Source organism: Lepus europaeus, chromosome X (assembly GCF_033115175.1).
Source record: "Lepus europaeus isolate LE1 chromosome X, mLepTim1.pri, whole genome shotgun sequence".
NCBI classification, from domain to species: domain Eukaryota; kingdom Metazoa; phylum Chordata; class Mammalia; order Lagomorpha; family Leporidae; genus Lepus; species Lepus europaeus.
The window spans coordinates 2,790,480-2,862,568 of NC_084850.1; the positions used below are offsets into that span (position 1 = coordinate 2,790,480).

The following is a 72,089-nucleotide window of genomic DNA, read 5'->3' on the forward strand; positions in this document are numbered from 1 at the left end:
GCAGTCCCGCACGTGTGCTCATGCAGGCACGCAGCTTGCTGGAAATCCCAGCAGTCCTGGAACAGTGGCATGCCTTGAATGTGGGATCCGCCCACCCCGCGCATGTTGTGGTCAAACCCATGGGCCGCTTTCCTGGCTGCTCTGCCAGACATAGTGTTCATACCTTGCGGCTCCTGGCCTTTCCTCAGCAGCTCATGGAATGCCCGTGCAGAAAGTAAAATGATGGGGCCCGCACTGTGATGTAGCGATAAAGCCACCGCTTGCGGTGTCGGCATGCCATATGCATACCAGTTCCAGTCCTGGCTGCTCCTCTTCCAGTCTAGCTCTCTGCTATGGTTTGGGAAAGCAGTGGAGGATGGCCCAAGTGCTTGGGCCCCTGCACCTGCATGGGAGACCTGGAGGAAGCTCTTGGCTCCTGGCTTCAGATCGGCCCAGCTCCGGCCATTGTGGCCATCTGGGGAGTGAACCGGCCTCTGCCTCTCTTTAATTCTGCCTTTCAAATAAAATAAATAAATATTTTTAAAATAAGAGTGGCACGTGCTCAAACAGAGCTTTTCCTGGTACTCCTTTTTCTGATACTCTAGAAAGCCATCAGTATGTCAACATTCGGGATTTTAATTTAGGGAGATTATGATTTTGGGGACTTGATCCCTGGAAATTTTAGAATTGAAAGGTTGTGATTTGGGGGGGATTGTGGCTTCCAGGTTTGTGTCTTTGCAGACGATAGTTTTGGAGCGCCACCATTTCTCCACTGTTATTGAACAGAGACAGTTTAGGATCAAATTTAGTCTAAAGAAATTCAAGGGCCACAACTCTTCCACACCAACTGAACCAGTTCCTGGGCTATGTGGTGGGGCATGCCATGAGAAAGGCAGGAAGGAGCTGAGGCTCCAGCACAGGTGAGCCCGCCCTCGGGGAGCTGACCATCTGGTAGGGGAGGTAGGCAGAGCACAGGAACAATGGACGAAGTCCCATCCCCCAGTAGAACCAGGGCAGTGCGTTGTGGTACTTATGGTATACTAACAGTGACGAGAATAATGCACGCTTTCCTTCGGAGCACTCACCAGCCTTTGACAAGTTCTCTCCTGGAAGGGGAATGTACAAGGGTCTTTGTCTTTTTGGCTATGCCAACAACACACCGTTGACACCAATGTAGCTCTAACTGAACTATTGGTATCAAATATCCTCTTAGCCCTTGCCCCCAATCATTTCTATTTCTTTTCCCCAAAATTTTCTTATTTGTTATTGCTTATTTATTCTCCCATCTAACCTCCACAATAGCTTCATAAAATTACAAAGGAAAAAAAATACAGTTTATTAATTAAATTTCAAGAAAACTACTACCTTTACAATGTAAATTTCTTCAACTAACCTCTTCTTTTATATTTTCCTAAATTTTGTTTCATAATCTTCAGCACACATTTCTACTTTTCTTCTTATAGGTCGCATACATTTTAAAATATTGTATGTGTTTTATAGACACTCACGTAAATTGTGATGGGTATTTTTCCTGTTGTAGTTCCTAACTAGTTGTTGCTGATTTGTGGCATAGATGTTCATTTTGGTAAAATGAACTATATCCATCTGCCTAACTAAGATATTTCTTAATCATCTTTAGTTTGCTAAATGGTGATTACAGAATTTACAAATCATGACAAATGCATCTCCTAGCAGTCCGTATGTGATTTACATGATGTACTGGAGTTACTACCATGTCCTGACAATGTCTCCAGTGGGTCACAGTTTACAGCAATGTTGACCTTTGGTTCACATAAACTCATTGCACCATGTTGACGAAGAATCCTTTTATTCCTGGTTCACTGCTACTTGTAATTTTGATGAGCAATGGAAGATGAATTTTATTAAATCACTTTACTTTGCCATATTTTCTAATGGTTTCAAATAATTCCATTGTTTGCAGGTTTCAAAATGTACCTAACAATTACTCAGATAATTGGAGGCTTGGATCATTTCTATTTCTCATTATTTATTTATTTATTTTTGGACAGGCAGAGTGGATAGTGAGAGAGAGAGAGAGACAGAGAGAAAGGTCTTCCTTTTTGCCATTGGTTCGCCCTCCAATGGCCGCTGCGGAAGGCGCATCTCGCTGATCAGAAGCCAGGAGCCAGGTGCTTCTCCTGGTCTCCCATGCGGGTGCAGGGCCCAAGGACTTAGGCCATCCTCCACTGCACTCCCGGGCCATAGCAGAGAGCTGGCCTGGAAGAGGGGCAACCGGGACAGAATCCAGCACCCCAACCGGGACTAGAACCCTACTTTTCTTCTTATAGGTCGCATACATTTCTCCTTTTAGCTAGAAATGATCTTCCCATCATTTCACCGTCTCTCCACAAGCTGCTGTGTGCTTCCATTGGGTATCTCCGTGGCTTTTATTCTCTTTTTCAATAAACATCTAATGATTGCCCACCCTGTTATCTGGACTGGAAAATCAGTAGAGGATCAGTCACTGCGCTCACTTTATGATGCTTCTAGTTTACAGGTGAGGGAAGAAGCTAAAAAGTTACTTATTCAGTCTAAGTGCATTTATTCACTTATTTTATTCAGCAAGACAATATATAAGCAAATTGTGATCCATTCTGTTATTAGGAGAGCTGATGACAAGGGGAGAAGTATTACTTTAAATAATGTAGTAAAATTTGAAGAATAAGAGGCACACATATGGGAAATGATACATGATTGCCTGCTTAGAAACTAAAGATGATTTAGTATGAAATTTTTTTAGCAAGGCAAATGGATTCAAGGCAACTTTACAAAAATCATCACCTTCATTATAAATGAACAATCACCAATGACCACAATGCAATGCAGAAGAAAGGACAGGGAAATGGATAGTGGATTTTACAAGCCTGAGATCATCAGCCACCTTGCGAAGAGATCTTTCAGTGGAATGCTGGGAGCTAAGGTCAGACTCAAGCACGCTGCTGAGTACACCGGGAAGATAAGAAGTGGAGACAGTACATACAGACAAGTGTCTTGGAAGATAGGTGACACTTCCTGGAGAAGGATGTGGAAGTCAAGGGATGATGCTTCTTCAAGACAAGAAATAGTGCTTACATAGCAATGGGACTGGTCAACTAGAAAGAAGCAATTCGAATATGGTAGAGAGGGGACGGGATGGGCTGCAGAGCACAGATGTAGACATTAGGATTAGAAGGAAGGGATCTTTCCACCACTTCAGCTGTGCAAAGGAGGAAAATGATGAAATGAGGAGGAAATGTTCCTTCCACATCTTCCAGTTTGTAAGTGCAGACTGACCAAAGCAAGCAGAAGACAAATGGGAAGACATGGGGGGGTTGAAGAGAGAGCAAGTCACTATACTGAGAATGGTTCTGGAAAGACCCCAAAACTCAGAAGTCCTTCTGAGAAGGGAGTTGTGCCCTGATAAGCCTATGGGAGGCAAACATCTGCCAGGTTATGAGACAGCAGCTTAAGTGCAGACACACAGAGCACAGATGAGTGGATTCAGCCAAGATGGGGGATCTGCCAAGCAACTGTGCAGAGGCAAAGAGGAGAAAAGGGGTGACTCTATGATGGCTCATGGATCCGAGTGCACTTGAGAAGAGGAGAGAGTGCAAATTCAACTAGGAGTTGACCAAGATCAAGGGCTGGATAGAAATCTTGAGAATAGAATTCTGTCTGGCCTGGGTCTTGGCGCAGAATAGGTAGTCTGAGGGGTTAGCTGAATTGGTCACAAGGGAGGCCACTAGAAAAGTGCAATACTGCAATCATACACCAGGGGGCAAGAGACAACAAGAAATAAGCCCAACCCTGCCCCACCTAAAGTTTTGGGGGCTGTATCCAGTGCTTCATTGGCCCTTCTACCTGCTCTGAGCTTTCCTAGGGCATCCAGGTATAAGATGCTGCCTACCCGAACTGGAGCCACTCTAAGTCCCTCCACATGTGGGATGATATGGTGTGGGGGACAAGGACAGAAGAAACCTTCAGCCCTAAGATCATAGAACCTCTTTTTAGTGCATCCATCCTGTGTTCTTGGTCCATGTCTGCACTCTGAGAAATGCTCCAGCCTTGAGCAACCATGGGAAATAGATTCTGAATGTCTTGGGCACCAGAAAGTATGGGAATCTGGTACCACGAAAGCCAGTTTATGTGCTGACCCCAAGGCATCATCAAACCTCTTTCCCAAGGCTAGTGCCATAGTATGTAATCTCACAGGTCGACTCTAACCTAGAGGGCTCCTACAGCTAACAGCCCAGAGCCCAAAAACAAGGTGCCTGTGCCTAAGGAAGGGAGGACTGTGACGGAGAAAGCCCATGGATCAACAGCTCTTTCCTGACGCCTCCTGTATTTCCAGCCCATGCTGAGCTTGGGTACACAAGACAGGCCCCCTTTCATGTGTTATTGGAGGAGACAGACAGCTATGTCCTAGGTGATAGTCTGGGTGGAGGATTGGGGGATATCTGCAAATATTGCCTTGGGCGACTGAGAGGATGGAGGTGTCTGTCCCTGCAAGGGCAATTGTGGCAGTTAAAGGAGGAGACCCTTGTCCTGAGAAAGCACCAGAGGAAGGGCCCAAACAGATGGATATGAGAGATGGGAGAGCGCACACAGCGAAGAGGTGCTCTCTGCAATACGTCCATCCTCTCAAGCACCAGGCACCTCCTCTGTGTCTCTAGGACTCAGGAGTTACACAGAGCTCAGACTCGCAAGGAGAGAGACTACCGTTCATTCTCTTTTTGATCCAGGATGGTTCTGGTTGCAGTTGCCGCTCTCTAGTGAGCACCTTGTCTTCGCCTATGTGTTCCAGGAGTTGGCAGAGACACTGACAGGTTAAGGATATGGCCTGGGTTTCACAGCAGGTAGTTGTAGGTAGAAGCCTAAAAGCCATTGCCTTGCCTGCCTCAGCACCACATCCTTGTTGACAACTGGGCAGGGGGCACCAGCTGCTAGTAGGTGAGATCAGAAATTAAAAAAAAAAAAAAACCACCAGCCCTCAACTGAGCGGCCTCATCCTCCTGTCTCAGGTTTTCTGCTGTCCACAGACATTTTGGCCAGGCAGCCTCAGGCTGGTGTTCCTGGCTTGAGCACACACTCCGAGGTTCCTGTGTAAATCACCATGTGAGCCTGAGCCTGGCTCTTGCCCAGAGACAGGATCTGGTCCCTGCTGCGCTTATGGCCCACCCCAGCCCCTCTCCCATGTACATTCCCCATAGGCTAGAACTTCCATTACACAAACACTTGACTGCGCTCTTCTAAATACTGCAATTTGTCTGTCCTGTCGGCTTGACCTTTGCCTCTCCGCGTTTGACATGTTTTCATTCTGCAGGGTTGTGGGTTTTGTTTCATCAACAAGGTGACCATGTGGTTAATTACCCTCTGACCTGTGGGGTCAGGGCTTCCATCTGGGCAGGAAACATCCATGGCTCCAGGACTTTCAGCCTCCTTGGCATTTAATTGTTACTGTCAATTCCCTCTCCTCTTGCCCCACCCCCACCTCAGCTCCCTGGAGTGTTCCACCTTGGGTATGCCACAAAGGCTAATCAGGGCTCTATCAGAGCCACCATCAGGGACATGCGCCAATTCAAGCACTGTCTCACCCACGGAGTCCCTTCATCCTCTAAGGTCCATAGGAAAGTGGCAATTTGCATTGCATACCAATCCAGTGGCTCCTACAGCCCCTTGTGGAAGAGGGCTGCAAGGTGACTAGCTTATGCGCACAAGCTTAAGAATGGTTCTGCCTGCACTAAGGGAAGGTGAGTGCAAGAGGGAGGCTGTCCTGGGCACTGTGAGTGGCACTGACCACTGGACGGTTGTCTGAGTCCGGTTTGAATTCCCACTTGCTGATCCTGCCTCAGGAAGCTACTTGTGTTTGTGAAAGTTTCAATGTGACTGCTAAGTGTGTAGGTTTCAAGGACGTGCTTTGGGACATTTGTAAAGAGAAGGCTCACTCTGCAAGATCTGCTGTGCTGTATGCTGTGAATGGAGTGGCAGAAGAACACGGGCCCGGGCTGGTAGCTGTAATAACACTCATCCTTCTTTATTATAAAATGCATTTGGAGGGGCTGGCACTGTGGCATAGCAGGTAAAGCCACCGTCTGCAGTGCCAGCATGCCATATGGGCGCGGTTTGAGGCCCAGCTGCTCCACTTCCGATTCAGCTCTCTGCTGTGGCCTAGGAAAGCAGTAGAAGACGGACCAAGTCTTTGGGCCTCTGTACCCATATGGGAGACCCAGAAGAAGCACCTGGCTCCTGGGTTCGGATCCGCTCAGCTCTGGCAGTTGTGGCCATCTGGGGAGTGAACTAGCGGATGAAGACCTCTCTCTCTCTCTCTCTCTCTCTCTCTCTCTCTCTTTCTCTGCCTCTCCTTCTCTCTGTGTGTAAATATGACTTACAAATAAATAATAAATAAATCTTTTAAAAATGCACTTGGGAATAGGAACACTTATGAATTTTTGATGCCACTGAGACCACATGAATATTCACCTCTAAGTCTGTGTGTAGACTCTTCCGTTATTTGAAGACTGCTTCTAGCTCAATAAAGAGTGCTGCACTGTCCACCGGGGAGTGAGCCCCTGTGCAGGGTGGCACTGTGCCTGTGCCTGGAAGCTCTGCCATGTGTGGCAGCTGAGGCACCCCTGCTGCGTTCTTCCAACACACCCCTCCTCCGCACCCAGCCCCCAGCCACCATGGAAATGCAACCTTTGCACTCTGCCACACAGGTGAAAGGAATCGGACTTCATGCCGAAGGGGTAAACCAACTACACCAAACCACTATCGAGTCTTGCAAGGAAGTGGCAAGGAGGGTGATTTTCAGCTGGAAGACACCTTGCGGCCATCAGTGCTGGGGACCGAAAAGTGCAAGACAGAGGTACAGCACTACCTGAGGCTTCTGGTGGCTATGCTGAGGGTGGGGGACAGCCGGCGCCTGGGGCTCCCTTCCTGGAACCCACCTGTAGGCTTCTGCAGCTCAGTAGAGAGAGGGATCCACCCCTACTGCAGGAACCTCTGCCAACTAGACTGCAATGCTCGGACCCCTGTTTCTGTGCTTCCCCTCAAAGGGAAAACTGGCGTGGTTTGGGCAGATGGAGTGAGGGCACCTGGCTTGGGACATAAAGGCTGCCTGTTCCCATGTGCTAGTGTGAAGGCCGCTGTGCTCAGGCCATGAGGCAGAGTACTGCAGCCACTCTGGAGCCACCCAGATGGCTAAGTGGCTAAGAATGGGCACACTGGGAGTGGGAGTCCAGGGAGCGAAGCCGTCTTCACTTTTGGCTTCTCCCTCCCCACATCTGTTTCCTTGGGCGTACCCAGCCTTGGGCTGCTGAAAGAACCACTGATCGACCTCTGCTCCCTCTGATACACCTCACAGAGCCTGAGAGTAAATATGGAGTAGTCTTGTTCTACCCAGTTGTGCCCTGTGCACGTGCAGCATGCGAGGTGGAAGAGAGGCTGAGAAAAAAAATCTGTCCTGAGTAGCTCCAGGTGCAGCATCCATCTGCAGACTTCCTGCTGAAACGTTGTAGTATGTAGTGCCCAGAGGCTTCTGGAGTAGTTCAACACAGAGCACAGCCACACTCATCACTCCTGCCAGTTTAAGCAATGGCTCCACAAGCTTCAGGTGGGTCTTCTCAATCCACCTGGTGCCCAGACCTCTCTCCTGCCCCAAGCAAGGCTGATACAGGCCCTTACTGATCAGTTCCGATGCAGAAATCCTTTGGCCTGGTCAGTGCCTCCCAAAGCCCTGAGAGCTGACAGCTTTCTCCCCAGCCCTCTGGAGCTGGCAGGCATTAGGCTTCATGCCTGGGACAATGAGCAATAAAGATTCACCAACAGCAGACTCCAGGTAGAACCACTGATCTGCTAAGTTACGGTCTAGGCCGTGGTGCTGCTGGATAGCTCAAAGCAGAGACTCTGCGCTGGAACTGCTGAAGAGACCGTAGAGAATGCCTGTCTCTCCAAGTCTGACCTTAGTAATTCACAAAACAACTATACTAGCTCACACAGGAGCACTGGTTATGGCCTTTGACCCTGAAGCCACTCTTGCTTCCTTCTCGTGCTAAGATGGGTCATCCTTAGAACCACTCCCGGAGGAATCCCCAGAAAAATAAATAAATAAATAAAAAAGCAGATCTGGGCAGCCCACCCCTCTCCCCTTGGCAACTTTGCTCTGGACTGAGCTAGGAGCTAAGCAGGAGACTAGAGGGTGAATGAACACTGTCCCAGCTTGGGATCCCTGTCTAAACTGCAGTTGGTGGTGGACTGCACATCAATGGACTGAATCGGACAAACCATGAATTCAAACAGTAACCCCAACCAAATGCTTCCCAACTTCATCAGCTTTCAATGTCGTTCCCTGATGTCTTCAGCACTACCATTCCACGAATGTATCCTTAGAGTGGCTCTAAGAGCTTTTTTTTCTCCACATGAAAAAGCTGCGGCCCAGAGACTTCGAGTGCTTTTCCAAGGCCTCTGGCTGTGGGAACTACCAATGGGGCGTCTCTTGTGCTCAGAACGCTCCTAGGTTGGCTGAGTAGGCAGAAGGATCCTGCAGCTCTCCTGGTAGCTCTTGAACCCTGAGCCTGTGTCATTCCACCTGCTGGCAAATAGTGCCCCTCACACTGCCTTCTCTTTACTTTCATAGGTATGGCTTGGTTTTGCACACACTTTACCCTCTGTCATGAGGATGTACATGGCCCCTGGGAAGTCCTGTAGGAAGGAGATAGAAAATGCTACAGCGACGGAGTGGCCAACGGCCTGCGGAGCAACATGCCCAAGTTTTACTGTGACCACTGCGATACGTACCTCAGCCATGACTCCCCATCTGTGAGAAAAACGCAGTGCAGTGGTAGGAAACACAAAGAGAATGTGAAAGACTACCATCAGAAATGGATGGCAGAGCAGGCTCAGAGCCTGATCGACAAAACAACGGCTGCATTTCAACAAGGAAAGATACCGCCTACTCCATTCTCTGCTCCTCCTCCTGCAGGAACGATGATCCCACCTCCCCCCCAGTCTCCCAGGTCCTCCTCGCCCTGGTATGATGCCTGCACCTCATATGGGAGGCCCTCCCATGATGCCAATGATGGGCCCTCCTCCTCCTGGGATGATGCCAGGGGGACCTGCTCCTGGAATGAGGCCATCCACGGGAGGCCATATGCCAATGATGCTGGGACCCCAATGATGAGACCTCCTGCCTGTCCCATGATGGTGCCCACTCGTCCAGGAATGACTCGGCCGGACAGGTAAGGAGAGAGGGGAGGCCTCTTCCTAGCAGCTCTGTATCGCTTGTTGTGCTTCACCAGGAGATCATGGTGCTGTGACTCTGGGTGTTTTCTAACAGCATGACAAAGAAGACTTGCTCCCCCTTCTTATCAAAGAAAGAATAGTTTTGGGGGGAAGTGGGATTTCAAAAAGTGCAGTTTTCATTTGTATTGTGAAATGTGAGAATAAAATTGTCAACTCTTTTAGTTAAAAAAAAAAAGAAAATGCTACAGCTTCTGACTCTGAGCTGGAGTTTGGACTCTTGAAAGAGGCAGCTGCCAAGACAGGAAGCGAGGGGGTCCCTGCCCACACCCAAGAATGACAACCACCTCCAACTCTGTGAATCTAACGTCAAGGAAGGAATCGGGAATCCTGACATGGCTTCCCTCTCTGCTAGGTGACCCCACGCTAACAGATTCTTGGGAATGCTCTGCATCTGCTGAACACAATGGGAGATGCACCTGAGCTGGTGAGTGACTCCAATGACTGACTGCCATGTCAGATGCCCCTTCCCAGAGGCTGCGAATGTATACACCTGAAGATGGTCCCACATTTTAAATAGTTTTTTTATTTTTTAAAAAAGGATATCCTGACATAGAAAACCTAAACAGACCCATAACAGAGACAGAAATTGAAACAGTAATAAAGGCCCTCCCAACAAAGAAAAGCCCAGGACCAGATGGATTCATGGCTGAATTCTACCAGACATTTAAAGAAGAACTAACTCCAATTCTTCTCAAACTATTCAGAACAATTGAAAAAGAGGGAATCCTCCCAAATTATTTCTATGAAGCCAGCATCACCTTAATTCCTAAGCCAGAAAAAGATGCAGCATTGAAAGAGAATTACAGACCAACATCCCTGATGAACACAGATGCAAAAATCCTCAATAAAATTCTGGCCAATAGAATGCAACAACACATCAGAAATATCAGCCACCCAGACCAAGTGGGATTTATCCTTTGTATGCAGGGATGGTTCAATGTTCGAAAACAATCAATGTGATACACCACATTAACAGACTACAGAAGAAAACCCATATGATTTTCTCAATAGACGCAGAGAAAGCATTTGATAAAATACAACACCCTTTCATGATGAAAACTCTAAGCAAACTGGGTATGGAAAGAACATTCCTCAATATAATCAAAGCAATTTATGAAAAACCCATGGCCAGCATCCTATTGAATGGGAAAAGTTGGAAGCATTTCCGCTGAGATCTGGTACCAGACAGGGATGCCCACTCTCACCACTGCTATTCAATATAGCTCTGGAAGTTTTAGCCAGAGCTATTAGGCAAGAAAAAGAAATTAAAGGGATACAAATTGGGAAGGAAGAACTCAAACTATCCCTCTTTGCAGACGATATGATTCTTTATTTAGGGGATCCAAAGAACTCTACTAAGAGACTACTGGAACTCATAGAAGAGTTTGGCAAAGTAGCAGGATATAAAATCAATGCACAAAAATCAACAGCCTTTGCATACACAGGCAATGCCACGGCTAAGAAAGAACTTCTAAGATCAATCCCATTCACAATAGCTACAAAAACAAATACCTTGGAATAAACTTAACTAAGGCCGTTAAATATCTCTACGATGAAAATTACAAAACCTTAAAGAAAGAAATAGAAGAGGATACCAAAAAAATGGAAAAATCTTCCATGATCATGGATTGGAAGAATCAATATCATCAAAATGTCCATTCTCCCAAAAGCAATTTATACATTCAATGTAATACCAATCAAAATACCAAAGACATTCTTCTCAGATCTGAAAAATATGATGCTGAAATTCATATGGAGACACAGGAGACCTCGAATAGTTAAAGCAATCGTGTATAACAAAAACAAAGCCAGAGGCATCACAATACCAAATTTCAGGACATACTACAGGGCAGTTATAATCAAAACAGCATGGTACTGGTACAGAAACAGATGGATAGACCAGTGGAACAGACTAGAAACACCAGAAATCAATCCAAACATCGACAGCCAACTTATATTTGATCAAGGATCCAAAACCAATCCCTGGAGTAAGGACAGTCTATTCAATAAATGGTGCTGATGGCAAGCGCCACGGCTCACTAGGATAATCCTCCGCCTGCAGTGCCGGCACACCAGGTTCTAGTCCCGGTCGGGGCACCAGATTCTGTCCCGGTTGCCCCTCTTCCAGGCCAGCTCTCTGCTGTGGCCAGGGAATACAGTGGAGGATGGCCCAAGTGCTTGGGCCCTGCACCCCATGGGAGACCAGGATAAAGCACCTGGCTCCTGCCATCGGATCAGCGCGGTGCACCGGCCGCAGCGCACCAGCCGCAGCGGCCATTGGAGGGTGAACCAACGGCAAAAAGGAAGACCTTTCTCTCTGTCTCTCTCTCTCACTGTCCACTCTGCCTGTCAAAAAAATAAAAAATAAATAAATAAAAATAAATGGTGCTGGGAAAATTGGATTTCCACATGCAGAATCATGAAGCAAGACCCCTACCTTTCAGCTTACACAAAAATTCACTCAACATGGATTAAAGACTTAAACCTATGACCCAGCGCCATCAAATTATTAGAGAGCATTGGAGAAACCCTGCAAGATATAGGTACTGGCAAAGGCTTCTTGGAAAAGACCCCAGAAGCACAGGCAGTCAAAGCCAAAATTAACATTTGGGATTGCATCAAATTGAGAAGTTTCTGTACTTCAAAAGAAACAGTCAGGAAAGTGAAGAGGCAACCAGCAGAATGGGAAAAATAATATTTGCAAACTATGCAACAGATAAACAGTTGATAACCAGAATCTACAAAGAAATCAAGAAACTGCACAACATCAAAACAAACAACCCACTTAAGAGATGGGCCAAGGACCTCAATAGACATTTTTCAAAAGAGGAAATCCAAATGGCCAACAGACACATGAAAAAAATGTTCAAGATCACTAGCAATCAGGGAAATGCAAATCAAAACCACAATGAGGTTTCACCTCACCCCAGTGAGAATGTCTCACATTCAGAAATCTACCAACAACAGATGCTGGCGAGGATGTGGGGTAAAAGGGACACTAACCCACTGTTGGTGGGAATGCAAACTGGTTAAGCCACTATGGAAGTCAGTCTGGAGATTCCTCAGAAACCTGAATATAACCCTACCATACATACAACCCAGCCATCCCACTCCTTGGAATTTACCCTAAGGAAAATAAATTGGCAGACAAAAAAGCGGTCTGCACCTTAATGTTTATTGCAGCTCAATTCACAAGAGCTAAGACCTGGAACCAACCCAAATGCCCATCAACAGTAGACTGGATAAAGAAATTAGGGGACATGTACTCCATAGAATACTATACAGCAGTCAAAAACAATGAAATCTGGTCATTTGCAACAAGATGGAGGAATCTGGAAAACATCATGCTGAGTGAATTAAGCCAGTCCCAAAGGGACAAATATCATATGTTTTCCCTGATCAGTGACAACTAACAGAGCACCAAAGGGGAAACCTGTTGAAGTGAAATGGACACTATGAGAGAGACTTGATCAGCCCTTGTCCTGACTGTTGATGTACAATGTAATACTTTATCCCTTTTAGTATTTTTTTGTCCTACTTAATACTATTGGTTGAACTCTGTAATTAACACACAATTATTCTTAGGTGTTTAAATTTTAACTGAAAAGTGATCCCTGTTAAATATAAGAGTGGGAATAAGAGAGGGAGGAGATGTACAATTTGGGACATGCTCAATCGGACTTGCCCCAAATGGTGGAGTTAGAAATGTGCCTGGGGATTCCAATACAATCCCATCAAGTGGCATGTACCAGTGCCATCTCACTAGTCCAAGTGATCAATTTCAGTTCACAATTGATCACACTGATAGGTCTAAGAGTCAAAGGGATCACACAAACAAGACTAGTGTCTGCGAATACTAACTGATAGAATAAAAAAGGGAGAGAACGATTCAACATGGGAAGTGGGATACATGCAGACTCACAGAATGACAGATGTCCCAAACAGCACTCTGGCCTCAGAATCAGCCCTTAAGGCACTTGGATCTGGCTGAAGAGCCCATGAGAGTATTTTAGGCATGGAAAGCCAAGACACTCTGGCAAAAAAAAAAAAAAAAAAAAAACACACCTTAAATGAAAGATCTCTGGGAGTGAGATCCCGGTGGAAAGAATGGGGCCGTCAAAGAAGGAGGTACCTTTCTCTGAGGGAGGAGAGAACTTTCACTTTGACTATGACCCTGTCGGAATAAGATTGAAGTCGGCGAACTCAAAAGGCTTCCATAGCCTTGGCAATTCATGACTAGAGCCTAGGGAGATTACTGACGCCATAAACAAGAGTGTCAAATTGTTAAGTCAACAACAGGAGTCACTGTATACTTACTTCTCATGTGGGATCTGTCCTTAATGTGTTGTCCAATGTGAAGTGATGCTGTAACTAGTACTGAAACAGTATTTTACACTTTGTGATTCTGTGTGAGTGCATACTGATGAAATCTTTACTTAATATATACTAAATCAATCTTCTGTATATAAAGATAATTGAAAATGAATCTTGATATAAATGGAATGGGAGAGGGAGCAGGAGATGGGAGGGGTGCTTGTGGGAGGGAAGTTATGTGGGGGGAAGGCATTGTAATCCATAAACTGTACTTTGGAAATTTATATTTACTGAAGAAAAGTTTAAAAAAAAGTAAAAAAAAAAAAAAAAGGATTCCCTTTGTTTATTTGAAAGACAGAGTTAGAGACAGAGAGAGAGAAACAGATCTTCCATATACTTGTTCACTTCTAAAAAGGCCACAATGGCAGTAGCTGGGACAATCCAAAACCAGGAACCAGGAACTTCCTCCAGGTCTCACACATGGGTGCACGGGCCCAAGGACTTGAGCCATCTTCTACTGCTTTCCCAGGCCATAGCAGAGAGCTGGATTGGAAGTGGAGCAGCTGGGACTCGAACTGGCACCCATATGGGATTCTGGCACTGCAGGCTGGGGCTTTAACCCGCTGTTCCACAGTACTGGCCCCAGCACCATATTTTAAACAGCTTGAGCTGTCACAGACTAGATGGCTTCAACAACAGACATTTATTTTCCACACTTCTGGGGGCTGGGAAGTCTGAGACCCAGCTGCCAGCAAGGTACTAGGTTTTATTCTGAGGTCCCTGTCTTGATTGTGTGTGTGTGTGTGAGCACACACGTATGCACATATGTACACAGAAGGGTGAGTGGTGCAGAACAATCTGTCTTCATTTCTTCTTGTAAGAGCACTAATACCATCATTAGAGTCTCACTCTCATGGCCCCATCTAAACCTAAGTATCTACCGTAAATGTCATTTCTATATCCATGGGTTCTGTATCCATAGACTCCACAAACAGCAGTTATAAAAGTTTGGGAAAATATTTCATCCGTACTAAACATGTACAGATTTTTTTCTTTATCATTATTCCCTACAGAACACAGTGTAACAGCTATTGGCATGGTGTTAACCTTGTGTTAGGTGTTACAAGTAATCTAGAAACAATTTTAAAGTCTATGGGAGGGGGCAGGCACTGTGGCACATTGGGTAAAGCTGTCGCCTGTGACACCAACATCCCATATGGGCACTGCTTCGAGTCCCAGCTGCTCCATTTCTGATCCAGCTTCCTGCTAATGTACCTGAAAATACAGCGGAAGATGGCCCAAGTGCTTGGACCCCTGCACCCATGTGAGAGACCCAAAAGAACCTCCTGGCTTTGGGTCAGCTCAGCTCTGGCCATTGCAGTCTTTTGGGGAGTGAACCAGTAGATGGAAGATCGATCTCTCTCTCTCTCTCTCTGTCTCTCTCTCTCTGTCTCTCTCTCTCTAACTCTGCCCTTCAGATGAATAAATCTTTTTTTTTAAAAAAAAGCCTATGGGAGGGGGTTTGTAGTTCTATTTCATATGTGGATTTTGGTATCCTTGAGGGAAGGGTTCTGGAACCAACCCTCTGCAGATCCCAAGGGTTGTCTACACCATCACACTGAGGGTTAGAGCTTCCACAGAGGAATTTTGGGGACACAAACCTCTTGTGTGAGGCCTAGTTTCTCCCCTTCATTTCTTCCAGTGATTGTTCACTGCCTTAAGAAAGGACACAATGACTCTTGGCAGGGCTTTCCAAGCACCTCCCTGCACACATCAGGCAGACAGATGAGAAGATGTTCTCCTTGGTGTTTGACCAGTGAGCACAATCCCTTTCCCTTTAGAGAATATAATACAGCTATAGATGGAAGAGAAGGCATCTGTTTGCAAAGGGAATGGGACATAGCCCTTTAGTATATAGGCTCATGTCTGAGGAAATATATGATACACAGGCATGGGGACAGCCAACACCATCGACCCAGAGTGGGTACTCATAGGCCAACTGTTGCAGGGCCTGCTGGGCCTGTGACTGCCTTCAGTATCAATGAAGGAGTAGCAGAACTGAGCTACACACAGGGCCTGAGCACACAGCCAGGCCATAAGGCAGCAGTCACTGGCCTTTGCAAGTGTGGCATGGAGGGAGCACGTCCTACACAAGAGGCCCAACTTCCCTTCCCTCTGGCTCTTGGCACCAGTTAGCCAACTCAGTACCATTTCTTGGTTCTGAGAGTAAATCACAAATTCGTGGCGCATTGTATTGCAAGAAAATGTTTATTAAGCAATAAGGCTGTGATCACTTTAGTGCCTTTATGAGTGCCTGTGTTGCAGATTTCACGTACCCACAGTCGGAATTCCATTCCCTGAGAGTTTCTCCCTGGTCCCTGGGAGAGACCAGACTTGATCAAAAGGCCAAAGCCTCAGAATCTCAGAATTGTTGCAGCTAAAACAACTTCTTAGTAGATTGCAATCCACTCTGGTGGTTTTTTTGGGGGGGCAGGGGAAAAAAGCATTCTAATTTGAACAGACTTGCTGTATCCTATCTGCCCACGGTGGTGCGTGTATATGCACAGCTGGAATGTGCAGCCAGAGGGATTATAGGCTATTTCTGCATCATGATTTTAAAAAGAAACAGGCTATGCTTAACAAACAAAGTATGTCAGAAAAGAAAAGTAAGTGCCCACCCCGCCCAAAACCCAATCCAGGGGACTCTGTGCACCCTGTAGGTCCCCTGGACATGCAGACCTCATTGGTCTGTCCCCACCTCCGTCTTCTGCTCATGGCTTGGGACGGAAGTACTGCTTCTGCTGATACATAGCAGGGGGGGACCTTGGGTCTGCGGCAGGTGCCTGGAAAGCCTCTGCAGTAGGAGGCTGCTGGGTTCTTGGATCAGCAACTTGCACCTGCTGGGAGAAGAAGAGACAAGGTGGAATCCTTTGCTAGAGTTCCCGGACAGTCAGCAAGCTGCCAAGAAGTGCCTATTTGCAACATGAGCCTACAAAGTGCTGACAGCAATGGGGAGCTGGGAAAGCTGAGATTCCTCCTCTTTTCTCTCTCAGTGCCATCTTGGCTTAGCTCAGCAGAAGCAGACCTGGACCCTGGCAAAGTTGCCTGAAAGCTCCTGGATCTGCATCTGGGCTTCCCTGCCCAGCTTCTCTGCAGCCCACTGTGGGGCCTCAGTCAGGCATTTCCATGCTGCTCTTGATCTGCAGCTACGTAGGCCTTAGGCCCTTTGACAAACTTCCCAGAGAGGTGCCCACTCACCCTGGAGTGTGCAGGTGGGAGGAAAGATGGACACAAAAATGCTTTTACAAGGAGTAGGCTGCTGAGGTCTTTTCTGTGTAACAAGGAGGGATTCCTTTGGGCTTTGTTTTGAGGTGATATAAGAGTTCAGCCAGTGAAACAAAAAGGGTTGGAAGAGAGGACAGAAGGGAGGAGGAGGTGGCAAGCTTGGATCTGGGCAGAAAACTGGAGGTGTCTGCATACCTTCAGGGCAGTAGGGCCCTGAAGTTTTGCGGCCAGTGAAGCGCCCACATAGCCCTACCTTGGGTTGCTCCTCTGCTTTCTCTCAACTGAGCAACTTCCAGAATCCTCCCTTCTCTACTTCCCTGGGCTACCTACTCAGCTTTGTGTTGGCTCTGCCTCTCAGCATCCCATCCAGGAGAATAAGTATGTCAAAATCAGACACAAGGGGCTGGCTTGGTGGTGCAGCAGATTAAGCCACCACCTGAGATGATGGTATCCCACACTGAAGCTACGGTTCAAGTCCTGGATGCTCTGCTTCCAATCTAATTCCATGCTAATGTGCCTTGGAAGGCAGTGAAAGATGCTCCAAGTGCTTGTGGCCCTGCCACCCACATGGGAGACCCACATGGAGTTCTAGACTCCTGGTTCAGAACTTGGCTCAGCTGTGGCTATTAGCATTTGGGGAGTGAACCAATGGTTGGAAGACCTCATTTCTTCTCTCCTCTTCTCCCTCTCCTCTCCTCTCCTCTCCTCTCCTCTCCTCTCCTCTCCTCTCGCTCTCTCTCCCCCCTTACCCCCCATCACTCTGCCTTTCAAATAAATAAAAACACATCTTTAAAAAAATAGCCATGAAGGCTCCCACCAGAGTCTGACATATGTAGTGGAACCATTAGACCCACTGAACAGCTGATTTCTTCATATGGGACCAATTTTCTGGCAGCACTGGTAGAGCCAGTTGGTCAAAGTGTGTTTGTGGACAAAAACTCACATCTTTAGCCATTTAAGGTAGTTAAACTCTTTCATTCCACATTAACATACTGGGTTTTTTTTTGTTGTCATTTATAGAAAAAAATGTTATATTACAATTTCTAAAATCAGCACTTTGCTAAGTGCTGTCCCTCAAATTGTGTTTGTAGTCCCTGCAGAGCACACTAGAAGCTTACTTGGGAGCAAAGCATTATCACTACCACCTGTCCAGCTTCTATCCTGGAAACATGGCTTTTGCAGATGGTTCCCAAGGTAGGTTGGCTCTCAACAAAGACACCTTTGGTTTGTTTTCAGCACAAGGAAACATATCCCCACTAAACCCTAGATTTAGAAGCAGGACCAAAGACTCAAGTCCAGAAAGGGCCCTTGGGCCCAGGCAATGCACTCAGCATTAAAAATATGGCATGGATCACTTAGACCAGCTAACGTATTTTTGAGAGGTTTCAAAGTCAGATTGCACTTAAGATCCTCTAGGAAAGCTCACTTTTTCCAAGAAACCTTGCAGAGAATAGTCTTACTCAGCGGAGTCCAACCATCATGTGAATAATTGCTCTCTAATGTATTTAGCTTTGGAGTCGGTGCTGTGGTGCACTAGGTTAAGCCGCTGCTTGTGTCACTGGCATCCTATATAGGAGTGCCAGTTCAAGTCCCAGCTGCTCCACTTCTGATCTAGCTCCCTGCTAATTTGCCTGGGAAAGTAGCAGAAGTTGGCCCAAGCACTTGGGCCCCTACCACCCACATGGAAGACCGGGGTGGAGTTTCTGACTCTTCACTTTGGCCTGGCTCAGCTCTGGCTGTTTTGCCCATTTGAGCAGTGAACCAGCAGATGAAAGATCTCTCTCTTCGCTATATCCCTCACTGCATTTCAAATAAATAAATCTTTAAAAAAATGTATTCAGCTTTGAAATCTAAATTTCCCACACAGTCTGATACTGTGGTGTGGACCTCGTGAGGGAGGGCCCTGAGTTTCTCTTGATGCGTGCTGCAGGATAAAGGAGAAGGCTTTAGCATACCTCGTGCCACATGGGTTGGCCTTGGATGCTAGACTGCTCACTGGAGGTCCAAGGATTCATGTCAAAGAAAACATGATGCTGTGGCTCAGCTGGCTGTGGCCAGAGTTTGATGTAATCTTGTGGGGTTTCCAGAACTTCCATATTTGATTCAGAACTGATGGGAGACAAAGAAATTGTTCCAGAATTTAGGCTATGCACCAATAGTGGCTGAGCCACAGAGGTCAACTATTGCTCCTTAGGAGCAAAACTGGAAGAGAATAAACCTGTCACAGTGACCAGATCTAGAAATTATGACCCTGAGACACTCTCCTGCTCATTAGCAGGTACTTCAGACACATTTGGTGCAAGACCCAACTTGCCCAAGTAAAGTGAATGTAAATGCAGTAAGAAATTATAGTCATTTGTTTCATTTACATTTTCTTATTTATATTACTTGGACAGTCTTGGTGCTGCCAAAGTGGGTTAGGCATTTCACTTACCCTTAAAATCACTAAAGAAGCTGGCAGCTGAGTAAGGACTGTAACAAAGATTTTGTGATGTCAAACCCAGTGTTGGAGATCAAACCCAAAGCCAGGAGAACTTGCGATTAATCTATGAACCCCATTCCAGACTCTTAATCTACACTTTTAACACCCTCTTCAGGTGCATTCTGATGATCAGGTCAGTTGGAAAACATGACACTAACTTACCCCACATGCCTGGGTCACTGATTCTAAAACAAGGCCCGGGGGAAAACTCACAGAGCTTGGGGGCAGCCATTTTAGAAAGCTAGCGTTCACAGAACTGTTTATTGATCCCAAACTGTTTGCTAAGCAATCCCTTAACTGCTGAGCAGAACCTTCTCCTTCTGACACGTGGAAACAGACCATTATTGAGCAGAAATGTTTTGTGCCTTCAGGACTTGGCTCTTACGTGTTCTTGGCAATGCAACTGTTTCACACAGTTACCTTGCATTGATTGTCAATGCATGGAAACCCTTTCACCTGCTCTACTGTAAGACCCATATTGCAGGGATGTTTGGGCATGAACCTGGAAGCCCAGGAATTACTCAGTTGTGGTCACTAAAGACTTCTTACAGATACCCTGTGCTTAGAAACTAGGGTTGAAGAATCAAGCCAAGTGATTTCACGGTTTGCCACCTACTTCCCTAGTTGTGAGGCTTCCTAATCCAGTCCTTTTTGTCACGAGGACTCCTCAGTTTCATCAAGGGATGCTTAGCCATTCATCATTTGTTCAGAGATAGTGTGGGCAGAGGCCACAGAGGGAGATGAGAGCAGGTTTCTGCTGCTTAGAGCAGGGGTAAGGAATTTCTGGCCCGTGGGCTGTATGAGGTCCATGAAATCATTTGGTCTGGCCCTACCAAGGCAACCACAAGTGGAACTCAAAATTCAACAAATCTATATAGCACACTAATCTTTAAGTTAATAATTTTGTGTAGCCCACAGATGATGTTATAAATCTCCAAATGTCCCTTGGCACATAAAAATGTTCCTTATCCCAGCTTACAGAGAGAGCTGCTGGTGTCCCATGGCCATGACGGGAAGGCAGTGATCTCAGCCCTTATTACCATTATATGCACTCCTTACCTTTCATTTTGCTGTGGCTTCGAGTCCCCATCTTGATAATAGTCAGGGGACTTCTGCTCACTTACTATCTGCAAAGGAACCACGAAGGGCCGGGTCTGCACATAGGTAACCTGCTTACTGTAGAAGGGCACGGTTTGGCTTGGCAGGCAGAGCTGCATCATCTGATTCCCTACAGCGTTACTATGATGCTGTGACTGCTCCGGTAGCAGCTGTTTCTGCAACATTTGTTGTTGCTTCTGCTCCTGCAGCTGTTGCATCTGCTGCTGCAGCAGCAGCTGCTGCCCCTGCAGGTATTGTTCCTGCTCCTGCAAGTACCGCTGCATCAAGACAAGAGAAGAAGTAGCTCAGTGTCTGTCTTAAGCTCCCAGAAATGTCATAACTACTCCCACTCCGTTCTCCCAAAACCGAAGACCACAGTGGTCTGCCTCTGCACATAGTGGTCTGTGTGACTGTCTACTTGTTTGACAGGGCACCAATTGGAATCATGCTCCCGATGGTGAGAATGTAATAAGCCAGCACAAATGCACATGTATGTGGGCATAGTCTAGTGTGTGCTTGGCTATACCTGGCCCAGGACTTTTTACTATCTTGTGCAAATGAATTTCAGTCAACAAGGCAGCCACTATGCCGTTGGGAGAACCAAGTGAGTCCAAATCCTCATGAAAATAAAATCCCCTCTCAGTTACACACTTAAGACAGGCTTTCTATACCTGATTGGAAGTAATGGTACGGTCGTCAAACATATTAGTGAATGTCAAAGAGCGAGATAGGCCACAGAAACGTTTGGCCTCCTGGACATCTGAGAAGGACCTCTTCATCAGGGCAGTACATTGGATTTTGGATTCAGGACTGACAACAAAGTGTGAGGTAGTTGGTTGCATCTGAAAAGACACAGTATCACAAACTTCTCATTCAGGTTTTATGCCTGTCTTTAGGGCACAAGACTTGCTAAGCATGCAGCTCGATTGCCCACAGAGAACTCCAAAGGAAGCCTTGGCTGTATGCTAGCCATATCTTTCACAGTCCAGGACTGTCTGGTCCCCATCTCACCTCTTGCAACCAAGAGCAGAAGGGGAAATCCTTAAAAAACTGCTGATAACTCCCATGGCTACTGTGGACAGGATTTGTTTCTCCTGGCAGGCCCTACTGGCTAACTCCTTGAAAGGTACCACAGTCCTCCTCTCTTCTTCCTCCTGCCACTTAAGGGGAACCAGTCTCTGACCTGATACTTAGAATCCTGCAATGTCTGAAGCTGTTCCTTCATCATGTCCAGAGCATCCTGTTTGCTTGTAATGTCAGCTTGCAGCACTCGAGTTCTGTCTTCTAGCTGCTCCTTAAACGTCTTCATCAGGTGAAGTTCACGGCCATCAGTATAGGACACCATTGGGAATGACACTGGCTGTGGAAAGGAAGCCCTTGTGATTCACACACAGGAGCATTGGGTTCTCCAAATCCCACCATACTGTTCTATTTCAAAATTTTCAGGCTGAGAATGTAAACAGTGGTGCTCCAATCCATATTGAACTCATTTACAGAAAATCTGAAGAAAAGGCTAGAGAATCCAAGATTTCTACATCAGAAATGGACCATGCAGATTATTTAGTCTGATATTATTTCTCCTAAAAGCGAAAATATGGAATTGGGCCAGAGACAGGAAGCAACATGCCCAAAGTTGTCAGTGGAAGAATGAGAAGGTAGAGCCAAAGTGTTCTACTCCTCAGTCAGATCATTATCACAATCTGCCAACAGGACCCTGGTTAGCAACTGGAGATTCAGCTTAGAGTCAGGGAGCAGCCAGCTAGAAGGCTGTGGGGATAGCTCAAGCTAAAGAGAACAGGGATCCAAAACAGACCAGAGCTGGAAGACACACAAAGAAAAGCACACAATTGAGAAATTTAAGAGAATGGACACACAGAGAGCTAAGTGACAGCCTGCAGCACCGGCTAGCATCCCATATGGGTGCTGGTTCCAGACCCAGCTACTTCACTTCTTATCCAGCACCCTGCTAATGGCCTGGGAGGCAGATTTAGACATAGGGAGAAGGAGAGACAGAGAGAGAGAGAGATCTTTGGTCTCCTGGTTCGCCTCCCAAATGGCTGAAATAGCCAAGGCTGAGCCAGGTTGAAGCCAGGAGCCAGGAGCTTTCTTTGGGTCTTCCATGTGGGTGCAGGGGCCCAAGCACTTGGGCCATCATCCACTGCTTTCCCAGGCCATTTGTAGGGAGCTGGGAGCTCTTCAGCCATTTGGATAAAGCATCCCTGTATGCCCCAATCTTCCCTTATCAGTGTCTTGAATTCCTGACTCTTAGCTCCTTCCCCAACCTGGCCTCCACCTTCTGTATACATTGCTGGTTGTCACTACATGGCACTCAGAAATAAGCTTAGTATGCTATGACCTATAGAGCCTGGCTCTACACATCATTGTTGTCATTCTGATGACTTTAAGCAAAAGCTATACTTAAGTTTTAACTAGAAATTCATTCAAAAGAGAAAATAAATCTATCAACAGTGAAAAGGACAACATATTTTCTCATAATAAGGACATAAGAAAGAATAAAATGGGTTCCCATGGAAATTTCTTCTTAAATAATTCAAATAATGTTCATAGCAGTCCACAAAGCTATGGAAAAGTAAGAAGACCATTTCAAGATGTCTCAAGAAACAAGAGGCTCAAGGGCTTGCCAACGTTACACTGCTGGAGCCCAACTCAAACAACTGTCTTCTGGACCGCAGTTCCTTTCACTAGATGAGGATGCTTTGGGAATTAGGACTGCAATGACTCAAACTCAGTGATTAATTCACACAATTCAACATAACTGACCATAAACTCCTTCTCTTGGCTGCCAACTCAGATTTGAATAATTATGTCTAATATACAAGATGATCATCCAAATCTGTGTTTATGTACACACATTTGCTAATAGATGAGGTACAGAATAGTTAATCCAAATGTTTTGATATTTGAAGGCCAGATAGATGTAACACAGTGTAATGCATGATCTAACCTAACCAAAATCGCACAGGAAAAAGCCTAGCCTGTGGTGTGAGGGACAAGTTGGTACAGGTGGGCAGGCAAAGTGTCCTTCCTCGGGATGACTATCATGCCCTCACTGCTAAGGAAAAGCAAGGTTTTTAAAGATACTGGCTTTTCCTAGTACTTAGCTTCCAATTTGACTCAAACTACCTCTTAAGCACAAAGTGTCCTTGGGCATTCCACATGAATAGAACGTCCAGCCTCCCTGTTTACAAGGGAGTTCTTGGCTGCATCTGAAAACCCAGTACAACAGAGACAGGGATCGTTTCTTATTTGGTTGTAAAAAGTGTGCTTTCTACAAAGTGCCACTGAGCACGAGAGTGGAAATTCAGTGCTCAGCAGAGTTAGAGGTGAGTGCACATTGTGGAGCAGGCCTCGCAGACTACCTGAGCACTGCTGCCAGCGAATACAGTGGCGGCGGAGAGCACCTCCTGCACCACTGGGATCTCGGAATCTGCTGAGTCATTGATGTATTCTGGTCCACTCTGGCCTGCTGAGTTCTCCTTCACTTCCGGTGCCACTGTTTCCACTGTGTCGTTCAGGTTCTCGGTATTCACTGAATTATCCAAGTCTCCTGCCTCTTCCAGGCTCACATGATATTCCAGGTCCACTGGATCCTTGAGCTTCTCCTGATCCACTTCAGGTTCATATCCAAAACTCTGCCAGGATTGGGCTAAAGAAGACAATAGAATGGAGTTCAGACAAAACACAAACAAACAAAAAAACCTCTGAGTTATCAAAGAAATTAGACAACCGTGAAATCCAGTTCAATTCTACAATAAGAATGAGATGTGTCAGGAATCACTAACAACACTATTTAAAAATTTTTTTTTCGTGTTTAAAAATTAAGAAAAAGGAGGGAGAGTCTGAATTTACACCTGCCCACTCCTCCAGCACTGGTGCCTAAGCTCATTTCAGTTGTTAGTGCTATTTCATTATCAATTCTTTCATCTCTGCTCCAGGAAATTGGGTACCAATCAACTGAGTTGGATGAAAATGAACTGAGAACAATTAGTCATAAATCACTTCTGAACAACTGAATTCTCTAGAAAGCAGGAATTGCGACCAGGGGGCTTTGAAGGGCCCTGGGAGATGTGAAAACATGACTTTTCTTCAATAGCAAAGAATATCGAGTAATGTGAAATGGCACAGCCATTTTGGAAAAACAGTTTGACAGTTTGTACAACGGTTGAACACACACTTCCCTTACAACCCAGCAGTACCATGCCAAGGAATTTGCTCAAGTGAATTAAAAATGTACATCCAAGGCCAGCGCCGTGGCTCATTTGGTTAATCTTCCACCTGCAGCGCCCACACCCCAAGGTTCTAGTCCCGGTTGGGGCGCCGGATTCTGTCCCAGTGGCTCCTCTTCTAGTCCAGCTCTCTGCTGTGGCTCGGGAAGGCAGTGGAGGATGGCCCAGGTGCTTGGGCCCTGCACCCGCATGGGAGACCGGAAGGAAGTACCCGGCTCTTGGCTTCAGATCAGCGTAGCACTGGCCCTAGTGGCCATTAGGGGAGTGAACCAATGGAAGAAAGACCTTTCTCTCTGTCTCTCTCTCACTGTCTGTAACTCTCTCTCTCACTGTCTAACTCTGCCTGGCCCCCAAAAAAATATACATCCAACAAAACCTCCATGTAAATATTTACTCATAAACACCAAAAACATGGAAACAATCAGACATCCTACTACAGGTGACTGGATTTAAAAATGTGATATATGCAAAAGATATGGTACTACTCAGCAGCAAAAAGGAACGAACTGATGCTTGAGGCAACATGCATGAATCTTTTTTTTTTTGTGGCTGGGGGAACTCACTGTAATGGGGGGGCTTGGGAGGCACTGGGATATGGCAGTACTGTGCTACAGAGGGCGGGGGGCACTGTGATGGGAGGGAGAGTATAACACAGAGGACAGGGATTGGGCAGACCCCTCTGCTCAGTCAAGGAGGCAGCAACAGTGCAGCTGTCCACACAGGCACACGGGAGTCCCAGCTCTTCTCAGACTGTGTCTATGACATGCATGAATCTTAATTGCATTTTGGAAAGTAAAAGAAACAAGACCAAAAGAGCTAGACATTATATGTTTCAATTTACATTATATTCTGGAAGAGGGAAGCCTACAAAGATGGAATTGTAGATCCATAGTTGTCAGGGTTTGGGAGACAAAAGCTTAGTATAAAGAGTTTGCCCAAAGGAATTTTGGGGATGATTGGACTATTCTGTTTGGTACTGTGGTGATGGACACATAACTCTTAGCCTTTCTCAAAACCCATAGAACTGTACACCCCAAATGGTGAATTTTGATGTATATAATTTTTTTTGACAGGCAGAGTGGATAGTGAGAGAGAGAGACAGAGAGAAAGGTCTTCCTTTTTGCCGTTGGTTCACCCTCCAATGGCCGCCGCGGCCGGCGCATCTCGCCGATCCGAAGCCAGGAGCCAAGTGCTTCTCCTGGTCTCCCATGCGGGTGCAGGGCCCAAGGACTTGGGCCATCCTCCACTGCCTTCCCGGGCCATAGCAGAGAGTTGGCCTGGAAGAGGGGCAACCGGGATAGAATCCGGCACCCCAACCGGGACTAGAACCCGGTGTGCCGGCGCCGCAAGGCGGAGGAGATGTATATAAATTTAAAAATGAATTGATCATGATATGAGGAAGCCCAGTTTTGAATGCAGACTGTGGCAAATGAATCTAACAGCATTAAAAATAAATGATGTATCCACAGCGAATAAAACCTAAGTCACTTCAGAAAACAGTGGTTATGGTGTCGGTGCTGTGATATAACAAATAAACCAAGCAGCTGCTTGCAGCACCAGCATCCATATGGGCACCAGTTCAAGTTCGTGCTGCTCCACTTCTGATCCAGCTCCTTGTTAATATGCCTGGGAAAGCAGTGGAAGATGGCCCAAGTACTTAGGCACTGGCATCCACATAGGAGACCCGGAAGAAGTCCCTGGCTCCTGGCTCCTAATTGACGCAGCTCTGGCCACTGTGGCCATTTGGGAAGTGAACTAGCGGGTGGAAGATTTCTCTCTCTCTCTCTCTCTCTCTCTCTCTCTCTCTCTCTCCACCCCCATAACTCTGCCTTTCAAATAAATAAACCTTAAAAAAACAGTGTTTTGCTCATATATTGTAAACCTAAAGACAAAAACAAGTACACACACAAATTAACTCTACATGGTGAATTTGTTTCTTACAAAAGTGTAGGTTGGCAATTTCAAGACTACTTTGTATATATTTAGATGTAATGAACAAATCAATAACTATACTATAGGTGATGACAGCCAGGTTTCTCCCAGTCAAGAGACAGAAATTGCAAGTAAGTAGAAACAAAACACTAAAATGAAATCTGTTGAAAATTGCACTGTGGTTGTATAAGATGTTTTATTAGGGGAAACTGAGTACAGTGTGTCCTGAATTGAAACTTTCTCTTTTTTTCTATTATTCTCTTTGTACCACTTTTGAAACTTTTAGGTAAGTCCAATATTATTTCAAAATGGACTATTCAGAAAATATAACACATGGATTAGGCCTAGTGAACCACCAGAATACTTCTCAACTTATTCTTTGCAGCCTAGGATTGCACATCTTACCATTATGCTAAAGTTATGAATAAATTGTCCTACACTCCAGGACATGAGTTTTGGATTACCATTTTAAATGTTTCAGAAAATTCTGCCTTCTGAATATATCCACTGTTTGTTTACTAGGACCTTGGCCAAACTCTTCTACTTGATTCCTTTTTCCACTTTCCAACTTAGTTTAGTATCTTAATAGTACATTTATAATTTTCTGATTCCAAATTAAAAATACAATAAACTTTCAATAAATGATAGTGAGAGGAGTCGGCGCCATGGCATAGTGGATAAAGCCACTGCCTGTAGTGCTGGCATCACATATGGGCGCTGGTTGAAGTTCTGACTGCTCCTCTTCCAATCCAGCTCTCTACTATGGCCTGGAAAAGCAGTAGAAGATGGCCCAAGTCCTTGGGCACCTGCACCTGCACCTGTGTGGGAAGCCTGGAAGAAGCTCCTGGCTCCTGGCTTCAGAGCAGCACAGCTCCGGCCATTGCAGCCAACTGGGGAGTGAACCAGCAGGTGGAAGACCTCTCTCTCTCTCTCTCTCTCTCTCTCCTACCCCCCCCCCCGTAACTCTGACTTTCAAATAAATAAATAAATCTTTAAAATAAAATAAAATAAAATAAAAGATAGTGAGGAATCTATGAGCTACTTAATTTGTGCAATAGGGCAATATGTTGTTGCTAGTCATGGCAATATGGCCATTTTAGTGGAAATTTTGCTTTGAGGGAGTTGAAGGATTTATTCACTGCTGGCTTAATAGTAATTTTATAGCAAAGCTACAAGGTAAGTGCAGATATATATGTTTAGAGCAATTACCAATGTTATAAATTTTATAAATCATAATTATGAATCTATGGGTTTTGTCCCTCTAATCAACAGTCTACCATTGTGAAAGTGCTTGTTTTTGGAACAAAGCTTTGAGATTAACAGCAATAATGAAAAGGCTGCTAAGTAAGAGCATGAGAGTACTTCAGAAAGTTCATGGAAAATGATATTACGATAGGTTAATTTTGATGCAAGCATTTTTAAAGCCATGCATAGATTTTTTATAATCCACATTTTCATGAGTTTTTAGAAGACCCCTTCATATGCATGGGTCTCAAAATTTTATTGCACCAAAATAAACTTTTATCTTTTAATCCATTTTTTCATAAATTTTTTGAAATACCCTCATATCTTAAAAACAAAAGTGTAGAAACTGTAAGAGTAAAATTTACTAATTAAAAATAGAAGTATGACTTCTATATATGGAGATTCCACAGTAAAAATTTATCTATGATAAAATTCCACTAATTAGAGGACATGATCTATATTAGCAGATCTTTAAGCTTTGTGCTTTTTATACAAGCACAGTTGTGAAATGTATTTAATGCAGAAACTCATGTAATAACTTTTTAGAGACTATCTTTTCCCATTTTATTCTCATTAAAACTGAGTAATGCAAAGTTTCTTTGGACTACAACTACTGTGCCATAGCAGAATAGACTGCATGAATATGAAAAGATAAAGTGCTATTCCTCCCAGGACTGATATCTAGCACTTTAGAAGAGTAAAATTAAATGAGAGAAAATGATACTATTCCCAAGCACTTGAACTTGTGATGAGATGTTCATTTTTCATTGCTCTCAAATTATCCTCTCAATAAATTCACAGAAGGTGAAGAAAGCTGGAATTCACTTCTGTGATCTTATACCATTGCAAATATAACATTATCTTCATCTGAAAAGCTGTAACCACTTTGTAGGTTCACTGTTTTTCTTCTGTTTATCTCTATCCAAAAACCCAAATTTACCTACCAGCAGAATCAGATATAGTTTGCACTGAAGATGTTTTGGAGTTATAAGAAGAGTCAGACTCTATCTTGATCACTTCAACATCTTCTTGTGATCCATACTGCTGGACCGCTACCATACCAGTTTCATCCTATGAATTTCCAAAAGATAAAGGAGATGATATTTCATTTTGGAGGTAGAGAGATAAATGACAGAAACAGAGGCAGAACACAATGTATCACATTTCACATCCACATTTCTAACATTGCTTCAATCATCTGAAAATTTAACACAAAATCACCCCATATGTCCTTGAAAAATGTTGCTGGAAGAAAACAGCAAGCAGAGATTATGGGCATCACAAGGTAAACATTGCCAAACCAAAGGAGAGAGACACCATATGTATGTATGCTAAAAGCAGAAAAATTTTAAAATGTCCCTATCAAAGTCCTGACAAACACATTATGCCTTTCAATGGAGTTAGTAGGAGTAGTAGCCAAGGATGGCCAGTCACCTCACCTTCCATCCCTCATTACTAGCCTCAAATCACTGGTTCAAAGAAAAGCAGGACAGCAGTGGGAGAACTGCACCACTGCACACTGATGGGGCCATCTTCTCAGAATACCTACACATGCAGCTTAGGCTAGATCAAGAAAAGGTCAACTGGATGTTGTTTAAGTACTACTTCATATTTTTTAAATTTTGTATTAATGTGTCACAGCACGATAATTTGGTACATGTATTCAGTGATCATCAGGTTAGTCAGCATTTCCATCTCAAACATGTTTTTAATGAATAACACAAATTGTACATATTTATGAAGTACAGGTTGATACTTCAATATGTGTATTCAATGTGTACTGATCAAACCAGAGCAATTAACATTTCCCTCTACTTGTCTTAGTTTATGTTTGGAGTCTTCAAACTCCTCTCTAGAGGGAGGTAGGATAACAGGTACCAAAACATAATGAGATGAGATGGAAGGAGTACATTCTAAGGTTCTACAGCACAGGTGAGTAACTACAGCTCACAATAACCTGTTAAATATATTTACTCTGTATTTTAGATGAATTGACATTGAAAATAATATTAGAAAAATCACTAGTAGTTGAGAGATAAAATGTTCTTGAGAAATCCAAGTGCAACAGTCTCATTTGCTAGTGTCAGACAAGACAAGGTCATACAGCATGTTAGGGGCATGGCAAGAGAGACTCCATTTTTGTCAAACCTAGTGCTCTTATTCCTAAGCCTGGTTACTTCTTTTTAAGCCATGTGCTACTTTAAACTGTATGCAGATGCTCCTTCACTTATAATGGCATAACCTCTTGATAAATTCATCACAAGTTGAAAATAGCATATGTGGAAATTGCACTGAATCCACCTAGCCTATCAAACATCCCAGCATAGGGTGTGGGTTGTTCCACTTGATTGGGAGATGCAGTTCACTGTCACTGGCCAAACACTACAAGAGAATATTAGAGTGTTAGCTGGGAAAAGATCAAAGTTCAAAAAATCACAATACCAATTCTATCAAATGTGTACTGCTTTTACAGTATCATGTGTGAGAAAATCATAATCTAAGCCATTGTATATCAGGGCAATTTGTATATTATATGCCTGTTGGGTTATCTAGTTCCATTCCTTAACAACTGGATCCCTTTTTAATGGTCTGTGGATCACTGCTCATATGACATTTAAGCACATGGTTAAGCAGTGAAATATTTCACACATCTGTCAAAATACTTTGGGTTTTTTTTTTTATTGGTTTGTTTGTACTAGCTAAAGCACAGACATCTATGTTGATTTTTCTACAAGGAATCTGTGTCTTGGATTACATCCTAGCATTTCAACTTCTTGAAACTCTGTAGCCTTGAAACAACTGCTTTGTTTTGTACTCCTTTAAAAAAGTGATATGTTGCTAGAGATGTGACAATATTTTTTATATTTAGAATAAAATTATGACAGGGTGGTATTCACTGAGATAGGATATGGTCTCTCTTTTCTTTCTTTTGTTATTTTTTTAAAAAAGATATTTATTTGAAAGACAGAGTTACATAGAGAGATAGAGCTTGAGAGAGAGAGAGAGAGAGAGGTCTTCCATCTGCTGGTTCACTCTCCAAATGGCCTCAACAACCAGAGCTGAGCTGATCCGAAGCCAGGAGCCAGAAACTTCTTCTGGGTCTCCCACATGGGCCATAGCAGAGAGCTGGAACAGAAGTGGAGCAGCCAAGACTTGAATTGGCACCCATATGGGATGCTGGTGCTGCAGGCTGGGGCTTTAACCCATTGCACCACAGTGCCAGCCCCTTTTTTGTTCTTTATCATAATAATCTATTGATTTAATGCATAACTCCTTGCTTCCTGAACAATATTCAATAATAATGTGTATGCCAGGATGTTTATTAAGATGGTTATTGTGCACTCATGTTTTAGTCTATGAATACAAATACAATGATTTTAAATTAACTTAAACTATATTATCATATACAGTAATGGTAATTTGCTGGAGAAAACAAAGTCAAAAAACAATTTTGCATACCTGTTTAAAATGCAATTAATACTAAGGCCTGGGGACCAGCGCTCTGACAAGCAGGTTAAGCCGTTGCCTGCAGCGCCAGCATCCCATATGGGTGCCAGTTTGAGTCCCTGCTGCTCCACTTCGGATCCAGCTCCCAACTAGTGCTTCTGGAAAAGTAGTGGAAGATGGCCCCAAGTCCTTGGACCCTTGCACCCATGTGGGAGACCTTGAAGAAGCTCCTGGCTCCTGGCTTTGGCCTGGCCCAGTTCCAGCCGTTGTGGCCATTTAGGGAGTGAACCAGCAGATGGAAGATTTCTCTCTCTCTCTCTCTCTCTCTCTCTCTCTCTCTCTCTCTCTCTCCTCTCTGTATCTCTGTCTTTCAAATAAATAAATATTTTTTTAAAAAAGAAAAATGCTAAGGCATGGGTCAAGGGAGGTACGGCTTTTGAGGCTGGACACTGAATGGGCTTCAAATGTAGACTCAAGTAACTAGAAATGAATAAGTGAGGGTAGAGAGGGCATTCAAGAATTATGTACCCAAATCTTTGCATTTCCCATGTGTTAGCTTAATATCATGAGTGCTCACAACCTATTTTTAAGAGATCCTTCAATTTTATATTTTAGGAGGGAAAAGAGCCATACGGCTTCCAGTCAGGCCAGCACATTGAATAGACATAGGGAAATGAGAGATAAACTAGAGTATAATTCTTAAAATACAATGTTGATCACTACCTCCTGCTGGAAATAGTTTCTTTCCTTTGCTTAACTCCTACCTCACAGTCATTGCTGCTCAGTCTCCCTTGCTGGGTCCTCCTCTTCTATCTCTTTATCTTTGGGTGTACTCCCAGTTTCAGTCTCTGGCCCTTGTTGCTATCTACCTAGGTGATCTCATCTAGACTCAACAGCTTTAAGAGCATCCAAGTTAGGGCTGGCATTGTGGTGCAGCAAGTTAAGTCTCCACCTACAGTGCTGACATCCCATATTAGTGCCAGCTGGAGTCCTGGCTGCTCCACTTCCCACTCAGCTCCCTGCTAATGTGCCTGAGAGTGCAGTGGAGGACAACCCAAGTGTTTGAGCCCCTGCACCCACAAGGGAGATCTGGAAGAGTCTCCTGGCTCTTGACTTTGGCCAGCCTGGCCCCAGCTGTTGCAGCCATTTGGGAAGCAAACCAGCAGATAGATCTCTATCTCTCTCCCTCTCCCTCTCCCTCTCCCTCTCCCTTTCCCACTCCCACTCCCTTTCTCCCCCCTCCCCCCGTAACTCTGCCTTTCAAATAAATAAAACATTTTTAACAGTTACAAGAAGAGGTCACTAGGTCCATTGAGACCTCAGCTGATGCCAGTTGAGGTCTCCAAAGCCTCATCACCTCACTAACAGGCATGGTACTATGGAACAGATGTTATGGAACACAAAGTGTTGTTATTATGTTAACCAATCAATCAGGTCAGGCAAAACCACACCCATCAAACAGTTTTCTCTAGGGTTCAGAGACACCCCCCCCCCATCATTTCCTCTCCCCTATGAAATCCTCTCGTTGCTTGGTTAATTCCACTCCTGTGAACACTGGCTGCTATTCTCACTCTGTCTCTTCTACTACTGTGTCTGTTTAAGTGTTTACAAGAGGTGATAATGGAATGAACCAAAGACTTCATCAACCAGGCAGTCAACCAAATGCTACTACAGGGATATACTTGGCTCCCCACCCAGGAAATCACAGTTTGAGACATCACACCATGCCAGTGAAGAGTAACTCATCACCCCATATCAGCAGGAAGTAGCTCTAAAAGGCAGATCAGCGTCCCTCTACCTCTCTTGGACTTTTGGGGCCAATGCAATCCCATACAACACCTGCTTTATAAAAAACATATGGCAGGGGCCCATCGGGGTCTCCCGCATTGGTGCAGGGTCCCAAGTACTTGGGTCATCTTCCACTTCCTTCCCAGGCACATTAGCAGGGAGCTGGGGAACCACAGCAGCCAAAACCGCTCTCCCAGACTGAATCAGGGTTTACCTTCTTTGACCACTTACTTTAGACACTTATACACATACTTGTTGAATAAATAAACAATTAAGTGCCCATCACATGTTTAATATAATTGAGGCACATGGATTTGGATGGGAAAGAAATCTGAAAAACATGTAAGCTCCAAATCTGCCAAACATGCCTGTTTAGTGCACAGTTGAGAAGTCAGCAATTTCTAGGGATGGATGGCAGAACAGCAAGTAGCTGATAACATAAGTTACCTAAACTCATCATTAAGAGCAAGTACTTGGACAGCCAATAGGAAGGATTTGGTTTAGATTGGTTATCAACACTACTACATTAGCCATTGCTGCCCATATAGTGATGTGGTGGTTTTGTGGAAGGAACTTCAGTGAAGTTATTGTGCGACTGAGCTGGAGAACCTCTGTTTAGCCTTGGTGAGTTACTTGCTGTTGCCGAGCTCACGTGATCTCTTATCTCTTGGTCTTAGCACAGGCTGCTCCCTCAGCCTGGATGTCCTTCTCCACCTACTTTTCTTGGCCACCTGTGCACTTCCTCATCAGAGGCTGTCATAGAGTTCTGATATTCTTTTCTTTTTGTCCTTGCCATTTTAATTTCTTCTCCATGTGTTTAATTTTGGAGAGTTTCTATTTCTTTGTCTTTAAATCTATCAACTTACTAAACGTAAGATGTTTTATCTGCCATTAGTTGCACCCAATGTAGTTTTCACGAAAATTTTTACTTAAGAATCTGTTCCGGCTGGCACTGTGGCTCAACAGGCTAATCCTCCGCCTTGCGGCGCTGGCACACCGGGTTCTAGTCCCGGTTGGGGCGCCGGATTCTGTCCCGGTTGCCCATCTTCCAGGCCAGCTCTCTGCTGTGGCCCGGGAGTGCAGTGGAGGATGGCCCAAGTGCTTGGGCCCTGCACCCTCATGGGAGACCAGAAGAAGCACCTGGCTCCTGGCTTCGGATCAGTGCAATGCGCCGGCCGCAGCGGCCATTGGAGGGTGAACCAGTGGCAAAAAGGAAGACCTTTCTCTCTGTCTCTCTCTCTCTCTCTCACTATCCACTCTGCCTGTCAAAAAAAAAAAAAAAAATCTGTTCCTATCTTGATATCTTAACTTAGAATTTTGAACATATGTAACACAATTACAATGATTTCAGTAACTTTGTTCACTAATTCTAAATCTGTTTGTTCTGGAAGAGTTTCTATTTACTGATTTTGCTCTTCAGTAAGGGTCATGCATTATAGCTTCTTTGCATGTCTGGTAATCTCTGACTGAGTGCCACAATATTGTTAATTTTACTTTGGAAACTACTTCATATTTTGTACTCCTACAAATATCATTCCTCTATTTTCAAGGAAACAGGATAGTGAGAACCAGGGGCTGGCATTGTGACATAGCAGGTTAAGCCACCACCTGAGATGCCGGCATCCCATATGAGCTATGGTATATGTCCCAGCTGCTCCACTTCCAATCCAGCTTCCTACTAATGGCCTGGAAAAAGTAGTGAAAGATGGAAAAAGTGCTTGGGACCGTGTCACCCACGTGGGAGGCTTGGAAAAAGCTCCTGGTCCTGGTTTTGGCCTGACCGAGCCCGAGCCACTGCAGTCATTTAGGAAGTGCACCAGAGGATGGAAGCTCTCTCTCTGTCTCTTCCTCTCTGTTTAACTCTACCTTTCAAATAAATAAATAAATAAATTGTTTTTAAAAAAGAATAATTGGAAACAGTTTGATCTCTTTGTTTTTGCCTTTATGAACTGTTAGGAAGAACCAGGGCAATGCATATAGCCTAGAGCTAATTTTTCCCCTTAGCAGAGGCAGTATCTTTTCTTACCTAATTTCCAGTGAATGATGAGGATTTGCAGTGTGGCTGGTACAAACAGGAACTATGACCAGCCCTTTATGAGTGCTGGAACTATTCCCTGTAATTCTCTTGAATGGTTCTTTACCCTGCTTTAAGCAGTTTCCCCAAATACATGTGCTCATCAGGACTCTGCTGAATTGCAGAGGGCACCATCACAGAACTCAGACATTTCCCTCCAGCATCACCTCTCTCCTCTTGGGACTTTGTTAACCAGCTAATGGCTGCCTATATCATCACCTCAGTCTCCTCAACTCAGGCAGTCCACCGAACTGCATCTGTGTTCTCCTTCTTGGCCACATAGCCTAGACACTTGCTGTGTAGTTGGCTGTGTTGACTATGAGACTCAGGTGATCTCCCATCACTCAAGGATCCCTGGCTTCTCTGTTTAATGTCCCTTATCTTGAAAACTCTTAATTCAGATCTTTTAATGGATTTATTTTTGCCTGTTTTGAGCAGCAAAGTTAATCTAGTCCCTGCTGCTCCTTATTGGTTGGAAGCAGAAGTCTCCTAACTCCATGGAATATTTTTTTTTTGACAGGCAGAGTGGACAGTGAGAGAGAGAGAGACAGAGAGAAAGGTCTTCCTTTTGCCGTTGGTTCTCACTCCAATGGCCGCCGCGGCTTGCGCACTGCGGCCGGCACACTGCGCTGATCCCAAGGCAGGAGCCAGGTGCTTATCCTGGTCTCCCATGGGGTGCAGGGCCCAAGCACTTGGGCCATCCTTCACTGCCTTCCCGGGCCATAGCAGAGAGCTGGCCTGGAAGAGGGGCAACCGGGACTAGAACCCGGTGTGCCGGTGCCACAAGGTGGAAGATTAGTCTGTTGAGCCACGGCGCCAGCCCTCCATGGAATATTCTACAGTCATGTTATGATCAAATTTGGGACTGTAGAAAAATAGCACTTAGTGTTAAGGAGAAGCCGATAGCATGTAAGCTATATTTTTCATTATAAATATATGAAAAAATATATAGATAGGCTAAAACTGAGTGGAAATAAGCAAAATTAAATAGCAGCTGTGCAATGGTGATGGGATTGTGAGTTTTTAAAAATATTTTCTTTAAATGTTATAACTGGATTTTATAAATTGTATAAAGTTGAGAATATTTTAATCAAGGTTTCCTCAAAACATACTACGTTTAAGGACCCTGGGTTCCTCACACATAGTATGCTATACACCCTTGGTAAATATTTGTTGACTGACTGACTGATGAAGTAATTCTGACAGCTGTGTTGATGGTTAGCTTGATGGCAAGAGCTGTGTGGTTGCTTGGCCTCTCTTCCTAGAATAACTGTATGTAAACAGAACATAGCTCTACTTACATTAGTCGCCTTCTACCTTTCTCCTCCCTGTTTCAAACCACCTTGAACAGAATGTTAGGTAAATGAAATCTTTTTGTGCTGTAGAATACTAGAACTTATTCCTTCTATCAGAAGGGAGGATGTTTTATTTACATAGAAGTACCTTGCTAAGTGAACAACAGTTAAAACTTCAATACAACATCAGCACTTCATATTTAGAACATTTACTCACAGAATATGCATGTGACAGGAGAACTTAAATATTGGAAACACTTGCTGTCAGCACTGTCCCAGGAACATGCAAATCCTTTCAGACACAACTACATATACTGTCCTGAAATTTCTTTACCATACATTTGAAAAGTTCTATAACAGTAGCAGAGTGATTTAACATAGAGTATTCATTTGTACATCTAATATTGATGATTGCCTCCTATGTGTGCCAAACTTGCTCAAGATGCTGGGTATATGCTGTTCAGCAGATAACTAAGGGTCCCTGCTCTCACAGAGGTTTCATTCTGCCACAGGAATGCAAAAAACAACTAATAAGATTCCTCTGAACATTAACACATCCTCACACGATAGCCTACCCAAGATCATCATCACACCCCTTCCAATTTACAAATGAGGAACCTGAGGTTCTCTGAGATTTTTTGAGAAGACTTTCTTCAGGCCACATAACTTGGGAATCAAGTTAATCAAGTCAACAGTGTTAGCGCTGGCACCTCTGTTAGAGGTAACCATGCAGTGGCAGGAAGGTGAAGGACAGCCTCGTCGCTTCTCAACATTGGGAATGCCTCCTGGAATGCCTCTTCCTTTCTTCTATACCACTCGTCTTTCAGTGTGATTCATTACATTTTTCTTTATTATTACTATCTTAAATGCGTGCAAATAAGCACCACAAAGTTCATGGAAAATGTGTATTATGGAAAAACTATGTGTCTTTCAAAAAATTTGCACCAAAATAAAACTATCTTTTAATTCCATTTTCCATGAATTTTTAATGTAGTTTCTTATTTGTATGATAATTTAATAAATGTATATAATGTGTAATAACTAAGATTACTTAGCATTTACAAATCCTTAAAATTTTTAAAGCTTTTTAATTAAATAATTAATTAATAATTGTACATATTTTAGTTGTACATCTTCGTGGGATACAGTGTGATATTTCAACACATGATATAATGTATAACTAAGCCATGGTAGTTAATGTTTCTACTTCCTTTTCATTACTTTAAACTTGGAGCCTTCCAACTCCTGTCTTCTAGTTGCTCATAAAATATGTAATAGGTTATTATAAATTGCTGCAAAACCCTCTGTGTTTTTGTACCATTTGTAGCAAAAAGTGGAGGGCATTAGGTTAAGTGAAGTAAGTCGACACAGAAAGACACATACCTCACATTGTCTCCAGGAATACAAAAGCTATAAAACACCAAAAATCTGAACATAGGATTGTGATTACTAGAAACTGTGAAAGGTGGGAGGCAGAGGTTAGAGGGAGGTCAGATAAGAGACACCAAATCATACTTAGATAGAATGTGGTTTGATTTTATTTCCCAGACTAAGTTTCAAATCATTGCAGGCAGACTCATGTTTTTAGTTTCTATTAATTTATATCCCTAAAGAAATCTTTCCGGTAACATCTGGTGAATGAATAAATGAATGACACCCTGAATTTCTTAAGGAAAGAACAAGGACAATATAGGCGAATTAGGAACTAGATTCTGCCTTTGATGGGATGATGCAGTCTGACGAATCTACTCACATGGTCTACTGCAGCAGTCCAGTCAGTAACTTATAATTATAAAATGTATTCACAAGGCAAGAAGAGCTTGAACAATGTTTGGGATTGAGGTTAGTTTAATTCTTTTTAAAAGATACTATGGGGGCCATTCCAAACATGGCAGCTACAGGCTCCCAATAATAATAATAATAATAATTTTACATAATGGCAACAATGGAACCCTGCTTATATGTATGCCCATATGAGATTCCTCTTGAAATTGAGATCTTTCCATGTTAGCAATGCATATTAACTAAAAGAGTCAACATTAAAGGGTAAGGGGTCAAGGTTTTAGTCAATGGCTTTCAATGTACATACATTTGATGCAGCAGCTTTGTCACGCAGGGCTTGACATCTAGAACCTCTTCTCTGGCCTTGGGCACTCCTATAAACAGGTAAAAAGAGAGATGGTAAGCATTTCTCTTGCCATTTAAATCTAATTTTTAGATCAGATAATAAAAATAAATTTCAAATAAGAGAAACTATTTGTCTTAATATATAACATCATCAATCTTTGAGGTGTCATCTTTTCTACAGAGAAAGTTGTTATGCACCACAGCTACGCAATGTATCCTCTGTACCCTTGTAGGAATGAAGTTTGCTACAGATCTCGATGAGGTAACCAAGGTTTTAAAAAGCCAAGGTGGATGAGAAGGTTAAATCTGGCCCAAAGACATTTCTGCAATTCCAGTTGGGTTAAAAATTAAGAAAGAATATGTAGTTTCCTGTAATTAGAGAAATTCTGCATTCTCTGGCTCATTACCCATACATTTCAATCAAAATCAGAACTTCAATACGCAAGAGGAGATTGCAGCTTTTTGGCACATTTGAATCTAAAAACTAATTTTTTACCAATTAAAGTAGAAGGAGGGAAGGAGGAAGAAAGGGAGTGAAAGAAGAAGAGAGAGTGAGAATGTGACTGGGATGGAGGGAGGGAGGGAGAGAATATGAAGAAATGAGAATCTTATTTTTAATATTGAGAATATCATTCCAAGCCTTAAAATTTTTCATAACTGGGACTCTGAAATTGAAAAATATTTTGTTTTCAAGAAATTTTCTTTTAGAGACCAGAAACTGAAAAGTCCCTATTCCTCAAAAAAAAAAAAATGAGGAACTGGAGTATGATAATAAATACAGTATAAAGGAAAATCTTGGAGCAGTAAGATGGTAACATGAATATATAAAATTTTTAAATTATCAAAAATAATTTATATAAGACTGGGAGTAGGAAAAGGAGGGGAAGAAGAGTGGGAATGCGGGTGGGAGGGCAGCTATGATGGGAAGAATCACTATGTTGTGTTTATGAAATGCATGAGGTTTGTAATCCTTAAATAAAAGGTTTCTTTGGAAAAAATAATTTATAAAATGTTAAATTAATAATAATGAAACAAATGTTTTCCAAAGTCTTTAGTGAACTTACACTTCATACTTATCAATAAAATTAACTTATGATCATAACATTAAAGTCATAAATAAGCCCATATATTTTTAAAAGAAACGTAAGCAAAGGAGTATTTTGCATTGAGATAATGCATTGGGTGCACTGAAATAATACATTCAGTGTCAGAGTACGACAAACTTCATGTAACATGGAGTTTGCAGCTATATCCTTTGTGGGCCTTTGTTTAGGACAAACCAGGGTAGTGATAGATACAAACACAACTTTCATTTCCCAAATCGTATCACTTAATCTTCAAAAAGAAGGAAAATGTGCAAAGAATCCTTTCCTAACTGTAATTACATAAAGACAACCCCTAATTCTGCAAAGAAAAGTACCTCTGTCTCCTAATATGAAAAAATTCAAAAAAACTACTCTTAACTTGGGTCCCTGATGTTTCTTACTCTCTCTCTCTTTAAAAGCTCTTACTAAGGTTTGAAATTCACTGGTAGAGATTGCTTGGCACTGTTGAATTGCTTTAACATAAGGTTGTTCTTGGCTCTAAAAATCTACTTCTACTTGCTGTATAACTGAAAGTGTAAATATGAAAAAGACACTGAATGAATACTGTCCTTTCATACGTGAACACAGTACAGACTAAAATGTGTTTTGAACAGTTGTGGCACAGAGGTCAGGAAACTGATAACAGTACAAATGGAACACTAAATGTCTCTCCTAGTGTAACTTACAACACAACAGAGATGATCTAATTTGAAGTGACTGAAGAAAGAAAACTCAGAGCTCCCTTCTTGGCTGCACGTCATGAAGAAGGTTTAAGGAACTAATTTTGAAGATCACACTAACCAAGACTAGTCCACAGGCTTGAAGAGGAAAGCCACTATGATGTTCTTTTGAAAATGTGAAATCTTGGGTCAAGTAGCAGGCATCCTCATCTCCTGGCCCATGTGCGTATCAGCAACCCTTATCAAGCAGGTTGTTACTAGCACCTCCAGAGCTTTCCTCCCCAATTGTACCCTCAGAGCTCTTGGGAAAGGATTTTTGTTAAATGATTCCCTAGGGATCATGCCTGAAACATTATTCTCTTTGCCCTAGCCCCTGCTACTGTATCCAGTATTCCAGAGATGCCAGGGAAAGTGGATGGAAATTTGAATGATCTAGTATACCTCAATAAAGTTGAAAAAAAATACAAAATTTCTTGGAAATTCACAGAAAGAAAACACTTCATAATCTGTAGAGTTCTGCAGAAATACGATCATTTCAAATGCCCTCTTTAGTGATCTCTCTTTGATCACTCCAGTCCTTAAAGTTTCTATGCCACTCAAAGATATTATTTGGGAGGTATAATGCTGCAATTTGCTTTACAATTGTTCTTTCATGATTTTAATTCTCTCTCCCAGAAAATGTGTTGCTCAAACATGACTTCTGCATGCTCTACCATTTTCTTATTCAGAGCCAAGAAGCTGACAAGATCTTCAGTGTTGAGATGAGCAGACTGGGGATTAAGAGACAGAGTTGCCTAAGATGGATAGTCTCCCTCTCCCCGCCAAAAAAGAGTCAAGAGTTGCTATCACTAAATATTACCTAAATTAATATCCTCCTTTTCAGAGGAGGCAGGGAGGGAGAAAAACAGGGGAAATCTGGTGACTCTAGGACGCTCCATAGAGCACAAACTTGTAAATATCCAGTGAATGAATGTACAAACCCTGATCCCTCCTAATGCAAAATTACTTCCCTGCCATTTACGTATTGGGTAAGACCCTCACTTTCAATATAGCACCTAAATAGCATATTAAATAAATCATTAGGGAACGTCATCTTAATGGACTTCCGAATTTGAAGATGTAATTAGTTCATTTAGAAATCTTATCCAAAGATAGACAGGCAAGGGACATACATCATTTTGATCAGTTAGGGAAATCACTAACTGAAAGTGTTTCATCATCACTATCAGTTACTATAAGATAACTGCTAAACTATCTTTGCTCCTTATTCACAACAAATCTCACCTTTGACTGACAGCTAAGAGGATGCACTGAGCTCCTACTGTATGGTAAGTAATTCACGTCTGTCACTATTTTGAATCTTAGAATAATTCAACAGATATACGTGCTACAGTCACTCCCTCTTTACAGAAGAAGGAGATAAAGCTTCACAAGTCGAATAATTTGTAAGGTCACAACTAGTAAGTGAAAAACCCAGAACATGAACTCATCTGACAATGTCAAATACTGGGTGAGGTCAATAGTTATGTCATCACAAGGTAGAGTAGAAATTCAATAATTTCTAGTTTTGCTCAACTTCACCCAGAAACATCTTGATTTTGCCATACTCGTATTCAATACACCTTCATTTTAAATGCTTTTAAATTTTGGATAAACATTAAAGACTTATTTATGTTTATGGAGTATACTGAAATATTTCAACACCTAGACACAGCATACATCAATCACACCAAGCAGTTAGTCGTACTGTTTTCCTTTGTAATGAACCATCTTTACTCTACTTCTCTGTGTAACACCACAACCCATTGACTTTGCCCGAGTGCATTTAGGTAACCATTATACATTCAGTAACCACCATTCTAAATTCATATTTTATGTTTATACATGTTAACTTTCACATAAGAGGGAAAACATGAGGAATTTGTGTGTATGGCTTATTTCACTTAACCTGATGTCTGTTTTTTTCGGCAAATGTCAGGATTTCATTATTTTTGTGGCTGAATATTATTATTAAGGTGTAAATGTCTTAAAATTCGATCAGCCAACATGCTAAAATCATTTCCATCACCTTATAATCATACTACAAGTTAGCTCATGAACATCCTCCACAAAAAGAATGAACTGCAAATCAATGTGAGCTATTAACAACTCTAAGAAATACTTTGTGCACACCAATATGCTCTCTATTCTTTTTCCCAAAAGGATGCAAACTTGACACACTCCAGGATCCTTCTTAGCTTTGCTTTTGGAAAACATTTTTCAGGATGGAGGCAGACCAAGTCACCAAAAGTCAATTCACGAACAGCAAATTTGCCAAAAGCTAACTTTACCAGAAGGCCAATTGACTAAATGACTAATAAAACAAAGCACCTATTTCTCAGGTTGCCAAAAACATGGATTAAGCAAAAACCTGTTTCTTTAAACTGTTCATAAAATTTATAGTATGCTGGTTTGGCATAGTTTAAGACCATGGTAGGGAAGCAGGGATTTCAGAGTTCTGGGGCCTTCCAATGCCTGTTAGGCTCCTCATCTCCTTCTCTCATGAACACCTAGTTCTCTCCAAACTCAACTCCAGGGATGACGCACCTTTGTTTCTTCTCCCCAAAATAAATTTCCTTGTCTTGTTACTTGGCTCCATCCAGTTGTAGCAGTAGGGAACTAAAACACACACAAAAAACAGCCCAAACCAAATAATCCCAGTATCTCTGAAAGTTGTCAAAAAGCTTTCAATCTACTGTAAATCATTAAACTTTGTCAGAGTTCAAAGAAATAAGTTTTGGAAAAATAGTAAATTTGCAAATTCGTCTTTGTGATCCTGGTGACAGAATGTGAAAAATGAGGGCAAACTTTGTTGTACAGAGGGTTAAGTTGCCACTTGGGATGTCCCCATCCCATATCAGAGTGCTGGTTTGAGTCCCAGCTTCTGTGCTTCCAATCCAGCTTTCTGCTAATAAATGCATACTTGCAGGCAGAAGGTGATGTCTCAGGTACTTTGGGCCTCTGCCACTCACATGGGAGACAGCAGGCATTTCAGGCTCCTGACTATCCTAGCCCATCCCTGTCTATTGAGGGCATTTGGGGAGTTAATCAGTAGATCGAAGGTCGATTTCTCTTTTTCTCTTTCTCTCTTCCTCCCTCCCCTTCCCCTTCCCTCCCTCTCTCTCTCTCTGTCTCTCTCTCTCTCTGTCTCTCTCTCTCTGCCTTTCAAGTAGATGGGACTTTTTTAAAAAATTATTAGGTGTGAAAATGCTAAAACACTTAAAAAGAAGAAAATAAACTCATGAAGTAATTATATTAAATTAGTATAAACTATAAAACCTCAATTGAAAACCTGAAATCCTGTTTGTCTTCATAAGAATGGAAAATCATTTTGTCACTTTTAAATTTTTGACAAAGTGAACATTCCTTAAAATGCTGAACCAATTTTGTATATTGGTCATTTATTGTATCGGTTTTTGATGAATTGATTTTTGGCAATTTGGCCACTACACAAATTTGTTATTTGTTTAAAAGCTTTCCAGGAATTTATTTTTGGTGAATTCGCCTGGAGCCAGTCTTGACTTCTCTTTAGAAGACTAATAAATATAGACACTTCTAAATGAAAAACACACACAGCAGCTGTTGAATAATGTCTTTTCCTCTGACAGAAGAAGCCAATGGAAAACTTTAGAGTGCTACCAGAGAAATCCATTTTATTCTCACTTGGGAAAGATCTTAATGGATGTGAACTTGCTCAAAAATCAAAGTTTCTGTTAACAAAGGGACAATTTCCATTCGTAACCACTGCAGCATCAAAATATGGAAACGTTTGCTGACTGACTGCTTCCAGAAATTTTCTTTTGATTTAAGATATCATGTTTAGTCTTGAAAAATTCTTTTATTTTTTTTATTGGAAAGACAAAGATATTTCATCCAAATATCTTGAATGGAAGTAGGGTGCTTATCTGAATCTACCAGTCCTCTCCAGTGACTTATACCATTGACTAGCTTATATTTAAAAGCTTGGAAATTTTGGCAAAAAGATTATGAATTTTGTTACCATTACTCCAAGACCAAAAGGGACAGAGACGGGACAGAGACAGGAAATTGTGTGTGTGTGTGTGTATGCACGTGCGCCCACGCCTGTGTTGTATGCTGGGGTAGGGAGATGGTCAGAAAAGTGGGACAGGATGACTTGGGAACTAATTGATTCTTTCTTTTCAGTTTTATACTCTGAACACCAACACCCTTCGCTGCTCCCCAGCCACAGTGTGAAGCAGACTGGTATCCACGACAAAATAACATAACGAGTATAAATCAAATGTACCAATATCATGCTTCCATTTCAGGATTTTTGTCTTTTTGCTCAAGCCACAGATATAGGTTCTTGTGACTTTCAAAATCACATTCTTTGTGTGGTTTCATGCATAGACTAGCTATACCCATCTGTACCTGATTTATACATAATACATCTGAAGCTGATATATAACTGAACCTACACCATACAGATTAGTTCAGATGATTTTACACATCAGAAAATGAAGATTTAAGACAAAATGTTGAGTTTCAATATTTAGAATATTCTATTCCTTTTAAGACCTTCTGGCAGGCTAATTACTTTTGTCACATAACTATAAAACTGGTTCTTCTGTTACTTGTATGGTTAAAGACTTGGTCCAAGCTATTACTAATCCACAACTAAAAAGGAACAAAATTCAGCAATGTTCTGATCCTCATACATTTAGCTGTTTTACATAGGAAGATGACTAAATAGGAGAATTTTCATGTAAAGCATATTCCATCCACTTCATAGAAAACACCACTCTTTCTAAAGAGTCATCTTGAACTACTCTCATGTTTTTTGGTTACACCACTTTTCCACAAACATGTCAAAAGTGGAAAAACATCTAACGACATTCAGTGGTATTTCCTTACCAGAATACAGAAACAAAAATGGCACAACATCCTTAACATTATAAAAGTAGATGGTCAACATGGTAGGAAGTTTAGTCTGATGTTCCTAGTACCTTCAAGAACAAGTACCTTAGAATAAGCCCTGCCCTAATGTCAAAGAATGAAAACAAACACACAAAGCCAGTAAAACTCTATTGCTATAAAAATATGCCCATCAATAACAAAAAGGATTGATTTTTATCACCTCAATAAGAATATTGCTGATATTGGCCTCTTCTGAACAGTACAAAAATATAAAGCAAACAAGAAGGAACCTTCAGAATCTGATTAGTGTTCTGTGGTTTGCCCCCTTTTCAAAGGTAGAGCAGGCAATATATAGGGTTGGTTGGTGAGTCACTGGAACATGCCTGGATCCCAGCCTGGATGCCAGCTGCTAACACTAAAAACATTCATACGCAGTATGAACGTCAAGGCTATACAGTTTCCCATGATGTATTTGTGGAAAATTCATTCCATAAGAAATTCATAAATCAGACAAGAGACTGTACTAGGAGCAGCAGTGTGTGGTAAGACAGAAAGTTTCCTCTGTTCTTGCTAATAAGCCTTGAAGGCCAAGCCTTCCAGCCTAGCAGAGTGCTACACAGGGATGCGTCTCTCACTCAGAAAGAACAAGTTGTTTGAAGGGCTACAACTAACAGCTCAGATGTGATTTTTATAATCCACCAAGTACTGCATTTATGTTCATACTTTATTAATTTCGTATTTAAATCCACTATCAACTTTTTTTCAACTCCACCAAGTATTTTATGAATTAAAGCAAGGGTGTGGAACTTCTTTCTGCCTAGGGCCATTTGGTCACACAAATCATCAACCTCAAAATTAGCCTGTTGGGGTCCACGCTGTGGCACAGCAGGTAAAGCAGCCGCCTGCAGTGCCGGCATCCCATATGGGCGCCCGTTCGAGACCCGGCTGCTCCACTTCTGATCCAGCTCTCTGCTATGACCTGGAAAAGCAGTAGAAAATGGCCCAAGTCCTTGGGCCCCTGCACCCCCGTGGGAGACCCAGAGGAAGCTTCTGACTCCTGGCTTAGGATTGGTGCAGCTCCAGCCATTGTGGCCAACTGGGGAGTGAACCAGTGGATGGAAGACCTCTCTCTCTCTCTCTCTCTCTCTCCCTGTCTCTCTGTAACTCTTTCAAATAAATAAATAAATCTTTAAAAAAAATTAGCCTGCTATAGATTTATTGAATTTCAAGTCCTGCCTGGGGTCACCTTTTCAAAGCCAAACCAAATGATTTCTCAGGCCTTATACAGACAATGAGCCACACATTTCCCTACCCCTGAATAAAAATATGTCAATGTTCAGTCAAAATGATTTGATAGACATAGTGCTTCAATGAAAGGAAACACATACAACATTTTTACATCACAAAAAAAGCAGGACCAACTTATTTTTTTTTTGACAGGCAGAGTGGACAGTGAGAGAGAGAGACAGAGAGAAAGGTCTTCCTTTGCCGTTGGTTCACCCTCCAATGGCCGCCGCAGCCGGTGCACCTGCACTGATCCGAAGGCAGGAGCCAGGTGCTTCTCCTGGTCTCCCATGGGGTGCAGGGCCCAAGCACTTGGGCCATCCTCCACTGCACTCCCGGGCCACAGCAGAGAGCTGGCCTGGAAGAGGGGCAACCGGGACAGAATCCGGTGCCCCGACCGGGACTAGAACCCGGTGTGCCGGCGCTGCAAGGCGGAGGATTAGCCTGTTGAGCCATGGCGCCGGTCCAGGACCAACTTATTTTTAATACACAGAGTGGTTTCATATGGCCTGGCATGGGTATATACTCCATGGTAAGGTTTTCCACACAACATGTGTTTCATTTGGCATCTCAATCTTTCTACTTGATAATCAATCACTGGGTCATTCTCCTAAGATGACATCATATGTGTTTTTTCTGTCATTTGTATAAAACTATTACTGTGCCAGTCCTGAAATAAAACCAATGAGACCAGTGAAGTCCCAGCATAAATTAAAATAAAAAACTTTGTACATCTTTGCTACTAATTAAAATGCTGATGGCCTATGTGTTGGCTGTGAAAAAATGAGATTGACATTAAACTTGGCCATATTTTTCATTTTGCATTCTTCAGATCATTCCCATTCATTTCTAGTGGTTATGTACAAGATTGTGCCCTAGAAAGGAGAAAACAAATGAATTGAATAAAATGAAGTAGTGTTTGTACTTAGGGAGACCCAAGCTGGATGCAAGTTGGATCCTAGCATCAGGGAATTTTCAATTTTCTCTGAAAAGAGCCAAGTAAATCTTTGTAATCACTGAACAAAATGTGGAGTGTCATAAGAACAGAGGGAAGTGGAGACGGAAAAGAGCTCTTCCAACGTGGGCAGCAGTGGGGAGGACTCCTGAGAGGAGGAGGACTGCACTTGTTCTTGAATGATGAGAATTCAAACATTCAAGCTACAAGGGGGAAGAATGTCACAGACTGGTGTCTTTATTATAGTTTCTTGTTCACTCATCCATCGCTGTGCTACAAAGCAAGCATATGACAGGAGATACGGTGCTGGTCCCTGAGAACACAGCCAAGTGGGATTTATTGTTTCATGGGATATGTGGATAATGAAGAATTAGTCCCAGAGTTAAATCTAAAATTACAAAATGTAATAATGATGAAGGAAAGGGTAGAATGCCATGGAATAAAACAAAGAAACTGACAGTAAGAGTCAAACATGAAACAATAGAGAGAAAACGTACTTCGGCTTCAGGAAGCAAACATATGCATAAGCTCTGTGTTGGAAAAGAGCTTTGAGATAACCTAGGGAGGGAAGAGGCCAGGGTGGCTAGAGTATGCTAGATAAGGGGATATATGGCACAAAACAAGGGTTTGGGAATAGGTAGGCTGAGAGTAGTATGCCCTCCATGCCACGCACAAACAGCTTGGATTTTATTTTGAGTGCAGTGGGGAAACCACTGAAAGTTGCGGAGAAAGAAAAGGTCAAGATCACATTTAAACAAATGATGTTGGAAAACAAATTAGACATCCATATGCCAAAAAGATGTGAACGTTGACCTAGACCTCATGCATTATAAAAAAATTAATGGACTGTGCATAGAAATGTAACTTTAGGGGCCAACTCTGTGGCCTAGTAGGTTAAGCCTCTGCCTGCATCCTATATGGGTACCAGTTCGAGTTCCGACTGCTCCACTTCCAATCCAGCTCCCTGAAAATAGCCTGGGAAAACAGTGGAAGATAGCCCAAGTGTTTGGGGCACTGCACCCACCTGAGAGGCCCGGAAGAAGCTCTTGGCTCCTGGCTTTGGATTGGCCCAGCTCCAGCCATTGTGGCCATTTGGACAGTGAACAACTGGATGGAAAACCTCTCTGTCTCTCCCTCTGTAACTCTGTCTCTCAAATAAATAAATATATACTTTTTTAAAAATTCACAACTATAAAACTTCTGGAAAAAATAGAAATCTACATAACCTTAAGTTTGGTATGTAATTCTTGAGACTTGAGTGACATCAAGGGGCCTGCTCTGTGGCAAAGTGGGATAAGCCTCCACTTGCAACCTAGCATCCCATATGGGTGCAGGTACAAGTCTCAGCTCCAATCCCAATCCAGCTCCCTGATAAAGAAAACAGTGGGAAATGGTCAAGTTCTTGGGCCCCTGCACCCATGTGAGAAACCTGAAAGAAGCTCCTGGCTCCTAGCTTTGGCCCAGGACAGCCCCAGCCACTGTAGTCACTTGGGGAGTGAACCTGTGGGTAGAAGCTCGCTCTCTCTCTCTCTCTCTCTCCCTCTCTCTCCCTCTTTCTCTCTCTCTCTCTCTCTCTAATTCTGTAAGTAAATAATTTTTTTAAAGAAGGACATGACACCAAAAGCACAATCCATCAAAGAATGAAATGATAAAATATTCCTACCTGAAAAATCAAAGACTTGCTCTGCTAAGGATACTGTTAAAGAAAATATAAAAGGAAACCACAGACTGGAGAAAGTATTTGCACATCAAATATCAGAAAAAAGGCTTGTACACATTATATATATATATATAGAATTTTCAATTCAGTAATAAGAAAATAAACAACATGATTTTAAAATAGGCAAAGCATTTCAAGATACAGTGCAAAAGAAGAATACAAGATGAAGGCAAGTGATGAAAAGACATACTCTGATACATTCACACAATGAAATGTAGCTCATCAGCAAAAAGTTATTGATGCATACAACTTGGATGAAACTCCAAGGAGTTATTCTTAAAGAAAGACATGGAAATATGGGCATGTATCTTTATATCTGGGTAGCTGTGTGTGTATTTGTTTCCTAATTTGGAAGGCACCTGAAAGCAGTTAACAACAAGTAACAGCAGAACTGCTGCCCACATCTTGGTTTCTAAATACTTTCAGGTAAAGAAGCCATGGTGCCTAGGAATTAGTTGATTTCATGGCACCATGGCATAACAATTAGCTGATTTTATGGCTGAGGCAAAGAAAGTTCAAAATGAACTTGGGGGCTGGCACTGTGGCACAGCGGGGTAAAGCTGCTGCCTGAAGTGACTGTATCCCATATAGGTGCCGGTTTGAGTCCTGCCTGCTCCTCTTCTGATCCAGCTCTCTGCTGTGGCCTGGGAAAGCAGTAGAAGATGGGCCCAAGTCCTTGGGCCCCTGCACCCATGTTGGAAACCTGGAAGAAGCTCCTGGCTCCTGGCTTTGTATCCACACAGCTCCAGCTGTTGCAGCCAGTTGGGGAGTAAATCAGTGAATGGAAGACCTCTCTCTCCCTCTCTCTCTGCCTCCCCTTCTCTCTCTCTGTTATTCTGATTTTCAAATAAATAAAATAAATCTTAAAAAAAAAAACTTTGGGCCAGTGCCGTGGCTCAACAGACTGATCCTCCGCCTACAGCGCCGGCACACCGGGTTCTGGCGCCAGATTCTGTCCCGGTTGACCCTCTTCCAGGCCAGCTCTCTGCTGTGGCCAGGGAGTGCAGTGGAGGATGGCCCAAGTGCTTGGGCCCTGCACCCCATGAGAGACCAGGAGAAGCACCTGGCTCCTGCCATCGGATCAGTGCAGGTGCACCGGCCGCGGCGGCCATTGGAGGGTGAAAGGGTGAACCAACGGCAAAAGGAAGACCTTTCTCTCTGTCTCTCTCTCTCACTGTCCACTCTACCTGTCAAAAACAAAACAAAACAAACAAACAAAAAAAACCTTTGGGCATCTTATACCAGATTTTAAGATAATTCTCAAAAACTGATGAGAAGTGTCCAAAGGACCGAAGAACCAGTTGGAGGGGACTCTTCTGGGCTAATTCTGGAACCATATGAGCACTAAAATAAATAATGATAGTAATATATTCTAATGTAGTAAAAACTGAACAAATAACAAGTTAATTAATGAGGCACAGGAGAAATTACTTGACCATAAATGCCAGCCATTAAATATAGAAGGTATGAAAGAGTTAGAAAATCATCAATAGATGCTAAGACTAATGGGCAAAAAATTATTGAGGAACAAGATATTTATAGCCTTTTAAAAAAACATTAATTAATTAATTTGAAGGGCAGAATTACAGAGAAAAGAGAGAGGATTTTGTGTATGTGTGTGTGGGTATATGTATAGAGAGAGTGGAGAGGGACAGAGAAAGGGAGGGAGAAAGAGAGAGAGAAAGAGATGGATCTTCCATCTGCTGGCTCACTCTCCATGTGGTCAAGTGGCCACAATGGCCAGGTTGAAACCAAGAGCCAGGAGCTTTATTCAGATCACCTACATGGATTCAGGGGCCCAAGTACTTGGGCCATCTTCCGCTGTTTTCCCAGGCATCTTAGCAAGGAACTAGACAGGAGGCAGAACAGTCAGGACTCAAACCAGTGCCCATATGGAATGCTGGCATTGCAGGCAGCAACTTAACCCACTATGCCACAATACTGGCCTCAACATTTATAGTCTCAAAGTATTTTCCCATAAGTTACTTACAATTTTCAAAGGAACAATCTACTTCACATTCAAGAAACTTGGCAGATACCACTTTAGTCATGTGAGCAAATTTAATCTCAACATAGGGAGAAATACCAATAGGGTACCTTTGGACATCATGTACTCATAATACAATATTGCTTCTGTGCCTCACACAGATCTAGTCAAGGAAAACTCAAATGGACAGATGTCCTACAAAGTATTTGATCTGTATTCTCCACAAATATCCAGGTCAAGAAAATCTAAGTATGAGAAAGTGTTCCAGATTAACAACTAAAGAGATATGACAGCTAAATTGAATGCATGATCCTGAATTGGACCTTCTACTAAGAAAAGGACAGCAATTGGTCTAACTGTAAAGTTTTAACATAGACCATATGTTAGATAATAGTATTCTTTAGGTAAAAAAATTCTTGATTTTATAACCATAATGTAGCTATACACTGGAATATCCTCAATCGCAGGAAATATACAGAAGTATTTGAGAAAAAGAGTAGTATATATGAGAACAAGAAAAAGAGACAGGAGGTAGAGAAGTAACAAGAGGAGTAGGCAGATGAGGAGTAAGAGGAAAGAAGGAAGACAAACAGAGGGAGGGAAGCAGTAAGGTGGGAGAACAGAGAGAGTGGAAACAAAATGGGGCAAAATATAAATACTTGTGACTACATGTAAAAGAAGATACATATGGTAGCTCCTGCAATGTTCAAATTAAAAAGTGAAAAAAATGCACAAAAGGTACCAGAATGAAAGCAAAATAACAAGAAAAAGGCGAAACAAAAAAATTAAGGCAACAGCTGAATGAACCCTTTTACTCTTCTTCAGATGATTGATTTACAATAAACATAACATCTTCTTCACAAGTGATTGTCTGCATGAGTAGAATGAGCATCTGCCAGATATTTGTCCAAACTTATTTTGTAAAACAGGATAATAGTTCAGAAAGTTTGTCCCCGATTTTCATAAACTTTGATATTTACTAGACTCATTTTCATTGGTATCTAAACCCTCAGTGATTTTTGTTTCATTTCAGTGAGTTTTGAGTAAAAACCCTTACACAGAATTATTTCCAAAAATATTAACAAGGAAACTATTCTTATCAATTGCAAATTTAACAGTCTAATGATTATTATAGCATATGCTATTAGAAGATAAAAATAATTTGCTGCGTAGCTGAAGATGGACTATAGGTAGGCTAGAGGTCATACATACAAGACAAAATATAAACCACCAAATCCCAAGACTTCCATCCCTTTTTTACCTCCATCTTTTGAAGAATGCCCTTTTCAAAGACCGGGCATTTTTTTTTTTAAATCTTTGACAGGCAGAGTGGACAGTGAGAGAGAGAGACAGAGAGAAAGGTCTTCCTTTTTGCCGTTGGTTCACCCTCCAATGGCCGCCGCGGTAGTGCGCTGCGGCCGGCGCACCGCGCTGTTCCGATGGCAGGAGCCAGGTGCTTCTCCTGGTCTCCCATGGGGTGCAGGGCCCAAGCACTTGGGCCATCCTCCACTGCACTCCCTGGCCACAGCAGAGAGCTGGCCTGGAAGAGGGGCAACCGGGACAGGATCGGTGCCCCGACCGGGACTAGAACCCGGTGTGCCGGCGCCGCAAGGCGGAGGATTAGCCTAGTGAGCCGCGGCGCCGGCCAAAGACCGGGCATTTTAAGGACTAACATGACAATTTAAGTGGAAACCAAGAGGCAAATGCAGCCGCAGGGCAATGGGCTATGGAGTTTTCTCCGACTTCTTGCCTTATGTGTTAACACCACGTGCAAACATGGGAGTGTATCTTGGGGAGGTATGAGAAAATGGAATCATATGGCTGGATGGGCCTTGAAGCTAGGAATATCATCCTGTTCAGACTTCACTGCATCCTCCTCTGTGCCCCACAAGAAAACATGGATGCTTTTCACTGAACAACTTGGGTGTGAATGCACCCATAAGTAGGATATTTAACTATGCAACAAGCCCACCACAGTATTTACCAAATGTGACAAGTAGCAGTGAGGAGTAGAATTTGTAAAATTAGCCATATGACCTGCAAAGGCAGAGCAGGAGTGTTGTTCTCTCTGTGACACTGGAAAGCAGAGGGAAATCACGGAGACTGACTGTACCATTATCCCACGAAGACAGAGACTAGCTGACGTGGTCCTGGTTTCTTCCCTAAAGTTGCTCACACTCTCTGGGGCTGCAGTGCTCTCTGTGGCCTACCAGGGCCTGCATGCTGTGACTCTGTTACTCTCTGGCAATTGTACTTCAGTCACACTGGCTTTCTTGCTGTTTCTCAGAGCCTCTGCCTCTGAGCCTTTGCATCTGCTCTTCAATGAGGCAGGGTCCCTGCTATGGCATAGCGGGTGCTGGTTTGAGTCCCAGCTGCTCCACTTCCCATCCAGCTCTCTGCTATGGCCTGAGAGAGCAGTAGAAGATGCCCAAGTTCTTGGGCCCCTGCACCCACGTGGGAGACCCAGAAGAAGCTCCTGGCTCCTGGCTTTGGATCAGTGAAGCCCCGAGCATTGCAGCCATTGAGAGAGTGAACCAGAAAATGGAAGATCTCTCTGTCTCTCCTCCTCTCTCTGTTAACTGTGCCTTCCAAATACATAAAGAAATCTTAAAAAAAAAAAAAATCAAGGAGGCTTGCTCCTCCACTCCTGTCAGGTGTTAAAGCAGAAGTCACCTGCTTTTTGAGGTCTTTTTTGGATATCCTATCAATAAATTTAAACTACAGGAAATTGGTAATATCCACCATTTTTAATCTATAAAAATGCCACTCACCGTGGCAAAAGCTAGTAAAATCTCATCTCCCTCCACAGCAGTCCCTATCTCGTTTCACTGCCTATTTTCCCCTTGGCTTTCATTACCATATAACCTGATCTATAGTTTACGAATTCACCCGCTTGGTATATTTACCCTTTATTGGTGCATTAAGTACCACGATGATAAGGATCTTTGCTCGTTGCTGAAGGCCCAGATCCTAAAATGGAACCTCCCAAATTGTAGGTGCTAAATATGTGTTGTATGAATAAATAAGCTCCATTAAATCTAGAGTGATGAGACTGGGCAAGCTAGCTACTTAGTGGCAGAGAAACTGAAACTTGTGGCATTCTGATACATGATATGTGAGATTCTTCCCTACTAGAGATGAAGTAGACACAAAAATGAAATCAGGGGCCAGCACTGTGGCATAGCGGGTAAAGCTGCCACCTGCAGTGCCGGCATTCCATTCGGGCACCGCTTTGAGTACCTGCTGTTCCACTTCCCATCCAGCTCTCTGCTATGGCCTGGGAAAGCAGTGGAAGATGACCCAAACCCGGAATAAGCTCCTAGCTCCTGGCTTTGGATAGGCGCAACTAGGGAGTGAATCAGCAGATGGAAGACCTCTCTTTGTTTCTCTCTCACTCACTGCCTCTGCCTTTCTGTAACTCTGCCTTCAAATAAATAAATAAATCTTTTTTTAAAAAAAAAGAGAATGAAGTCAGTGTACTCCTCAGCCAGTATAAAGTCCCAATACAACCAAACTTCAGTAGATAGAACTGTTGTATATCATCCACACTGATGTAATAATTTCTTAGAGTATTAGAAATAATGTGCTCATTAACCTTCAGAAAAAAAATTTCTTGCATATTCTATGATTGTTGCTGGCATAAATGTAATAGAGGACTCCTTTGTGCATCAAAATATTTTCATCTAGTTAAATCTGTCTTTACAATAAGATCTTTATCACTTCTCAGCCTTTTGGCTAAGATCAAGTGTAAAATAAATCTTTGTCTCTTTGTTCTAAAATAGGTATAGGTTCTCTTTGATCTCCGAACTTTCACTATCTGAATATTTCCTACAATGATGTAGTAACATTTTTACACAAATGCATTACCAAACTCTACTAGATGAATCCATCTTAAGTTGCATAGATGAATATGTTCAAGTCAGGCACACCTACGTGAGAGGATGTGAAGTCTACTGCTACTGTGTCTTTGAGGATAGTGTCTTGAGTTAACCTTGTTTTAAACATTTTATGTCTTGTGGCTATCCTCTTTCCCAGTTGTTCAGTAAAAGATCCTCTAAGAAAGTAAAGAAACCAATGAAGGAAGTAAGCAAGACAGCAAGGACTAAGTTGTCCCCAACTCCTTCGAACTATGAATAAAATGATGAAGATGTACAAAACTTCAAAGTTTCTACAAAGAAAAAGCTTGCTGACACAAAAGAATGTGAGCACATGAGCAGACATGTCACATTTGACACCCAATTACAAATGCACCCTCAGTGGACAGGCTTTGTAGCATAGAGGGTAAAGCCGATGCCCGTTTTGCCAGCATCCTATATGGGTGCCAGTTCATGTCACAGCTGCTCCACTTCTGATCCAACTCCCTGCTAATGCACTATGAAAAGAGGTGGAGTGTGGCCCTAAGTGTTGGGGGCCATTGCACCCACATGGGAGACCCAGATGAAGCTCCTGGCTCCTGGCTTCTGCTTGCCCCAGTCTTGGTCATTGTTGCCATCTGGGGAGAGAACTAGTGAATGCAAGATCTCTCTCTGTCTCTTTCTCTCTGTCTCTGTAACTCTGACTTTCAAATACATATAGAGAAATCTTTAAAAAAAATGCACCCTCAGGTTAGCCAGTGTGTTTAACCAAGCAACATGGATGCAGTCACCCATCATGAATTCTCTTTTCAATCTCTGCTCTGTGCAGAGATTCAGACAATGGTTCACACCCAATCAGCTCTGACTGCTCCTGCCAGGAAGGGATGATTCTCTCTGTCCTCTTTCAGATCTACACATGCATGAACCTCAGCTGTTTCCTGTTTAACTCATTCCTCCACCAATCTGGTTTCCTTACCTACTTCCCAAGAGTAAGAGTGACCACAGCCTCAAGCTCTCTCTTCTTACCATCAGACCTCAAACAAGCATGCCCTCCAATGATAAAACCTCTCATGAAGTTCTCATTTGCTTATTTTATTTTGCTAAGTATTATTGCTGGCTTGTAGAGCACATATTTAATGCATAATTCCATTATTGATCTACCAGTACATATACATTATCATGTAGAAGGAAAAGGTTCCCAATTCTGTACACTGTGTACTGCATGGTATTGTGGCTCACTGCATATCAACATATCAACTGTTGTTGTTTATCAAGTATTAAGTAACTAGATAGAGACTATTATAAAAAGTTTATATTTTACAGAAAACCTTGGTGGGTTGTTAAATGGGAGTGTAAGGGGGTTTTGGTGATATGTAGCAAGTTGATCAACATTTTCCTGTGGGTTACAAACTTGTTTTTTCCACCTAAAATAGTAGAATATTGGCTTCTGTTCTCTAAACATTATCTTTATTTTCAATTAAAAATTAAGTATTATTTTAAATGCATTATCTTAATTTGAAAGTCATTAAATATCTCTAAGTTAAATTGACTCTACACTTGAACTATTCTATTATTTGAACTGGTTTTAATAAAAAGCCAATCACCCATATTAATATTGGGTAGGAAAATATGAATTATATTAATTGGGAAAGGGAATTGAGACTAGTGGATTGGTCTTCTGGATTCACTTGATTTTTTTTTTATTTTGATGGAAAAAAATCTAGAAATATTCTTTCTCTTGCTTTAGTTTTGTGTAACAGAAATGTATTCTACATCTCCATTACTTATGCTAACACTACCTCTCACCTGGTGTTCCAAGGAGCATGTTCGCCTTCTGAATCTTGAGTAAGTAGACCTTCTCTGTTGAAGAATCTGTTATCATAAAGCTCCTGCAAAAATACTGGCATGTTTAGACACTTACAATATATTTACATAATAAATACACGATATATGCAATATATCTAATTTTGGAAGCATGCTCATATTCAATGTCATAACTAATTTCCCTATCAGTTTGAGAAAGGCACTGTATTTCACATGTAGGAAAATTCAGGATTTACAGAGATGTAACAATTTATCCCAAGACACAGAGATAGTAAATCCAGCAGCAGAATTTCAAAAAGTTTAAACTCTGAGCTTAATGTTCTTCCCACAGTGCTACACAGTCACAGTATAAAAAGAAAGCTGCCCCAAAGCCTTCTATTTTCATGATATCTTCTCCAAAATATCCACCAATATAGAACAAATATTCTAGAAATCCAGAGAAAAACTGGAGTAGATAAAAATAGAGCTCCTTGGGCCATGGGCCATGAGGGGGACTAGAGTGGTGGGCCATATAAGATTTTTTGTCTTTATCAGAACAGGAACTAGATATTGGCTTTGACCCCCAAAATGAGATGTCTACATCTCATGGTAAACACAGCAGTTTAAATCTGGAGGGCTACCCGATATCCTGTCCTAGATACTAAAATAGCAGTATTAATGACAGTGATAGCAATTATCATGTGAATTTTAATAGTGTTTACATATATGAAACACTCTTATTTGCTCCCCACATCAACTCTAAAATGAGGTACTATTATCATCATTTATAGAAAAAGAAACTGAGAGTAAATGATACCACTTGGCCAAGGTCACACAGATGGTAGGAAAAGGATTAGAACTCAAGTCGCTTTGATCCAGAAGCTCCCCCTTTAAGGTAAGGGGTTGGATGGGTTGAATGTTGCAATATCATCAAGATAATGGTATGAACTCTTGATTCTGACCCCCAAACGCTCTTCAATCCATACTGTTCATCCTGCTCAAATCAGTTAATGACAGTTCTACTCAATGATTTCCTCAGGCCAAAGAGCAAAGAATCATGCTTGAGATGTTTCTTCTCCCAGCCACTTTCAACTCATCAGGAAGTGCCCCATCTCTGAAATATGCTGCAAATCTGTATGCTTCTATCTCCATTGTTACATTCATGATCAAAGCCCCTATCATATCTCACATAGATCCTCTTTCTCCATACTCCATTGCCACTCAGAAGTCAGAGTCAGCCCAAATTTTTCTAAGTAAATTCAATCTTGTCACTCTTTTGCTTTCCAATGCACTTGGAGAAAAACCTAGAGTCATTACTAAGGATCTCAAAGTTCTGCATGATCTGGACCCTGACGACCTCTTGAATCCTGTTTTCTACTACTCTTTCCCTGTTTCACTTATTATAATCACATATTCCACTTTGCTTCTTGGTACCTGCCAAACTAGTGCTACCTAAGGACTTTTGCCTTCTTTTCTTGTCATCATTGAGGGTCTCTGCTCTCAGAAAGGAACCAGACATGTGAGCTCTCCATCTCCCCAAGTTATTAGCAGGTTATTCTGTCTTATATCCATGGCACGGGTCAGAATCACCTAGCTATGTCTATCTTCCAGTATGTTTCAAGGCAACTAGCATGGTACCTGTAACCTAAGAAGTGCTTACTAAGTATGTTACTGAATAAGTAAATTATCTGACCCCAAGTATATCAGATTAAGTCTAAAGACTTGTTCCTCTTTTTAAATAGTACCTGTGAGTGCCCAATAAGGTGAATACTGAGTAAAATCCTTTAAAACAAGTGACAATCAGGGAAAAAACAGCTGCCTCAAAACTCACTTTCTGACAAAATTCTTTATCTGCTTGTCAAAATATTCACTTTTTAGTATGTTCCAGCTCCCAGAGGCTCATATATTCCTATTCTATATTCATAATAAATAATTGTGCATCTCCTTCAAGCATGTCGAAATCTCCACTGAGATGCCCACAGTTTGAAATACAAGAGTTGATCTTTCCTTATTCGTGTTAGTCTAGCTCAATCCACTGCACACACTGAGTGCTTTAGCAATGTTGTCCTGTGGCTAAGACACCAAATGGGATGCAATGGATATACACACAGAGCACACTCACCTTTAGAATCTTATTCCTGATAACACAAATCATTCCCACAAGATAAAACCGATCCTCCCAAGGAAGAGTTGAGTTAGTTGATGCATCGTAGTAGCTGGTGGGAATGTGGGCACCAAATAATACAAAAGGCTCTAAAGGAGACAGGAACACATATGACAATTGAAAGGTAAGTTGGATAAACAAGAAAACAGATCCCTTCCACATAAGTGTGCTGCTTGTCAGCCCACTGACAATTTTCAAAATTCTAATTTTTCCTGTTTTCCTTTTTTCCTGCAACCCTTCCCAAGATGGTCCTTATCAAAACATGAAGAAGTCGTAACAGAAAATCAATTATCATGAGTTCATGTTGGTTTCAGCCATCAGTAATAATATTTACCTGTCAGAAGGTTCACTTTCCTTTATATGCTCCAGCCCCCAGCAGCTCATATATACCTATTCTATATTGTATCAAAACCACTTGTAAATTATTTTGCCTCTCTTTGAAGTATGTATGAATCTCCACTGAGATTTACAGTTTGAAATACATGAGCTAAACTTCACTTACTCATGTATACTAACACAACCCTGTGGATGAATGTTCTGATCGCCCAAAGAAAATTAGCTCTTCTCCTTTATAAACACCACATGGATATTAAGTGTTCGTGTGTATGTAACTTGTGTGTATATTCATATGTAATCAAGTAAGATTTTTTGAAATGTAACTGACCCTTAATTTCCAAGAAACACAGCAAATACATCAGCTGAACTTTGTATGAGCTAGTTTTCATTGTTTGTTTACTTATTTATTCGCTTATCACATCTTCACTAAGATTTGTTACTATGTACTCTTCTAATTTTTGCTCTGGTGGGTTGTATAGTGCCATCTCACTAGTTTTTACACTTTCTACTCTTTGCTTATTAGTAAGGTTGATCATCCAATCCAGATACTTTAGTGGCCCCAAAGCAATTAATGTTAATTAACTAATTAATTTCTTAGCTTGCAGTTCCTGAGACCTCAAAAATTTTAATTGGGGGCTGTCTTTCTGGTATAGTGGGTGGGGCTGCCGCCTGTGATACCAGCATTCCATATAGGCACCAACTTGAGTCCTGGCAGCTCCACTTCCAATCCAGGTCCCTGAAAATGGCCTGGGAAAAGCAGCAAAAGATAGTCCATGTGCTTGGGCCCCGGTTACTTGCTTCAGCCTGGCCCAGCACCAGCTGTTGTGGCCATCTGAGGAGTGAACCAGTGAATGGAAATTCTCTCTCTGTCTTCCTCTCTCCCTTTAACTTTGACTTTCAAATAAATAAGTAAATCTTTAAAAAATTATAAGTTGAACCCCATATCCATATATAACACAAATTCATGCTTTGATTTCCTGTAAGTGATATATATTCAAATTCCCAGAGAAATACTCTTCTTCTAGGTCAGTGGACAGAACTTTACTGATCATCTTACTGATTTCTAGGTTTTATTTTATTTTATTAACACTTAAATGTTTTTAATTCTTAAAAATTTTTGATTAACATATAATACCTGTATATTTTATGGGATACTCTGAGTAGTTCAATACATGTATGCAACATGAACTGATAAAATCAAGTAATTATCACTTTCACTCTAGGTTTTATATAAGGATACTTCAAAAGTTTCATGAAAAAATGGATTGAAAGATAGTGCACATTTTCCATTAACTTTTTTTTAACTTTTATTTAATGAATATAAATTTCCAAAGTACAGTTTATGGATTACAATGGCTTTTTCCCCCCCATAACTTCCCTCCCACCCACAACCCTCCCCTCTCCCGCTCCCTCTCCCCTTCCATTCACATCAAGATTCATTTTCAACTCTCTTTATATACAGAAGATCAATTTAGCATATGTTAAGTAAAGCTTTCAACAGTTTGCACCCATAAACAAGAGTCAATTTGTTAAGTCAACAACAGGAGTCACTGTGCACTTACCCTCATGTAGGATCTCTGTCCTTAATGTGCTGTACATTGTGATTTAATGCTATAACTAGTACTCAAACAATATTTTACACTTTGTGTTTCTGTGTGGGTCCGTCAACTTTTTAAAAGCTTCCTCAAATCTGTCCTTAATTGCATTTTAGAATTCCAGATGCCAACCAAGGGATCCTATGCACGATTTAAAACTCACCAAGGCCACCACAAAATCAGCTTCCTCTTTACCACTGTGGTATTGCTTAATTTTCTAGTGGTTTATTTTATTTATTTATTTATTTGAAAAGTAGGTGATGGAGAAAAAGGAGAGAGAGGGAATGAGGGAGGCAGAGAAGGGGGGAGAGGGAGGGGAGAGAGAGAGAGAGAGTCTTCCCACAATAGCTGGGGCAGGGTCAAGCTGAATCCAAGAGCCTGGAGCTGCATGTAGGTCTCCAGTGTTGACAGCAGGGCCCCAAGTACTCAGGTCATCTTCCACTGCCTTCCCAGGTGCATTAACAGGAAACTGGATTGGAACCAGAGCAGCCAGTATTCAAACCAGCAGGTAGCGGCTTAACTCACTGTTCCACAACGCTGACCCTGTATTGCTGTATCTTAATTTCTGGAAACACAGAGTCCCTTTATTTTAAGTTTTCATATGCATTGTATTTCTTTTGTTGTATTTTAGCAATAATTTCCTTGTTTCAGAAAAGCAGAAAGCCATCCTTATCAGCTCAGTCTACTATACTTTTGCATGAGCTTACCTTGTACATTTCACTATTAGTTTTTTAAAATTCCAATTAATGTATGTAAATAGAAAGTGTGGCCATGGAAATAAAAAGTTTGCAGGGCCAGCGCTGTGAAGCAGTGAGTTAAGACGTGGCCTGCAGCAGCGGCATCACATATGGCCACAGGTTCATGTCCTGGCTGCTCTACTTCCAATCCAGCTCCCTGCTAATGCACCTGGGAAAGCAGCAGAGGATAGTTCAAGTGCTGGCTACTGCACCTACGTTGGAGACCTGGAGCAAGATCCTGGCTCCTAGCTTCAACCTGGCCCAGCCATGGTCATTGTGGCCATTTGGGGAGTGAACCAGTGGATGGAAGATATTCTCTCTCTCTCTCTCTCTCTCTCTCTCTCTCTAACTCTGCCCTCAAATAAATAAATTGATCTTGAAAAAAACATGAAAATTTGTAAATACTGAGTGCAGAAGACATTGATGTTAGTAATGAGGGAGTTACATAACTCATTGACATCATCTAGAGACGATAAAGTGAACTGCTTACCATTTTGTAAAGCAATATCTTTTACATTCAGAATGAACTTTGCATATTCATAAGCAGGGTTGTCATGGTCAGTGTCTCCTCTCTTCAAATAACAGCAAAATTCAATATGTTTTTCTACTAAAAAAAAGAATAGACACAAAACAATTCTACATTTGCACTTTAGCGTATTCTACTGTATAAGTTCATACAAGCAATGTCTTACACTAGATTTTACAAAAATATTTTATTCCCATGAACATTAGCACTTACATCGCTATTTATATTGTATCTGTAGGGTAAGGTGCAAGCAAGAACCTTATGCACAATGGTCTGTTATTTTTATAGCACTCATACATTTGTGCAATATTGGGGATTTGTGGTTAAACAAGACTTAGTAGAGGAGAGATTTTTAACACTACAATGTTGGATATTATAAAACTACTCCACTGAATGGTTGCCTCTTGTCTCTTAAAATCTAAAAACTTATTTTTTTTTATGTACCAGAGTTTGAAATAGGAAGTTTGAGAGCTATCTTCTGGTAGACTTCATTCTTCTCTTCATCATGGAGAAGGCATAATAATTTTTTGCCCACAATCTCTTCCTGGAACGAGGGAGAAGAAAACGGACAGGGATAAGGACAAATTTTGTTAGACATGCTAATACTGTTCAATTCCTCTATCTCCTTACCTCCAACGAGCTTATCCTCTATTCAACCTCAGTCATTTATGGCTATATTTGTTTTTTTTTAACTTTTATTTAGTAGATATAAATTTCCAAAGTACAGTTTATGGATTACAATGGCTTTTTTCCCCCCATAACTTCCCACCCCCCCCCCCACAACCCTCCCATCTCCCGCTCTCTCTCCCATTCCATTCACATCAAGATTCATTTTCGATTATCTTTATATACAGAAGATCAATTTAGTATATATTAAGTAAAGATTTCATCAGTTTGCCCACACACGGAACACAAATTAGCAAATACTGTTTGAGCACTAGTCATATCATTAATTCACATTGAACTACACATTAAGGACAGAGCTCCTACATGGGGAGCAAGTGCACAGTGACTCCTGTTGTCGACTTAACTAATTGACACTCTTGTTTAAGGCGTCGGCAATCTCCCCAGGCTCTAGTCATGAGTTGCCAAGGCCATGAAACCCCTCTGAGCTCGCCGACTTTGATCTTATTTAGACAAGGCCATAGTCAAAGTGGAAGTTCTCTCCTCCCTTCAGAGAAAGGTACCTCCTTATTTGATGGTATGGCTATATTTATTATACCTTTCAAAATACAATTCACCGTGCCCCAACTCTATAACCACTATTTCCTACCTTTCCAGTACACTCAATTCAAGCACTCCACCTCTAAAAACATTACTCCACCCACTGAGACCTCCAGTTCATTCCTAACACATTTCTACTGGGCATTATATCCCTTAAAACCAAGCTCAGATTCGCTGGCCACTATAACCATTCCTATGTGCTCTTTCCTTCTGCCAAGTTTTCTTGGGAAAATCAAAACTCTGGTTACTTCTAACTGCTAATCTATCCTACACCTTCACCCAAGCAAATGTGTTTGGAGAAAAACCCACAGCCATGCATTATCCTATTTGAAACTGGTACTCAGCTCTTCCCAGAAATCATTTCCATGGACAATTTGATCTCCTATTCTTCAATGTGACTATTTCTTGACTTTTCCTCCTTCTCCAAACCTCTAAACCCTCAGTCTCTTCTTTTTTCACTGGCCTAATTTCTGATTTCACTGAAGAAAAAAAAAGTCACCATCTCCCTGCCACCAAGTTTGCCAACATATCTGTTCCTGCCCCTAGAGATGTGCTTTCCCTCCTATTCCAATTAATAAGTTCCTATGTTGAACTCCTTTGCTTACGCACTGCATCTCATTTTTCTCTTGAATACATCATCAATCTTTCCATTCTTACTGGGCCTTCCTACAGCAAGCATGCAAATGCTGTGTCAAACATGCTATAGTATCTATTATATTGAAAGCAAAAAAAAGAAAAGTCTAAAAAACTCAAAACCTTCCTTGATGCTATCTCCTCTGTTCCAGCTGTAACACTACTTCTAAGGCAAATTTTGGAGCAAAAGTCCTTGAAATGAACTACTGACTAACTTGATATCTCTCTTTCATTTACTTAATATACTTTAAAACTATGCTAATCTTTCTTTCCTAACCACTCCACTGAAACTGCTTCTATCAAAGTCACAATAACCTCCATATTGCCAAATCCAACAGCCAATTCTCAGTCCTTGTTTTACCTAATATTTCAAAATTTTATGCAATTAATTAATCTGTCTTTCATTAAACTCTTTATTTGGCTCCCAAGACATCACACATACAGATATGCTTCTACCTCAAAGCCTACTCCACAATTTTCTTTGCTGGATCTTCCAATCTTATTCCTGACTTCTAGGTATTGGAGTTCCCCCTGGCTTACTGGTTGGACCTCTTCTCTTAATACACTGTCTCCCTAGATAGTCTCTTCCAGCTCTAGCTCATTAAATACAACTATCTGTTAATGACTCCCAAATTCTCATTTACAGTACAGACTTTTTGAATTCTTCTAGGCTTACGTCCCAGAGGCAACTAAAAAAAATTTCAATTTTAAGAAATACAAAACAGAGCTCCTGGTATTTTTCCTGGAAAAAAAATATACTTTTCCCTCAGACTCTCATTTCAATAAACAACATCATCATTTACCTATTTGTTTATCTCTGACTTGCCTATTATCTCCCAAACTCATTAACAGCAAGCTCTATTGTTTCTAACTTCAAAAATGCACACAGAATTGTCCCACTTCTCATCTCCATCTTGGATTAATCCAATAGACTTAACTGGTCTCCCTTCATCTATTCTTGCCACACCTCTGCCAACATTCTATTCTCCACAGAACAGCAGGGAGGTGATCCACTGAAGTCAGATCACATTAAGCCTCTGCACAAAATTTTCTACTGGATATCCAACTCATTCAGAGTGAATCTAAAGTCTTTAAATTAGCCTTTACTGCTGTATATTCTGCTTCTTGGTGGCTACTGAGTTTTATTTCCTCTCACTTTCTCTCTTGCTGCTCCCTGAACTCCAGGTCCATGTAATTCCTTGCTCATATCCAAATACACCAAGCAGATATTTACTCCTCAATCCATGTGAAATACTCATCCCCAGTCATTTATAAAGGGCTTTATTATCAACACATAGAACAGAATTTGGCATGTGAGTACTAATAAATATTAGTTGAATGAATGAACAATGCTGTACCATGTAGTTGAAATATGGAGACAAATGGGTAAATTGAATAACAGATAAAGAAATAAAGAGTTTTTAATGTGATAGGAACAAAGTAATAAAGTATCCTTTGTAGTTGAATAACAACTTTGGACGATGAACTACAAAATTCAAATGATTTTAACTGATTAATAGTAATAATCTACAGTTAATATTTAGAAATGTATCTTTAGGGTCCATTTGCAGAAGCAGCCTATGAGTTGGTCAACGCTGGAATTTAGCATATGGATCCTGTCTTATTCATGAAAAGGCTTGGCTCCTGAATAGAATTACATTAATTTAGCAAACAAAACTTTACAGAATTAATAGGCAATATACTTTGACAGTGAAAGTCACAGATTAAAACATTGTCTCTGCAAAGAAATGTAGATTACTATTCATTAAACCTACCCTTTTCAATAAATTCAATGAAATTATGATTGGTTTAGTCCCAAATGCAATTTAGAGACCAAATCAAGTTATCTCATCTCTGTGGAGATCACTCATTCATTCATCTAACACCTAATAAACCACTGCTCCATGCCAGACTTTGCTCTCAATAGAGGAATGAAGGACAGCATTGTCACATACAAGAATTCCCATTCCCATGAGTTTCTTATTGGTTATTTAGGGATGAGAATATTGATAGTAAGACTTATAGTTAGCCACCAATTAAATAATGAGCATAACAATCATTCCAGTGACCTGCTCCTTTGTTAGAAAAAGGGCAGAGACCTGAAAGCATTATCAACCTCGTGTTCTTTTTGTAGATCTTTGGCATTTGCTCTTCTTATTACACAAGGCAGAAAGATCAACATACTTAAAGCTTAATGAAGCGAGGATAAATACCAGTGAAAAATTAAGGAGATTTTTCAAAAGCCAAGTTTGAATACCTATTAGTTGTCACACAAATATTAGTATGGTCCCAATCATGCAAAAAAAAAAAAAAAGAATAAAGGAATGGCTGGCACTGTGATGTAGTGCGTAAAGCCGCTGCCTGCAGTGCCGGAATCCCATATGGGCACCAGTTCAAGTCCTGGCTGCTCCACTTCCGATGCAGCTCCCTGCTAATGTACCTGGGAAAGCAGTAGAAAAAGGCCCAAGTCCTTGGACCTCTGCACCCACCGGGGAGATCAAGAAGAAGCTCCTGGCTTCGGCCAGGTTTATGTAAAGACAGAACAGTTATGCCCTTATTTTAAGTACACCAATCTCAGATAATCAAGTCTATAGTTTAAGAGTGATAGTCCAAAAGATGTCATCTCATGGGTAACACTGCGTGTTTGTGTGTTTGTGTGTGTGTGTGTATTTGGGGGTACTTCAAATGTCCAAGGGTGAAAGAGCCTCTTGAAACTTAAAACTAGGCAGGGGGAGTTGGTTGCACTGTGGTGTTGCGGGTAAAGCTGCCATCTGGGATGATGGCATCCCACATGAGTGCCAGTTAGTGTCCTGGCTGTTCCACTTCCAATCCAGCTCAATGCTAATGGCCTGCGAAAAGCAACAGAAGATGGCCCAATTGCTTGGGCCCCTGCATCAACTGAGAGACTTTGATGAATTCCAGGCTCCTGTCTTTGGCCTGGCCCTGCCATGGGAATTGCAGCCATCTGGGAAGTGAACCAGAGGATGGAAGATCTCTGTGTGTATATGTATCTCTCTCCTCTCTCTCTCTCTCTCTCTAAGTCTGACTTTCAAAATAAATACATACATAGATCTTAAAAAAAGAAAGTGAAAACCCTGGAACTGAATACATAAAGAAATAAACGTAATATAACAAACAAAATATGAAAAATCTTCATGTAACAGGAAATGGTCACCAGTCTCACTCAACAGCCAACACGGATTATGTAATATCTGATGCCACAAGAATTTGAGTAGTTTTCTCATCTTCACTATAACAAAATACAAACCGTAGAGGATCACACTCACAGTTCTTTATTTTAATATAGATTTTAATAAGATCTCCCATTTCTATGACATAAATTTTCTAAAGTCCAATTAAATTCAATAAACAACTCTAATATTTGCATTTTATTCAGTTGTTTTAGTATCCTACAAATACAAGCTAAATTTGGAAATGTAAACTGAGATAATGAGAAATAGAAAGGATGGATTCTAGCATCTGTGAATCAAAAGAAAAGGATATTAAAACTCTTAGTTTCAAAGAGATCCATGAAACATGCTGACATCAATAACTAGTGAAATAAACTAGCCCAATTCCAACTTAACTGTACGATAATCTAAGCAACATTCTGTTAATTTCCACACTCCAAACTCAAGTACAACGGATTTCTGGGGCAGGGTTTGGCAACTTTGTGAGAGAACTCTATGGATTGAAGAATACACAAGAAAAACAACCCAGATGAAAGATGTTTCATGGGGGAGGATCTGTGATGGTGCATGTACATATGAAAGCACCATTATAGGTTTAATGGTCGTGTCTTTCCACAATTAATATGCTGAATACTAATTCTCAATGTGATGATATTAAGAAGTGGGCCTTTAGGTGGTAATTAAGACATGAGGATACAGCTCTCATGAGCGGAATTAGTGTCATTATAAAAGAGACTCCAGAGAGATCCTTGCCTCTTCTGTCATATGAGATTACAGTGAGGTTCATACATCTATGAACCAGGAAGTGGCCCCTCAACCAGGTACTGCACCTTGAACTTGGACTTTTCAGACTTGCAAACTACAAGCAATAAATTTCTGTTGGTCATAAGCCACTCAGTCTATGATATTCTTTATAACAGTCTGAATGTACTAAGGCGTGTAGTACTTTCATGTTTAAGTAATACAGTTGTTAGATGTGCAGCCTGAAGATCCACAAAAAAGCACTAAGGAATTATATATTCCAAGTCGTCAGTACTATCATGATGTAGAAAGCTTTCCTAAAGGCGTCACAGTTCCATCAAAGGGCTCAGGAATGAGTGATTTTTGGACACCAGAGATCCTAAGCACAACTAATGTGTAGTTTCCCCCAGCAATATTTATGACATTGCAAATCCACACAATTGTTTCTACATTGCTTCTAAATTAGATCATGATTTGTTCTTTTATATAAATAAAAACCAAATCAGACACGGATTGGATTCCACGAGTCAGCATAAAAAGTCTTGACATTGTTTAATCTATATGTGACTGAACCTAAAGAAATGTACAAAATCAAACACCCACCCCACATCACACCACCTCTCTTAGCAACAACTCTCTCCTCTCCAAGTAGTCACCTCGGAGACTATCCACTGATTCTGAGGAGACTGCTGTTTCATAAGGTGCATGCTTTTTTTAGGAATTGCCTCCTGGGGCAGATTTCAAACCACAAAAAGAAAAACGTGTTTCATTACCTCATATCGGAATGCTTTGTGTAGATTTAAAATTGAAAGCAACAGAGATGAACATAAAACACGGCATACTTTTGACAACACTGTGAACATCTTCTCTTTTGAATTATTTGCTCCCAATAACAAACAATAAACCCCTAAGCAATAAACCAGAGCAATCCACTTTCCCAAAAGCTTGTAGAACTTACGGGCAAATAGCCAAGAAGAGGAGAAATAGTTTCAGACACGTAAATGATCAGTCCATCTGTACTCAGTACAACCATAAAGGCATCTAACGACTAATGAAGAGAAAATAATAATGTAATTAAATAGTTAACAATAACAAAATGATAGTTTTATTTCTAAATGCAAATAATCATAATAGAACACTGAAAATGTATTACAATCCTTAAATATCAATAAAATAGGTACAGAATTAATTTAAATGCTATTATTCTACCTCCTATACAGAATCTATTTAACCTTAAGCATGAGATGTTTATCAAATGAGATGTCAGTTAAACAAATTTCAGTGTACACCCAATTAACACAAACATGAGCTAAGAAGACTTACTTCCTTTGAAGTACATTTAATTTCAAAAGTACTAAGGATATTTTAAGGACACTTTCATGTGTGGTTGGTTTAGTCATTTACTTATAAATATGGATACTGTCATCACTTTCCTGCTATATATTGAGTAAGATATAAAAAAAATGCTTCCTAGTACAGAACATCTAAAATGACAAGGGGCCAGCACCCAGCAGGTTAAGCCTGCATCTGCAGCCCTGGCATCCCCTATGGGCGCCAATTCAAGTCCCATCTGCTCCACTTCCAATCCAACCCCCTGCTAATCTGCCTGGGAAACCAGCAGAAGATTTCCCAAGTGCTTGGGCCTTTGCACTCATGTAGGAGACTCAGAAGAAGCACCTGGCTCCCGGCTCGGGCCTGGCCCAGCCGTGGCCTTTGAGGCCATTTGGGGAGTAAACCAGCAGACGAAGACTCTCTTCGCCTCTCCCTCTCTCTCTGTAACTCTGACTTTAAAACAAATAGGTAAACCTTTTTTAAAACACTATTCTCTATCTTCTACTATGTATTTTCTACATATGAAATAAAAAACAAAAGCTCTCTTACTTGTAGGGTCATTTGATTGAACTCTTCATAGTTACGAAACCGTGGCATCCAACTTGATTTTATGATTCCTGGATTGCATGTCAGAAAAAAGGAAAAAGGATAGAGAAACGTCACTTTAAAATGGTTAACTGGGGCCATCACTGTGGTATAGCAGGTAAAGCCATTGCCTACGGCTCTAGCATGGCATATGGGTGCCAGTTCGAGTCCTGGCTGCTCTGCTTCCCATGTGGCTCCCTGCTAATGTGCCTGGAGAAGCAGTGAAGGATGGCCCAAGTACTTGGATCCCTGAGCCCATGTGGAAAAAGAAGCTCCTGGCACCTGGCTCCTGGCTCCAGCCTGGCCCAACCCCGGCTGTTTTGGCCACCTGAGGAGTGAACCAGCAGATAGATGATGATCTCTCTCTGTGTAACTCTGCCTTTCAAATAAATCTTAAAAAAAAAATAGGAAGCACAACAATGATAATAGGAGACCTCAATGTGTCTCTCTCTCTCTCTCTCTCTCTCTCTTTCTCTCTTTCTCTCTCTCTCTCACACACACACACACAAAAGGATTAGCTATTGGTACTAGATTTCTCAAAGTTACAATTAATTCTATAGAAAAGATTCTCATGAGAAAATAGTGAGTGGCTAATCACAGAATCATAATCACAGAAATATTTGGAATTTTAAAAGGCCTTGAAGGTCATCCAACTCAATTTCTACTCCAACAACTTTATGATTAGTTCTTTCCTCCTCTTTTGTTCTACCAAAACCCAGTATCCACCAAATTCTTGATAAGGACAAGGGTTCTAGGCAGATCTAGACCTCCAAAGACCTTCTCAACTCCCCGTGAAAATATAGAATTTCACTCTTAAGTTTCATCTCATTAAGTGTTAAGCCAGGGTTCTTAATGGTGATGACTTTATTTCATATCTCTTCAAAGCTGCTGGAACTGTTCTGTCTCCCACCCATTCTAGTCCATTCAAGGTTTACTGGTTTCCCCAATGAGCAGTGGTCCTGCTCCAGTGCTTACTCAGAGACTTTCCTAACAACATCTACTCCCTTCACCTCCTCCAACCTCACCTACTCCACTAGTAAAAACGACCTCATTGACACAAGCCTTCAATCTCAAGTGATATAAATGGTTTGTGTCAATAAGTATTAGTTACTTCACCTCACCAATAGTACACAACTTTGATCCCTATTGAAAATGTAATTCTGATAGTGGCTATTGGTTTTCCAGTTGGCATGAGTCTCAGATTCTGTACCATAAGTAGATTAAGGTAACAGAGAAGTAATACCTAAGCAGAAGAGCTTCACATTCCTCACAAAATAGGACAAAGAGGCATCCAGCTGGGTAGGAAGTGGGAATCACATGAAAATTAAACCAAACTAATTACACAACTGCCTCAAGATTAACACTGCTGACCATCGTCCCAGTGCAGAAATTCAATTTAAGGCAAAGCTCAACAATTCTGGGCACAGCTCCTTCAACTCAAGAAATGACCCAAGATATCCTCTCATGGTTAATTTCTGAGGTCATTTCCTTATCACCTTTGAGCTCCACCTATGACTTTCATCTCTTATGCTTCTTCCAAAAAACTACAAAGAATAGAAAGGGAAATCTATATATTTCTAAGAAAAGAAAACCAATGCATTTAATCATTAAATAATAAAGGGCTTTTCTACCTTACTATTATCCATGAGCTTGTTTTTGTTTTGCCTCTAGGGTGTACACCACAGCAATTCTTTATTATATGTCCAATGTCTAACATGATAATTACTTAAGTCACAGTAAGAACGACTTAATTCTTGTTAAACTCAATCTCATTCATTCATTTATTTAACCAGCATTTAAAGAACTGTTATGTGTCAGACGATTTTAGAAGCTCTGGATACAGTATGAGCAGCAGACATAAAATAACTGTATGCTATGATTTGTACTCACTGAAACTCATATGAGGATTGGTCCCCAATTTAATGGTGTTGAGACGTGGTGAAGACTTTAAGCGGCATTTAGGGTCATGAGGGACCTGCCCTCTGAACAAATGAATGGTTTTCTCTCAAGAATGGATTCTCTCTCTCAGGAGTTTGGCTCCCTTTTCTCTTTGCACACATCCATTTGCTCTTATTCTTTCTGCCGTGAGTAGAAGCAGTACAAGACACTCAACAGAAGCCAAGCAGA

General features: G+C 41.8%; 1 pseudogene; it reads left to right on the forward strand.

Moving 5' to 3' along the window:
* The first annotated feature begins 8,713 nt into the window (after positions 1 to 8,713).
* LOC133753324 (U1 small nuclear ribonucleoprotein C-like) lies at positions 8,714 to 9,429 on the forward strand (annotated as a pseudogene).
* The last annotated feature ends 62,660 nt before the right edge of the window (positions 9,430 to 72,089 follow it).